General features: G+C 44.0%; 3 protein-coding genes and 4 long non-coding RNA genes across 7 annotated transcripts in view; all 7 read left to right on the forward strand.

Moving 5' to 3' along the window:
* Nucleotides 1–5114: 5114 nt before the first annotated feature.
* On the forward strand, nt 5115–8069 carry LOC130130407 (uncharacterized). Its single transcript, XR_008812164.1, has 3 exons — nt 5115–5158; nt 7142–7216; nt 8039–8069. It is a non-coding gene; the product is annotated as an uncharacterized LOC130130407 (long non-coding RNA).
* Nucleotides 8070–8224: 155 nt separating this feature from the next.
* Nucleotides 8225–9182, forward strand: LOC130130408 (uncharacterized). The gene is made up of 3 exons (XR_008812165.1): nt 8225–8296; nt 9008–9061; nt 9159–9182. It is a non-coding gene; the product is annotated as an uncharacterized LOC130130408 (long non-coding RNA).
* Nucleotides 9183–12655: 3473 nt separating this feature from the next.
* LOC130130404 (uncharacterized) lies at nt 12656–13180 on the forward strand. The gene is made up of 3 exons (XR_008812162.1): nt 12656–12810; nt 12918–12968; nt 13056–13180. It is a non-coding gene; the product is annotated as an uncharacterized LOC130130404 (long non-coding RNA).
* Nucleotides 13181–17673: 4493 nt separating this feature from the next.
* On the forward strand, nt 17674–18526 carry LOC130130403 (uncharacterized). The gene is made up of 3 exons (XR_008812161.1): nt 17674–17723; nt 17853–17912; nt 18425–18526. It is a non-coding gene; the product is annotated as an uncharacterized LOC130130403 (long non-coding RNA).
* Nucleotides 18527–18830: 304 nt separating this feature from the next.
* Nucleotides 18831–26583, forward strand: LOC130130396 (apolipoprotein L6-like). The gene is made up of 10 exons (XM_056300095.1): nt 18831–18897; nt 19826–19915; nt 20007–20105; nt 20185–20226; nt 20505–20582; nt 22571–22639; nt 22780–22819; nt 23298–23355; nt 24212–24557; nt 24878–26583. The coding sequence occupies exons 1-10, from the start codon at nt 18856–18858 to the stop codon at nt 25277–25279; spliced, it is 1266 nt and encodes a 421-aa protein (XP_056156070.1). The 5' UTR covers nt 18831–18855; the 3' UTR covers nt 25280–26583.
* A 565-nt stretch (nt 26584–27148) lies between these two features.
* On the forward strand, nt 27149–44864 carry LOC130131003 (uncharacterized). Its single transcript, XM_056300862.1, has 26 exons — nt 27149–27308; nt 27694–27770; nt 28525–28590; nt 28671–28712; nt 28853–28909; nt 28999–29070; nt 30086–30145; nt 30260–30331; nt 33250–33309; nt 33724–33795; nt 33998–34057; nt 34354–34425; nt 34525–34590; nt 35733–35810; nt 35893–35946; nt 36166–36225; nt 36369–36431; nt 37982–38044; nt 39135–39209; nt 40007–40057; nt 40522–40563; nt 40737–40817; nt 41231–41270; nt 41356–41401; nt 42908–43322; nt 43704–44864. The coding sequence occupies exons 2-26, from the start codon at nt 27705–27707 to the stop codon at nt 44181–44183; spliced, it is 2313 nt and encodes a 770-aa protein (XP_056156837.1). The 5' UTR covers nt 27149–27308; nt 27694–27704; the 3' UTR covers nt 44184–44864.
* Nucleotides 44865–68412: 23548 nt separating this feature from the next.
* The window catches only part of LOC130130399 (beta-mannanase/endoglucanase A-like), a 6948-nt gene continuing 4079 nt past the window's right edge, over nt 68413–71281 (forward strand). Inside the window, exons 1-3 of the mRNA XM_056300099.1 lie at nt 68413–68677; nt 68974–69165; nt 69315–69410. Of these exons, the coding sequence (XP_056156074.1) occupies nt 68414–68677; nt 68974–69165; nt 69315–69410 (552 nt within the window). The 5' untranslated portion in view covers nt 68413. The remainder of the gene's footprint in view (nt 68678–68973; nt 69166–69314; nt 69411–71281) is intronic.

Here is a 71281-nt window from a genome sequence, read left to right on the forward strand (position 1 = left end):
CTTGAGTCGCCCAGCTGAGGGCCAGACATAAACCCCATTGAACATCTGTGAAGAGACCTGAAAATGGCAGATCACAGATGGCTTCCCATCCAATCTGACGAAGCTTGAGAGGATCTGCCAGGTACAATGGGATAATCTGCCCAAATCCAGGTGTACAAAGCTTGTAGAGACTTACCCAACAAGACTCGAGGCTGTGATTACTGCCAAAGAGAGTAATTATCACAAAGTACCGAATTAAGGGGTTTGAATACATATGTAAATGAGAGATTTCCGTTTTTTATTTTTGATAAATTTGCAAAAATTTCCAAAAACATGTTTTCTCTTTATCATTATGGGTCACTGAGTGTAGAGTGATTGGCAAAAATTGTATTTTTATCTATTTAAAGTTAAATCTACAAACACAAAGTGTGCATAAAGTGAAGGGATCTGGACACTTTCTGAAGCCACGGTAACTTCCTAAATAGGGCAAAGCTTGAATTTTTAAATTCTGAATACTGAACAATTTTGAGATATCAAGTGAAGAACACATGACACCCCCCCCCCACACACACACACAATAAGTGGGCATGCACTGTATTGGAAAATAGTGCTTACATAATGATGAGATAATCTCTGGTATTTTCTAGTAATGTATTTACTTAGATTTTATGAAGACAATTCCTACAGGAAAGATTTTCCTTTTGATGACTAACTCACCAAAGGTTCCCTTTTCATTAATTGCCTAGGTGATAGTTCCAGTGCAACAAGCTGGAGACAGTTCAGGGATGAACTTTTCTTTGGTAATGAAAAAAGAAAGCAAACTGGTAAACATGTTACTCCATGGGATTTGTTTCTTGTTTCTTCAGTGGGTGAGACCAAATTCAGTTTAACTGGAGCAGATCAGAGGACAATGCACTAAATTGCATAGACTGAACCAGCCGGTTTAGAAAAGCAAATTCTCTTTCGACTTGCCCTGGTCAGATCACAGCAAAGAGATTAAAGCTACAGTAACCCTGGAGATGGAAATAGCCACCTGACAGACTTAAAAATTTCAATGATATTTGTGAACCTGCCCTCTGATGGCCTGGTGGCCTGTCCAGGATGTCTCCCGCTTGCTGCCCAATGACTGCTGTGATAGGCTCCAGCATCCCCACGACCCTGATAGTAGGATACGTGGTTTGGATAATGGATGGCTGCGAACCTCCACTTTATTTTTTTCTAGTTGTTTAGAAAAATTTGGTATCAGAAACATAATGAGCGGGGCATCCGGGTGGCATAATGGTCTATTCCGTTGCCTAACAACATGAGGATTGCAGGTTCGAATCCCCGTGTTACCTCCGGTTTAGTCAGGCATCCCTACAGACAATTGACAATGTCTGCGGGTGGGAAGCCGGATGTGGGTATTTGTCCTGGTCACTGCACTAGCACCTCCTGTGGTTGGTCTGGGGCACCTGTTCAGGGGGGAGGGGGAATCGCGTGATACTCCCACATGCTACATCCCCCTGGTGAAACTCCTCACTGTTAGGTGAAAAGAAGCGGCTGGCGACTCCACATGTATCGGAGGAGGCATGTGGTAGTCTGCAGCCCTCCCCGGATCGGCAGAGGGGGTGGAGCAGCGACCAGGGTGGCTCAGAGGAGTAGGGTAATTGGCCAAGTACAATTGGGGAGAAAAATTGGGGGGGGGGGTTAAAAAAAAGAAAAGAAAAAAGAATGAGAATCTATGGGACTCATTCATCAATTGTTCATATGTATAAATTTGTTCTTACACACCCTGAAGTTTGTCTCAGAGGTCAATATAAAATCTGGGTAACCCCTGAATTTGTGATTCCACAAACTTCACATACAGAGGGGAGTACTATGGGCAGAGGCATGGGTGTGCTATGGGTATCCCGGTCTCATCTGTAGTGGCCAACTTGTATATGGAGGAAGTGGAGAAGATGGCTCTGATGTTCTATCCAGGGACACCACCTAGTCATTGGTTCAGATTTGTGGACAACACCTGGGTTAAAATTAAATCTCAGGATGTGCCACATTTCACCGATGACATTAACTCCATGGACAACCTGACTACACATACCCACCCGAACTAAGAAATTTTGGATGCAAATTCCTGTGGATCAGATTATAGTAAGTCAAGTCATTTTATTTGCATAGCCCAATATCACAAATTACAAATTTACCTCAGGGGGCTTAACAGTAACACAGCATCCTGTCCTTAGACCCTCGCATCATATAAGGAACAACTCCCTAAAAAAGCAAAACCCTTTAATGGAGAAAAATAGGTAGGAACCTCAGGGAGCACGACAGAGGAGGGGTCTCTCTCCCAAGACGGACAACGTGCAATAGATGTTGTGTTTACACAATTTACACAATACATTGAAAGAGGATAACAGAATTATAGTGGAATTATAAAATACATGAAGAATATGATGAGGAGGATGCCAAGCAGTGTGCAGATGCCACCGGAAGAGCCCAGGACCCGAGCAATGCGACCAGCATCACTGTTAAAAAAAAAAAGTAGTAGTAGTAGTAGTAGATAGTAACTTTAAATGAACTAACTTGGTCTATATTAACGCTAACAGCTGTCTGGAAGGAGCTGTTAGAATGGGTGTTCATGTTTAAGGGCTAATTGTTTCATTTAAAGTTCATCAGACACTACTGTTTGGATACAGGGAATACTGATAAGCAATGCCCATTGTATTACATGAATCTGTAATTATTGCCCACTGTTTTCTGATGAACTTACCAGACAAAAGTTTGTTTGTTTGTCTCCTTTATTTAAACAGGGCGGGCCACTGAGAGCAAGCGCTCTTTAACAAGGACACCCTGATTACAACACATATAAAAGCATTAAGAGCACATGAGAATTAAAGTATACATCAACAGTTTATCCATCAACATAAGGGACAACATCAATTTTAAAATAAATAAATAAAAACATGCATTCACACTGTTCTGTGTCAGTCAAAAGATATTATTATATAATATAGATATATAATATATAGATATATATTATAGCTTGTCTAATTTTCAAAGCCTCTGCAGATTGTTCCACTTGTGTGGAGCATAAGTAGTAAGTATTTAAAAGCCACTTTCCCAATCTCAGTGTTAACACGATGATTTTCGAGGACCAAATAATCTTGGGAACTAGTTTGAAATTACTCATGTCAACCGGGAATTGGAGGAATCAAACTCGTTTCATGTTCTTTCTCTACCTGGCCAACCAACCCGTGTAGGCGATGTGGCCTTGACGTTCTTACTAGACTCCCTGCAGTACGGAGTCTCCACCGAGCGATGGCGCTATGCTGACATGTCCCGTTCTTTACCCAACACCAAACACGGCCTAATGTTCAGTTCCGGTTGGCGCGCCTAATTTCGAACCGTTCGGAGCATTTCGACCAAAAATAAATCGGTTCGCAACCCGAAAAAGTGCTTCCCAGCCGGAACCAAAAAACGAATAGCAGGACCTGAAGGGGGAACCGTGTGGGCGTGTCATATATTCCAGGTTGGAAAGAGATCTTTAAGGTGTGATATAAAACCAGACTTGCGGAACAAATCAATTCGAATAAATAAACGTGCCATGAAATTGGACACATTGTGCAAATAAACTGCCGCAACAGACAGGAAGAGGAAATTTGGTCTTATTTTAAGAGAAATTTTGACACAATTGGTTTATATCGGTGATATAAATGTTGATTAAAAATGGCCCCATATGCTAAAAGACTTGATAAATACTTCTCACGTTATTAAAAGTATTACATCCTGGAGATGTACAGATCCCAGACACCCGGAGTATTTTTGGAAAGGGATTTATTTTTTTTAGGGGGACTGACATTCAACCATGCACCACCAAACTGAGTCGTCACGCGTGACAGGCTGAATGTAAAATCTGTTTCATTAAAAAAAAACAACAGAATGCATACTTTTGTCATTTTTATGGTATAGGCTATATTGATTGGTGCAGAAAATATCAAGGGACACAACGACATAAAAGAGAACTAGTGATTTTTTTTCTCATTTCGTGAGGACTTTAAAATAACCTATGTCAAACTTAATTTTACCATAACACGTCATTCACGTTATTTACACTTTGGGGTTAGTTTCCGTCGAGGAATGAGCCTTCCAGTTTTCATTCAGCAGCGCTGAATAAAACAACGTGTAAATGAAAATGGCCAATATCTTGAGTTCCCTGCTTTCATGGTGATGGTTGCGCTATAAGGCCTGACACCCTTTAAATAGATTTAAAATATCCGATATCCGTTGGCTTGATAGTAAAGTCACCTTTCTCAGGCGCTTCGATGACGTGTTCGAGAGGCCACGTAACGGTGGAACTCTTCTTTTTCCCGTTCAGATGTGTTTCCATATCCAGCTCACCTCCTTTCCATTTCATCTCGTCTCTCTCGTTATTTCCCCTCGATCCGGCGCTGCGGTTCCGCTTGCGAGCAAAGTGTTTGAGAAGCTTCCGTTTTTACCATGCCACATAACTCAACACTCTAATTCAAGATCTACCTCGCTATACATTTCCCTTATCTTTTTCTTCCTTTCCCCCTCTCTTGTTTTGACTTGGCGGAATGACGTTGCAGATACCTGTAATTACGTCATCGCAGGTATCTCGTGGAGCGCGAGGGCTTGCCATACCATACAGGTGTCTCCGCCTCCATCGGCATGTCAACCGCAGACGGACGACAAGCGGAGCGGGGACAACCGGTCCGTTCGCATTTAAGTGAAGGGACGGACGGGGGGCGCGCATGCGCACCCGGAGGCCTACTTAGCGTCCCCCCCGCTGTGAGGGCTGTCAAACCTCCTGGCAGCGGTTTAAATGAACTTTGCCGTCCTTTCCGACCGAGCCCGGCTTCGACCGTCACACGCTGATGATCCCCCCCGGCTGGACATGAAGGAGACCCAAACGGTGGGTTCGCCGCTCTTGAGGGAGACGAGCACTCGGCGTTAATTGTTTGGTTTTGCTGGTGGAGCGGCTTGATTGTTTCAGCAGCAATAAAGCGCGAAAAAGGGAAAAAACAAATCTGGACGCTTTCTGTCTTGATTCAAACGAGCCATTTCTTTACGATATTTGTGTTTTGTTTTGTTTTCTCCTGTCAACCAGGAGAGCAAGGAGGAAGGGAAGGACGACGCGGCTGGAAGTGAACGGAGGGAAAGTTACTTTGGAGGAGGACGACCAGTGAGTCAGCGCTGCGCTGCAGCGCTTGTTTTTGCTGTTTTCAGTGGCGATCGAAGCGTGTGCGTGTGCGTGTGCGTGTGGGGGGGGGGATGTGCGGGTCAGTGTTTTTTTTAAGCACGGCATCACCGATACGCCTTGTTTATACAGTTTAGATAGACGTGCCAGTGCGGTCTGAACACTGAAACAAGTGGTCGCAGTACAGACAGGTGGAGGCAGACTGATAAAGTCTCACCTCTAGCCTGCTGCCTGTTGTCATTTATCTTTTTACTCCTTCACGTCAGAACTTGTGCAGCTGAGCCCGACGTCAGTTATTTTCCATGTAAGGTGCAATGTCATGCTATGACAGCTGTGTCGTGCCAGCTTGGATAGACAACCATGTTTATGTAAGCATGTTGCAACATGCACAGGGGCGTCGTCTTGTCGTTGGGTGTTCTGTGATGTGGTCCTCTGAGGGATGTGAATGATGAGGTGACCAGTTTGTCCGGTTGATGCGGGTCTACAGTGTAATTGACATCTTGGATGCCAGTCAGTTAAACTTCATTTAGTCCAACTCGCGAGACATTTTTCAAGACACCTCAGCAAAATTAAAACTTTCATCTAATTATTTTAAGTTATTGGAGAAAATGTTATCCTCGCAAATTAGTTTTGTACAAGGTATGAATAGGCAATAATTCAGTATTGTTAATCAATCAATCAATCAATCAATCAATCAATCGAGTTGCATCGTCTTTCAGTGGCTTTGTATCTGGATGAAATTCAGATATTGTCATATCCAAATACACCTTGTTTTCCTAATTAGTGAGATAAAAACGAGGGAGAGTCACATAAAACATCTCAAAGGACGTCTGAAATATTTATTTGAAAATTGCTTTTTAAATATAATTTACATTATCAAACAGATCAATATGATGGACCTCATTTGGATTCTTAAATATGGTGTTTTTGCATATGTAAGCAGATATTATATGTACCGATGTTGTGTAAAATCCCCTGCAATTACCACTATATAATAATATTTTCCATTATCGCCCCAGCAGAAGTGCAAGTCTGGATTATTTATGGCATGTGCAATGAAAGAATCAGGACCCAGGAACACTTTCATTTCGTGTACACAAGTACACGAAATGAAATGAAATGAAATGAAACAAAATATTGTTTCCCACAGCAGTGCAACACAAAGACAAAAACACATATCCAAGAACTATAAGAACACATGTGTCCAAACTAAACCATATATCCAAACTAGACAAAAAAAAAAATCATGGTCCAAGGGAACCAATGCCAGCCAGGATGGCTGTTGGAGCTGCTGGTCTTCATGAGCTAGCAGTTAGCTTAGCCTGCCCCACTTCCACGTGCTGTCAGACTGCCCTCTGTGTTTCCTCTATGGGCGCAGCTCTGGACAGGGGCCATGGTCCTTGGGCCCACCGGACGCAGCGGACCAGGCTCCCCCCAGCTGATCCAACGGCAACTCTCCCAGCCAGACAATATCGACACACCGCCCCGCACTCCACACACACGACGACACCAAAAACACCAGAGTCAACGCCAGGCGAGGCCGCCGCCAGACCGCTCTCAGTGTTACTGGAACTGCCGCTCTGCATGGGCTAGCAGTTAGCTTAGCCTGCCCCACTTCCACGTCCTGTCAGACCCCCCCTCGGTGTTACTTCTTTGGGCGCAGCTCCGGGCTGGGCTGTGGTCCCTGGGCCCAACAGGACGCAACAGACCAAGCTCTCCCAGCCAATCCAGCACCATCTCTCCTGTTATTATCTCGTTTAATGTTATCTCGTTAAAAAAAGAAAGCCGTTATTTATGCTTGATATGTATGTTTACTCGCTGTATTTACAAACATAACCAAGTGATACACTAACATATTACTTTGGCTAATTGGTGATGAAGTTTGCCCAATTCCCTTCCAGTTTCTTGATTTTACTGAAAAGATCTTTTCTGTGTCCATTAGTCACATTTACTCTCTGTTGGTCATAGTTTGGGGAGTTGCTCAGTGATCTCTCCGCTACCACCTCCGGTGTGCCAGAAAGCCACCATCCACATCTAGGGCAGGTAAGGACTAAGTCACAGAAAGTTGAATCAGTTCATCTGGACACAGCGTTTATCGAGAGATGGACTGATTCAACTTCCTGTGGTTTTCTTACCCGGACTGTGGAGCATGCATAAAGACGTAAGGATTAAGTGTTCTTTAACATATGCAGCAAACACGGTGGTTATTTCTATGTGGTACAGCACCTTTTTAAAATTCAACTTGCTCACACATTAAGTTTGGGGGTGGCATGGCTCAAGAGGTAGAGTGGGTTGTCTAGTAATCGGAAGGTTCCTGGTTCGATCCCCGGCTCCTCCAGAGAATGTGTCGAAGTGTCCTTGAGCAAGACACTGAACACCTAACTGCTCCTGATGAGCAGGTTGGTGCCTTGCATGGCAGCCTCCGCCATGCAAGGCGGAGCTGTAAAGCTCTTTGAGTGGTCGGTAGACTAGAGAAGTGCCATATAAGATGCAGTCTATTTATGCCATTTAAGATTCCCACGATTTGCTGCTAGTATTGGGATGACAGACAAGGTTGTAGAAGTTTGACATTAAGTACACAGCGGTAGTAGTCACTATTTACATTTTAACACAAATATCCAATCTTTCCAACGCACTTATGTTTTCTTTATCCTCAAATCTTAAGACTGATAATAACTCCTTCCTCCCTGCTGTTTACCAGATAAAATCCCCATCCATTCCCTCGCTCTGATCTGTGCACTGTGTCCATAATAACTGAGACTCCAGTGTGATTTTCATAATTTGCCTGTAAAAATTAAGAGTGTGTTGTGTGGCCGGATCTCGTGTTTGGACGTCTCTATAAATAACCTGCTGTTTTGTGTGTAGGGAACGATTGGTGTGGAAATCAGTGGCGGCCATGAAGACCGTCCCATCTCAGAGCAGGTGTGTGTGTGTGGTAGAGAGAGAGATGATGATGTAGTTGTCAGATTAACAATATGCACCATCACTTGTGACAAATCAGTAAATAAGGGAAATTTCTGACTCATATTCATATTCTGTCTCTTATTCTTTCAGGATGAAATACTCTCTCAGGAGGAAATATTCGACCGGGGAGCATGGAACCCGTTCCATTCAACACCACAGGTATTTTTTCAGATGCATGTCAGAGAGTTTGTTTAAAGGTCCCACGAAATGGGATTTAGAGCATCACAGACTTCTGTGATTTGACTGGGTGTTTTTAGAAGGGTGTGAACATTGATATGCTACTGGCTCCCAATCTCACTCCCATTCATACGACCTTTTTGTTAGTGTATGCATGCAAAGTGCAGGGTCGGGCGTCCCTACAGACACAATTTGCCGTGTTTGCAGGTGGGAAGCCGGATGTGGGTATGTGTCCTGGTCGCGACACTAGCGCCTCCTCTGGTTGGTCGGGGCACCTGTTCGGGGGGGGGGGGACTGGGGGGAATAGCGTGATCCTTCCATGCGCTACATCCCCCCGGTGAAACTCCTCACTGTCAGGTGAAAAGAAGCGGCTGGCGACTCCACATGTATCGGAGGAGGCATGTGGTAGTCTGCAGCTGTCCCTGGATTGGCAGAGGAGGTGGAGCAGTGACCAAGATGGCTCAGAGAGTGGGGTACAATAGTTAAATACAATTGGGGTGAAAAAGTGGGAAAATCCCCCCCCAAAAAAACCGCAAAATAAAACATGTTTTTGTGAATTTCTAGTATTAAGTAGATGTAAATTAAGTGCAGATAAAAAAAGGCAACAAGAATGAACTTTTTCATTTTGTGAAATTCTGAAAGTGAGATGATCCCTCATTTCTCTTCTAACCTCCCTTACTACCTGTTTATTAGTGTGAAATCAATGGGGGTTTTACCAGAGCCAATCCATTGCATGCACATTTCAAAGTAAGTGTTGGTGATTCTTATCAAATCACAATCTTCCTTGTGTTGTGACATCGATTATCCAAAGTGCTCTTTCAATGACCATGCGTTTCGCTCTTAGGGGACCAGCAGAAAAAATATTGGCCTGGAAGACCTGAAAAGTGAAACTGCTGAAGACCTAACACCCTCTTTCATCTTCCCTCCTCCGCTTGAGTTTCAAAATTCACCTCTGGGCCTTTCACCTGAAATCCAAACTTCTGAAAATGACAGAATCAAATCCTCTGAACCTGAAAAAGAAACATTACAAATCTCTGCCCAAGGTCACAATCTGGACCTCTTCACCATCTCAGAGTTGGAACCCGGCTTTAAGAGTCATTCTCGCAATGACACCCTGAGCACATCAGATGTGTTTGATCCTCAGAAAAAAATACAGTCAAATGGGACCGACTTGCTCAAAGCCTCCAGGGGAGATGATTCCTTCCAGGCTGTTAGGACAGAGAATCTATTTCTACCTACATCCATTAGAGAGGTAGACCTCTTCAGTGTGTCCCCTGGTTGTACTTCAGATCTCTTCGGTTCACCTTTAAACAAGAAAGATGATTTGCTTCAATCCACTTATGTTAAGGATGCTGACCCATTACCTGCTCCTGCTGTGAAAGAAATGGATTTGTTTCAGGCTGCCAAAGGAGGGAAACTTTGCCAATCTCCCCTCATCAAAGAAAATAATCTTTTCCAAATTCCCTCCACGAAGGAAAATTACATTTCTGACACCCGCTCTGAGGCAAAAGTGGATTTATTTCCAGCACTGCTGAGGAAGACCGATGACCCTTTCCTAAGCATACAAACAAAAGACCCATTCCAACTCAATCCTGATATGTTTGACCCTTTTAAACCCACCATTTCTAATTCACCAAGCTCTTACCAAGCTCTTGCTAGTGGGAGTCCAGACATCATCCAACCTGTTTTTGCAAAGACCCAAGACCATCATGTGGCTTCTTGTACTGCTAACAGTAGTGACATTTTCAACATGACCCCTGGTAATACAGCCTTCATCAATTCACAAGAAATGAAGGCAGACATCTTCGCTCCCTCCCCAGTTGAGAAGGCCTTGGATGTCCTGAGGGCAACACCTGCATATTTTCTTCCAGCCACCCATGCAGACTTCTCCGATAAGTCACCGAATACTATCGTTCCCACTCCTCGTGTTATGAAACACAGTATTCTCCAGCCAACTCCTTTCAGCCATGCCAGGTCTTTGGCCATGTCGCCCAGCGAAACACCTCCTGAACCAACACACGTAAGAAACAGGCACCCTCAGACACACTGAAAGCCAGCAAAAGCAACTTATGTATTTTGTTTTACTTTCAATTGTGCTATTGTCTTTGGAGGGACCTCTGTTTGTCCTATTTATCGGCTTTTATTAAAACCAAGCTAAGAATCCAGGTCTCTAATATACCTTCTGATGTAACTGCACTCGCAGGTAACAACCTTCAAACGTGCTCCAAAGCCACTGCCACGGACAAAACCACCCAGACCTCCAAACACACCCAGAGCAACAAATCCTGTAAGCTTTCTGTAAGGCTAATAGCCTCTGCCTTGCTGCAGAACGATCTAGTGCGACAAGTTATTTGTCTTATTTCTCAAATCCTGTCTCTCTTAAACCAACTGAAAAACCTGCCAGTGGGATGAGATGCAGTTGTTTCGTTTGTCTGAAAAGCACAATAACTTGTTTCACAAATTTTCTCAAATCAAGCGGGGTTTTTTTATACCAGTGAAATAATCTGCCTTGTTATCCTTATTTGTTTCAAGATATTTGTACATAATTTTGAAACTTGAAAATTCCTGAAACAAGTAGAAAGTATTTGAAAAGGATTTGATTTATTTTTGACCCAGTGGGCTAATTTCCTACTTGTTTTTATTATGAAAATCTGCTTGAATTTTTTCCCCCACCCAATAACATCAATTCTCGTCAAAGTTCTCAAATATAACCAGCAAAGGGTTAAATAATGTAGGCGGGACCAACCAAGGTGTTTAAGTACCAGAGCCCTCTATTGGCTCTGAGAGGCTGTTTACAAATGAGCCGCAATCTGATTGGACCAAATCTCCAGCAAGTCTGTCTTAGCTGCAGTGTTTGGAAACAACGCGGCTGGTTTCTTGCAGGTGTTTCGGTTTAATTAGTGACCATGTTAAAGCAACATTATACAACTCTTTTAACCTTAAAATAAGCGCTTCACAGTCATTTTGATGGTACATTGACCTGTAATAGGGAAAATTAGACCTCTTTCATTCCCACTCCGCACCCCGAAGGCCTGTTCTTGCACGACGTAACTTGGGTTTAGTGGGCACGATCTCCCCCGAGCGGTATTTCTAGGGATGCATGATGAGATTGGCACGTCATCTGTTTTCAACAGTCGCCAGTTACCATGGTCACTCATTAAAAGGAAGCATAAAGATGGCGGGAGTCTTTCCTTCTCTAGATACCTTAAATTCTGTTTATTTAACATGTCATAACGTAGAAAATGATTGTTCAAGCCAAACAAATCTTATGTTGAAACCAGCGCCCCCTGCTGCATGTCTGCTGTAGATGCGTTGCCACTGCTGTATTACTGCAGCGCTAAAACCACAGATGAACGATTAGTCTATGCAGTGTCGACTAGTAGTATTGATAGTCGGCTATTCTGTGAAACCCCTACTGTACATGTTTCAGTTAATTATTTTGTTATTTGTGTGTGCTGTTGGGATTGACTTGTAGACTGCGCCCGATCTAGTGTCCCGAAAGATGCCCCCAAAGCCTCCCCCAAAACCAGTTATTCACATCAACTCACCAGTAAAGGTACGCAATTCATGTGTTACCCATCTTGTTGCCCTACATAGCATACACAGTAACAGGTACTAGGATACCTACTCAAGTAGCACTGTTACATGATGTGTATTTTCACCTTATCAACTTATTCAATAAGGGACTAACAAATGGTCAAGTGTGGTTATGTGTAGATGTGGATTTAGCAGGCGTAAACACAACTGGTGGGTTAATTGGGATGAAAAGGTATTTCTGTGGCTCATCTTCAGCATTTGGATTGTTTTTAACAGGACAGTAAACCAGAACCAGAGAACTGTGCTGTGTTGGATCATATTTTGCTCATTGGCCAGGTCTGTATAAGGTCATCAGTGATCGTATGATGTTTAAATTAACCTTTATACTGCAAACATATGATCGTTTGAAAATTTCAACTTCGTTTATGTGTTTGTTTTGAAGACACAACGAATGAACACATGTTCATATATGAGTTCAATATGAGAACGCATTGAGGAAATTTTGGCAGGATGTGCACCTTGTTAATTTCACTTTCATCGCCACATAGGAAAAGTGTGTGGAGGACTGGCCTGAGGACAGTCCTCAGCTTGACCCTGATTTCAAACCAGTAAGAAAACCTTTTCCGGGTTTCATTTTCATCTTTCCTTAAAGTTCTCAAATGTGCTTACCATCTAATATTCCCATATTCTGTATGCAACTGTCATGTCCTGTATTTCTTTCAGCTCACCTTGAATATTCACTTTTTTTTTCATTTCTTTCTTTCTTGCTCTCTGCTAGGCCGGTAAATACAGACTACGGAGGGAATCCCTATATGTAAGTTTGTGTGTGTGTGTGTGTGTTTTATTAGAATTACAGTGTCTTTCTTTGAAAAAGACCATGCATGGTTTTGTGTTAGATGAAAGGGGACTCTGATGGAGGGAGTGGAGAGGACCAGGATGGCTCTGGAAATCACTGGAAGGTGCACCGTCACTTTGGCTGCATTGATTTAATTTTTTTTTAATAGTCTTTGTGTTTGACGTCAGCATGTTTTCAAGCACTGACCTTAATGAATATGCTTTATTCTAGAAAAAGGGAAAGAAATTCAAGGTCTCCTTCATTTCCAGAAGAGGGTCAAAGGTAAAATTAAGATAATTCAGCTTATCCAAATATCCCTGCTTTGATTGTACACTTATGACTGTGTTAAAAATGATGTTTGCTTTGTAGGAAAAGTCTGATGATGACCTGAAGGAAGGGAAGAGTGGGGCCCTACCAAGTGGAGCAAAGGTAGAGAATTAGTGTCGTGGGCGTCTGGGTGGCATCGCGGTCTATTCCGTTGCCTACCAACACGGGGCTTTCTGGTTCGAATCCCCGCGTTACCTCCGGCTTGGTTGGGCGTCCCTACAGACACAATTGGCCGTGTCTGCGGGAGGGGAGCTGGATGTGGGTATGTGTCCTGGTCCATGCACTAGCACCTCTTCTGGTCGGTCGGGGCACCTGTTCGGGACTGGGGGGGGAATAGCGTGATCCTCCTACACGCTACGTCCCCCTGGTGATACTCCTCACTGTCAGGTGAAAAGAAGCAGCTGGTGACTCCACATGTGTCGGAGGAGGCATGTGGTAGTCTGCAGCCCTCCCCGGATCAGCAGAGGGGGTGGAGCGACCGGGATGGATCGGAAAATAGGGTAATTGACAAGTACAATTGGGGAGAAAAATCCCCCCCCCCCTAAAAAAAAGAATTAGGTGTCGAAGGCATACAGTAATCAATGGCAGAGGTGTAAACTGGGTAAGTATTCATGTTGTTAAACCTTCGTCTAACTTGTTTGTGCCTTGAGGATAGTACACAAAAGGATTTTTAAAACACCTGCTTTCCATAGCATGTACAGGGTCTATGAAGTCTTGATTTTATTTTAATTTCTCGATTTTGTTCAGGAGAAATATGAACCAAATGATGCAAGGGGCCACAATACAATTCCCAGGAGGTCAAAGGTCGGTACTGTTGCGGTGTTTTAGCTGTCCCCCATAGTGAAATGTGATGCAGGGTGTTGGAATTTTGTTTTGTGAGTCTAACTAAATACTGTGTAGTTTAATTTTGTCAACATGTTTCCTTTTCTAGCATGGACTTCCAGAAACACAATTATCCTCCTGTGGAGAAAATGAAGTTGCAGTGCAGGATGAAGTGGACTGCAAACCAGTAGGATGTTTCTATCATCTGATCTCTCTGTCCTCGTTTAGGCATATGCCAAGTGTTTCTCTTAATGTCCTTTTCTATCCGCAGAAGAAACCTCTCAACACTAAAGTCGGCCTGTTGACTCGAAGAGCGTCCATCGCTTCTTCAGTCCCGGATAAAGTCAAAGTCCAGATGAAGCATGTAAATGGATATTTACCTCGAGGGTCAAAGTCTGTTTGTTGCAGTAGTCGGTCCCCTCACTTGTAGTCACAGGACAGCTGAAAGATGTTTTGTCCCTTCTGACTCATTGAAAAATTTATAACTTTATTTCATTTTAAAACCCAACAGAAAATTACTGCAGTGCATTGTCTTGGCTTTTGTTAAATAGTGAGCAATTATATTTTATTCAAATGTCTCGAAATTTGTTATACGTAGAAATCTAAAGACCAATATTTGAGGGGGACCTTGTAACTTGTATGATATGAAATGTGCAAATTCTTAAGAGAAGAAGGTAGTATGTTTTAAAATGGTGTATTATAACTGTCATCAGTATGTTGTTTGCTAACTTATCTCTAATACTACGATAGGATGAGGATGTCCACGGACAGAAGCTCCACAGTTCTGGCTCCACAATACGCCGATGGTCAGAGGTAAGCCACTTGAAGTCTTTGATACTTTCCCAAACAGAAAAACATAGGCTGGCGCAATTAATGCCAGAAAATGACAAAAATCTATTGGAATTTACAAATTGCAAGAGGACGAAGAGTGAAACACATTACACAAGTCCACTTGATGATGATCTTACGTGACATTTTGCACCTAAGAGAAAATCTATTTTGGTTAAAATGGCCAAATCCCAATTAGCATGACAGGTTTTACTATGTATATGTCTTGGTCTTCTTATGTTGTCGATTTTTGTCTATAGTGGCAGCACAGTTGCCCAGTGGTTAGCGCTGCTGCCTCATAGCAAGAAGGTCCTGGGTTCGAACCCCAGGCTGTCTCAGGTCCTTGCTGTGTGGAGTTTGCATGTTCTCCCCGTGTCTGTGTGGGTTTCCTCCCACCATCAAAAAGATATGCATGTTAGAGTTAATACTCCTGTCTGTGCCCTTGAGCAAGGCAATGGAAAGAAGAACTGGAGTCGGTCCTCGGGTGCTGCAGCTGCCCACTGCTCCTATACAATAGGATGGGTTAAATGCAGAGAACACATTCATTGTAACAACGCAATTCGTTGTAAGAATACAATGTCAAATAAATTGGCTTTCATTCATTCATAATCGCCATTACGGCATCACTGTCCAGCTGCTAACTTAAACGGTATGGTAAAATGTGTTACTCTGATGACAAATGTTCTCCTGTGTTGTATGTGACACTTCATAGCTTTTCTTTCGTTCAACATGACGAAACGTTTGATATTTAACAGGGGACGGTGCCTGCTGAGACTTCTGAAGAGGAGGAAGGGGAAGGAGACGGGCATAAGGAGGCGGGCAAACACAGATTTGTATGTCCTTTTAGTATACCATAAGTTCTGTTTTATCAGTGGTGGTGCATTTTGGTTTAGACCAGTGGTTTCAAAATCATGTGCCTTCGAGGGTCACGTGTACCCGGATATTCGTTTCCACACCAGCTGATTTCATTTGTTAGTTCCTGTCTCTCTCATTAACTTATTTTATTTGTTAAATCAGCAGGTATAGTCATGGTTGGAGTCACGCCGTCTTTGGCACATGGTTGATGATCTCTCTTTTAGCACTTAGTTGGGGTATACTTACAGTACAGGAAGTCCCCGGACTACGAACGAGTTCCGTTTTTGAGTCTGTTCGTACGTAGAATTTGTATAAGTCGGAAAAGTTGCGTACAGTTGACATCTAGCATCAGTTAGCCAAGTGTTTGTCTTAGTATATATTTTATCTAAAACATATGGTAATGCAGTGATGATAATAAATGTGACTACAGTACAGTATTTATAATTGAGAGGGAGAATGCATGTAAAGAAACATTTCTTAAATTTCAAACTCCCCACCTGCCACTGTCCCCGGAGCGGGTCGCGACCGGTGGACGCCGGCAGTCTGACGCCAGAAATGAGAGCCCGCTTGGGGCTCGCCTCCCCAGCTAAGTGAAAAAACATTAAGAGGGTTTCATCTTTCTGAACGCTTTTTTATTTTATTTCCACTTATGTTTCAATCGTGATCGTTTTCCTTTTCTTCGGTGCATCGCCATCAGTTGCATCAGAATTACCATTTGAAGCCATGAATACGAGGGTAAACGCGAAAAAATTAAGTCAAAACACAACGCACACAACTGTAACGTGCACGGATAAATGGACACTAACGGGTCGGACCCTTTATTCGACTGGTTAACGTTGTCGCCTGCGGTGCAGGAGATACGGGTTCGCGTCTCGGCCGCGGCAGTTCCTGTGGTTGCCCCCTGAATTTGCTAAATTGGTGTCGGAAGTGGGATGGTGAGACCGTAAGGCCATCGGAAGCATATGCGCTCAGAGGCGTGAAGGAGCTGATATGCTTAAGCGCGGGGACGTGAGGTCATTGGAAGCGCGTGCGCCCAGAGGTGTGAGGGAACTGATATGCTGAAGCGCGGGGGACGCGCTTCCTGAAAGAGGGGGTTAGTGTAACGAGCACGGATAAGTAGACATGTTAGCCCTTGGCTATCGGGTCGGACCCTTTAGTCAACTGGTTAAAGTTGTCGCCTGCGGCGCAGGAGATACAGGTTTGCGTCCCGGTGGTGGCGGTTCCCGACTGCCCCCTAAATTTGCTGCACAACGTTTACACGAACCGACTTAAAATGGCGATGGCGGTGTGGCGTTGTTCCCCCTCGGGCCGACGAACTGCCCAGAACACTGCGCGTCACGCAGAGTAGTCCGTCCATTCGTTAGTACAAACCATTGTGTGTAACCCCGTTAAAAAAAAAAAAAAAGGCATTACGGAGGTCGGTTCGTAAGTACGGGCACTCGTAAGTCAGGTGTTCGTGACTCGGGGACTCCCTATTTGAATTCACGCCACAGTTAAATGGGCCTTTGAACTGACTGTGCTTGTTGCAAAGTGCGTGTTTGTGTAGGGCTACAGTACTCAGTCTTCATATTGATACGGGGACATCTCATCTTTTACAGAAAACAAGAAACAGGGTGAAAATCAAATTTGTGCCTCAAAGGGGATTTTCTATCAGTATACACAAGGTAAAGAGGTGGATGGCTTCGCTTTCCTGTTTTGGTGGCTACAACGCCGAACACGCATGACATTTAAACTGCCCTGTCTTAACAGCCAGAAGAGGAAGCGAAGGGGGCACATGGGCACATGCCTCACACAGGGTCCAAGGTATACCGTCAGTTTATTTCATTCTTTCATATGTTTGCATGTATTAGGGGTCTGAATTGGTACGTCGCTCACATTTAGTACAAAAATGTAACAAAACCACAAAAAGGAGAGAGGGGTATATAAAAAGGTATGAGTAAATAAGGAAGATTGCAGAGAACTTTCTTATCCAAAAACCCTCATGGTGTCTCTTGGAGTCTGAAAAAAATACAGATAGGAAGCATTGGATGCCATTAACAGACAAAAACAGAAATATGAGAAGTATCTGTTTAGTAAGTGCGTACGTGCGTGTGTGTGTTTTGTAAAAGTGACTACCTATGCACTGTAGTTTTGTCTTTGTTCAAGGAGAAACCTCAAGATGAAGCTCAAGGTGCACATAGTTACACACCTCATAAGAAGTATCAGGTAATGCAGGTTTTTGGTCGAGGGCGACTGTTAAATTGAATCAGTTTGAATTAAGGGTGGGGGGGGGCACAGTTGAAGAAAACGTCAGGAAACTTTGTTTCTAAGTTTTGATACTTATCAAATCCGCAGGTTGATGATTACGAGGATGTGGAAGGAGCAAAAGGCTACACCCCTGAGTCAATGAACAAGGTATCTTTGTGAATAAATAGTTGTGTCATGACACAAATGAAAAGTTATATTTCGAAACTATCCTTTGTAGAAAAGATTGGATGTCTGGGCGTCTGGGTAGAATCGCGGTCTATTCCATTGCCTACCAACACAGGGATGGCCAGTTCGAATCCCCTTTTTGCCTCCGGCTTGGTCGGGCAGAAGGGGCGGTGCAGAGACCGGAACGGCTCGGAAAAGTGTGGTAATCGGCTGGATCAATTGGGGAGAAAAGGGGGGGAAATCCAAAAAAGAGAAAAGAATGGCTGTCTGGGTCATTTTTAAGCAATGTTTGTAAATAAAATGCATAATATTCAGTGACTTTATACTGTAGACAGCCGCCATTTTGGAAGAAGAGCGGTTCAGCTTTTCAAACGGTGGATATCTTGTTCTGAGATGAAACCATTACATCTCTGTTACAGTAGATATAACTTTTAGCACTGTTGTACCATTTGGCTGGCTACCAGTATAACTCTTATTTTGAATATGTTGACCAGGGTATTACCATGGATGATGAGGTCTTCAAGAAAGGATGGTACGTTGTGTCCCCTGGAGCCACTGAAGATGAAGATCTCAGTGGAATGGAAGATTGCAAACCTGTAATTTTTCTTTTGTTATAACGTCTTTCTCTAAACTAGACATTGTCATGCAATTTTGCCCTGATTGAAAAGCCTTTTTTTTTGTCCCCCCCCCCCCCGAAGAAGAAACCAACCAAGTCAAAACTGCGCCATGTGGGCCATCGCAGATCTAAGGTACACTTGTGTTTCTGTTACCCGTCTGGGTGAAAGAAAAAGGAAAATTAGTACAGAAATGGTTTTGCTAAATTTGGATTCTATTAGAAATCTTTACATGCATTATCTGATTTCAGGGGGATGATATAATGAACGATTACACCAGCCCTAACAAAAGCAGCGCATCGGCAGGAGAGATGGAGGATGATGGACAGACTGGCACAGAGGACTGCAAACCGGTATTACTGTCTGAAGCAATAACACTTGTCAAATACGAAGTACTATTAAGATACCAGATTACATTTGAGGCCTACAGTGACCTTTGTGTGTCCCATGTTGTCGAGTGCAGCTCCACTGTGTAGACAAGTAGATAAAATAACTTAGTTTTTGTAGCACTCATCTGAAACACAAGTTTGCAATGTGCTGGGCGTCTGGGTAGTGTAGTGGTCTATTCCGTTGCCTATCAACACAGAGATCGCCAGTTCGAATCCCCATGTTACCTCCACCTTGGTCGGGCGTCCCTACAGGCACAATTGGCTGTGTCTTCGGGTGGGAAGCCAGATGTTGGTATGTGTCCTGGTCACTGCACTAGCGCCTCCTCTGGTCGGTCGGGGCACCTGTTCCGGGGGGAGGGGGAACTGGGGGAATAGCGTGATCCTCCCACATGCTACGTCCCCCTGGTGAAGCTCCTCACTGTCAGGTGAAAAGAAGCGGCTGGTGACTCCACATGTATCAGAGGAGGCATGTGGTGTCTGCAGCCCTCCTCGGATTGGCAGAGGAGGTGGAGCAACGATTGGGACGGGTCTGAAGAGTGGTGTTATTGGCCAAGTACAATTGGGGTGAAAAAATCCACAAAAAAAAAAAGATTTATATGTGTGTGTGTGTATGTGTGTATGTATGTATGTATATATATATATATATACTATATTAATGACCAGTTTTAAAAATGGGAATGAACTCCTTTCTTGTACCAGAAGGGTGTACGACATTTTGTCACTGATATTGTAACTCCAGCACTAACAACCAGTAGTCATGAGGTTTCTTGATAATCTGTCCCAGTCACTTGTTATTTTCCATCTCCCTGCATATGAGATTTTAACATAAGCTCTGTCGTTTTATGAGGGTTTATCCAGTCAATGCTAAAATGTAGTTATTCCCCACCAGAAGAAAGACTTCAAACGTAAAGGGGCCATTCATGTTCACCGAAAACCCAAGACCATCCAGGAAACCTTCCACACACCTCAAGAAGCATCTCACGTACGTGTATCAATGGATTTCCAATAATTTCAATACACATTATGATTTTCATTACAACCCATTGCCTGAATTTTTTTTTGTTTTTTTGCAGGGTGTTTTTCCGGAGGATGATCTTGGAAAAGGAAAAGATTTATTTAGTCGAGGCGCGATGTATGAAGACGAGCAGGACGGGATTGAAGACTACAAACCGGTATTCGTGTCATTTTTAAATTTACTTGTATTGCAGATAAATTTAATAGGCAAGTTTCAAACATGTCTCTCCTCAACAGAAGAAGCACTCGAAACTCAAGTTTAAAAAGCACAAAGCTAAGGTAAGTGTGTGTGTGTGTGTGTGTGTGTGCGTGTGTGCTTGCATCCATGTTCACTGTCGTGCCTGTCATGGTTGCATTCCCATATGTGTGAGGTCCTCTTGCCCATGTGGCACGAGTCTTTGCTTCTTTGGTACCCTAAAGTGAAGTTGTGATAGCTGCATTAATCAAGTGCCAAATAGTGTGAATAAATTCCTATTCTTTTATTACACTCGTCAGTCGGTGATTTTTCAGATCCTACTGTACCCTTATGTTCAACTCTCCATTTTGTCCATCCTCAGAGTAAAGCCATGGCTCTGGAATATGAGAATCCGCCAGGAGCCACGTCTAGTGACTACTACCTGTCAGAGGCAGCCGAGGTAAATGTGCATGACTCCTCCTTATAAATGGATCAGTACGGGCGTCCGGGTAGTGTGGCGGTCTATTCCATCGCCAACCAACACGGGGATCGCTGGTTCGAATCCCCGCGTTACCTCCGGCCTGGTCAGGCATCCCTACAGACACAACTGGCCATGTCTGTGGGTGGGTAGCCGGATGTGAATATATGTCCTGGTCACTGCACTAGCACCTCCTCTGGTCAGTCAGGGCGCCTGCTCGGGGGGGGGGGACCGGGGGGGGAATAGCGTGATCCTCCCACACGCTACATCCCCCTGGTGAAACTCCTCACTGTCAGTTGAAAAGAAGCCGTTGGTGACTCCACATGTATCGGAGAAGACGTGGTAGTCTGCAGCCCTCCCCGGATTGGCAGAGGGGGTGGAGTAGTGACTAGGATGGCTCGGAAGAGTGGGGTAATTGGCCAAGTACAATTGGGGAGGAAAAAAAGGGGGGGTAAATAAATAAATGTATGAATGAATGAATGAATAGATCAGTGCCCAAATCAAAAGTTAGTTTTCCAAATCACATTCTGTATTTTCAAAATTACATAGACTAAAGACATATGACTGGATCTGCACGATAGGTGTAAGCAAAGTGAGGATGATAATCAAATAAATTGGCACTCTTTCAGGTTATTTTTCTCCGATAGTATTGACACTTTTCTATACATTTCCCCCCTAAGTGTCTTGATGCATGCTCAATAATCCAGGTAAGGAAATCCCAGAAAGTTGAATCAGTTCATCTGGACATAATTTTTAGTGGGAGATTTGTTTCATCACTCATCCAAGTGTCTTCGTCAGTCTCAGTTGACTGCAGGTATCCCCACCCTTATAAACAATACAGTGGCATAACGAACAAAAACAACATGTTTCATATGTAAATTGCCGTGAACATTAATTAGAGTTACAATGGCCACATGTGCTATTATTCACAGAGGATTGGGGTAGTTTGTCTGAAGCTTTTGGAATAAGACAATGCTATAGACAGAATTCTGCACCATAGATTATACCCAGGGGAAGCTACACCTAGTCTAGGTCGATAAATGGGATTTGGCATTACAGCCTGTTATTTGTATGATTAACTCAGTGACCTATAACATCTCTTAAGTTTCTTGCATCTATTCTTAACCTGCTGGTAGGCAGTAATGAGCATCACATTCAGAACACTGGATTTAGTAGATAAGGAGAGGGACATCATTATAGAGGGGGATGAAACAGTGGTCTCTTATGATGTGAAGTCTCTCTTCACGTGCGTTCCTGTTGAGGAAGCAGTGAGGTAGTCCATATGAAATTACAAAATGACCCCACCCTTAGCAATAGGACCACCCTTAACACTGACCAAGTAGGTCAGCTCCTGAAGCTGTGTCTTCAGTCCACGTACTTCACATACAGGGGGCAGTGCTATAGGCAGAGGAGGAAGTGGAAAAGAGGGCTCTGATGTCCTTTCCAGGGACACCACCTAGCCATTTGTTCAGATTTGTGGATGACACCTGGGTTAAAAATAAATGTCAGGATGTACGGTGTATCACTGAGGAGATACAGCAGTTCAGGATTAAGAAACTACTCCACAATGTTGTTGTGGATCTCCTCTCCCTGGCGGCATGAGCCTGGCTGCCTTATCTTCTTTCGATCAAGCATTTCATTGTGAGAGCATTTATCCATCTGTGTCCACATGGCAGTCATTCAGCAAACATGTGAGCCGACCGGTTCAACTGCACAGGACAGGTGGCAGTTGTTTAGAAGCCAACTAGGCCCCAACAAATGGCTTATTGAGCACAAAGGCCATGGTAAAAACCAATCCAGATTGGGGACAGCTATACATGATTATAGAAATGTGTGTAGCTGTGAGATGTGACATAAACACACCACGTTATTTCTGTCATATCCCTCCCCCTGTCTTTGCTGTCTGTCTTTTCTCTGTCTTTCTTTGTAATTTGGCCTTTCTTCTCACGCTCTCTCGGTCCCTTCCTCAGGCGGAGTGGTTGGCTGCTCAAATGGACGGGCGTCTCGCAGCCAGTTTTGAGGAAGGCGAGGAAGATGGGGTAAATTCTTCTTCAGCTACAAATACTGTCATTACAGTGGACTTCAACCACCCGTCTGTAGTCTGTATGAGGGGAGGGATGCTGAATATCTTGCCCAGATGTGATGCATTTGTTAACACTGTTGTCTTCTTTCATCACAGGACACTGATAGTTTGATGGAGTGGTGGAATACAGTAGAACGTGAGTCAAGTTTGAAGACACACACAAACAAGCGGCCAAAAAAGTGCACACAATGGCGGCAATGGTGACCCAGTTAGCGCTGTCGACTCACAGCAAGAAGGTCCTGGGTTCGAAACCCAGGGTTGTCCAACCTTGGGGATCATCCCAGGTCGTCCTCTGTGTGGAGTTTGCATGTTCTCCCCATTTCTGCAGTGTGTTTTTTCTCCTTGTGCTCCGGTTTCCCCCACCATCAAAAAGACATGTTAATACTCCTTACTGTGTCCCTGACCAAGGCATGGCAAGATGAACTGGAGTTTGTCCCCAGGCACTGCACGGCGGCTGCCTACTGCTCCTAGCTGCATAGCTAAGATGGGTTAAATGCAGAGAGAAATCTCCCCATGGGGATTAATACATCAAAATCAAAAATTCAACTCTGGTTTTCTTAAATGCGTTGGTTGACTTGAATCTATTTAACAGCAGCAACTTGATTATATTGCAGAATGGGATGAAGTGCCCTCAGACGACGAAGACAAGGCCTTGAAAGAAGACGAGGCAAAGTATGTCTTTTCAACAGGACAAAGAAAAACACCTGCATTTTTTTGCACACCTACTGCACAATTTTCTGTTTCTGGTCAAACTCTGCTGTTCTTGGTGGTTATTGTAATAGATGGAAATACTCTGGCCGTCTTTAATGCTCAACAAATCAATGTTCTCACTTCAACTGGTCATCAGCTGTAAGTTAACCACTGACAAACAGGGCATTAATTTAATGAGCAGATTTCCATTTTTGATTTGTATTTATTTTGCCGTTCCATCAAATGTAAGGTCTGTGTTGGGTGTGTCAATCTAAATATTAACAGAACTCAATGCTTGTTAATTTTATTTAAAAAAAAAAAAAGCAATGTTACTACTTATTTAAGAACAGTTAAAACTTCCATTACACATCCAGTTTTGGAAACTGCATCCTGTCCTACCTTCAACACTCAGAATAACTTGTCTAACTTGTTTTCGTCCTTTTACTAAATAATATACAGGTAGTTGGACTATTTCCACCCACATAAAGTAATCTTTACATCTAGACTAGCTAGATAGCTAGTCTAAGATAGCTAGCTCTTGAACATTGGAAGAGGTACTTGGGACATTGTTTTGAATGATTAAGTTTCAAATTGATAGCACTGAGAGGGGTTGATAACAATAGAAACCTTTTCCCCCCTTTGTATGTGAAATACTGAAGTAGTATTACCAATATCAAAATAGTAATAAGCTGCAGTAATAGTCATCTGCAAACGTACCACCGACACATTACCATCCAGCATTGCTGTTGGTCAGCATTGTGGACAGGTATACACAGCCCTCTTACTTGAACTTTAAAGACACATCATCCCCTCCTCTCTCACTCCTCTTGCCAATCAGGTCATTCACCATGCTGGCAGAGAAGGTTCATCTCGGCCTGCGTGTCTTCAACAAGGTCTTCACCGAGAGCGCTGAGGTCCTCTGGCAGTATGTCATCAAGCTCCATGCCATCGCTGACGACATCAGCACCTTCCACAAGAAGGCCAAGATTGCCAGCATCACCGGCGGCACCACCACGGCGGTGGGCGGCGTGGCGGCCATCGCCGGCCTTGCACTGGCACCAGTCACCTTCGGCGCCTCTCTCATAGTCACCGCTGTGGGAGTGGGTGTGGCCACGGCTGGCGGGATTACATCAGCCTCAGCCACCATCTCGGACAATGTGAACAAAATGCATGACCGCAAGAAAGTAAGCTCGATTTCGGAATATAAACCACAACCGGCGCTGAAGCACTTTGATCTGATCATTGCCATATTTTTTCCATGCTATGTTGCTCTTTTTTTCTGCACTAGGAAAAATGTGAAACTTCCAACAAAACTGGTTTTAGGATTTTTATCCCTCTAATGTAGATACTGTATAAATACTGTTACCAGTGTATGTAGGGTCTTATTTTGGGCTGGGATAATGTTTACTGATCCAGAAACATAGATTTGTGCTAAGGAGTAAATTGATGTTCTTTGCATCACAAATTTACTCACTCTTTTCTGTCTCACTTCCCACTTTCTCAGGTAGAAGCGGTGCTGCAGGACTATGAGTCTCATCTGCTTGAAATCGGGAAGATCCTACACTTTGTGGACCAGGGCATGTACAGAATCCGGGGCCACCCTTTCCTTAGGGCCGGCACTCAGCACTACTCTGAGGACTGGGAGGTCCGCAGGGCTGTCCAGATGATCAGCTTGGTAGACAAGCCCGTGATGCGGGCTGTGGATATCACAGACGATGCCGTGGTCTCTGTCCAGGGGCTCTTCCAGGGCATGGACAAGTACTTCATCAAGGACTCCCGTGAGCTGAAGAAAGGCTGCAAGAAAGAGGTGGTGTTTCGAATTAAGGAGGTGGCCAACGTGCTCAATGATGGCCTGGTGGAGCTCAATGCCATCAGGGAAGAACTGCAAGAGGCAAATGGGAACTAATGAACTTCAACCCCCATGATGCAATGTAACCAAAGGCGTTTCTAAAAACTGGATCAGCATCTCCCTCTTCTGGACAAAGTGGAGACTTATTTTTTTAAAGCGCGTTCATTTGCCCTTAAATGAATGGCAAGCAGTGACAGCTAAGTTATTTAAAAGGCAACATTTTCCTCAAAACCAGTATACTAAAAATGCCAGGATGATTTACTTTTTCCTGGTTTGACTGGGTGTTTGTTGGCTTTATCTAAACAGAAATTAGTGCGAGGAATAAAAACTTGCCACAATGTCATTCAGTATGACTGGATATGGTGAATTGTACCAGTCACAATAAGCGACAAAAACAACAAGGGTTTACTAGATATTCGCCACCCAGCAGATTTTAATTGTAGAAGGTATATGTGGAATATGGAATATGTATTGAGCTGAAACTTTTCACGATCAGCAGTGTGAAAAGCTCAGCTCTTTTTATCTTATTTCTTTTGCAATGAAGGTAAACCACAGTGTTGTGCATGTTTCAAATGAATTTCTGCTGAACAGTCAAGGAATGAAAGAAACATCTCATACCTCCTTGATATTAAGTAGTTTGATTTTTATCTGGGCTGGGTGTCAGAAAGCTTACCCAACACACATGAACAGCTAAACCAGTGGCTTTCAATCAGGTCCTCTGGTACCACCAGTACTTACTTGTTTTTCTACCATTCACCTGTTAGTCCAGGTCTAAAGCCTGCCAGATTGGAGGTTGGAACAATTGGTGAATGTAATGAAGAACCTGGTAGGATAGAAAACCAGCAATATTGGTGGCACCCGAGGACCTGATTGAGAACCACTGATCTAAACCAACGGTGTCTAAGGTAGCATATTTCAGTGGAGATTTGGGGGGGGGGGGGGTTAATCACAAAGATTTCATCTGGTGTAGTGTCTGGACATAATGATAATTTCTGCTCTTCCATCATTTACAGTTGACCCAGACACATGTTTTAAACTGTTGAGAAAATGAAACACCAAAGTTGGGAGTCATAAAGGTGTTTTGTTTTTTTTGCTTGTTTGTTTTTACATCTGATACAGATGATTTATTGCACAAACATGCATAGCCTAAATAATGTCATGTGATGTTGTAACGCTGAAGGTTGATATTATAATGAACCAGTTTTTGCACATTTATTGTTTACATTCTGATCTTCCACACAGTACATTGTATATTTTTTATAACCGTAATGAATTAAAGTTGACTTCATGTGCGTGCCCTGAAAAATATAAATAAACACGGCTATCATTTTCAGGTGTTGGTATCTCATCAATAATAAGGTCTGTAACTCATTGAAGTGTTGATGTATCAATAAAATTGTTAATAGACTTTTTTTTAATTTGATCTGTGACTACCTGCTGTGACTTGAAATATCTTTACTGATTTTCTACTTGCTCATGAGACATGCATCCCCGGTACAACAAAAGAATATTCAACATCCATGAGCCAAGTGGACCAAATGAGGTGAACTAACAATAAGTGTATTTATGTAGATTTCCTCCATCTCCTTTCTTCCTTTCCTGTCCCCTCTGTGACTTCAAATCCAATGGGAAATAAAACGCCTTGCTGTCACAACACACGTCACATGTAGTTAGCGGAACGGCAGGGGAGCTTAATAGAAACTCTTAGTCTACCTGAGCAGGTAAGCCCCGCCCACTCACAGGTGTACTGAATGAAAACACTGGGCGGATTTTCCAGCCTGAAACTCGCCTCATAACTTGGAAAAGGGTCTCTTTTTGTTTTCACTGAAGGCATCGGATGTCCAACACATTGTCCGATTTCCCCCCCCCCTTTTTTTTGTACCAAGCAGAAACCTCTTCGGGAATCAGAGCAGGCAGAGTTTCGCAGTAACTTAATTCCTGTGTTTAAACTTCTGCATTCACCAAACCAGTCTGATGAGTCGCTGAACCTCGAGGGAAGTGACGGAGGAGTTTCAATTCCTCGTTGTCGCGCTTTTCCACTAACCTTTACTGCTGTGCCGAGGTCCGTGCCGAGGTCCGTGCTGAGGTAAGCGGCTCGCGGTCACACATTCCTCCGCAGCGGCCGACACAGTAAGAACAATGAAGCCTTTCAGTCAATAGCCTTTCCTGAAAAGACTGCATACTCTTTATGCGGGCGGGGGTTGCTTTTTCTTTTTCTTTTTTTAAATGTGTCTTTGTTTTTTAGTCCGGTGATCCCGGGTGGGCGGTGTGTTTGGGATTAAGTTAAATCACGCAATCGCCCCTGAAAGTGGACTGCCTTTACCCAGCACATACAATGGTGGGAGTTCTCGTAAGATTTGTGTGGTACTTCACGCCTATAACTCGGCCTGAGTACCGTTAAACCGCCATGACGTTTGAACGGCTTCTCGGGGATCTGATCTTCACGTAAGGTGTACTCTTTCTCGTCTCAGGTAGTAAGAACATGTTCCGGAGAGATAAAGAGACTCCAGCTGCGACCCCGGTGGTCCCACCTAGACCCAGTCCGGAGGTATGGGGCGGGCGTGTGTGTGTGTGTGTGTGTGTGTGTGTGTGTGTGTGTGTGTGCGCGCGCGCGCGCGCGCCACTATATTTGTGAGGATCAGTTTGAGTTTGACATTATAGGAGTGAGGACATTTTGGCTGGTCCTCACTTTTTCGGGGTTTTCCCTACAGGGTTATGATTTGGTTTAGCATTACGTTAAGGTTAGACGTGGTCTGATTGTTAAATGGAAACGATTGCTTGTCCACATTATCTCCAGGTTATGTATGTATGCTGTAATACTCCATTTCCAGCCCTTCAGTGTGCCGCTGACGGCGTGCGGAAGTGTCTGCTAGTGACGGCACTGGTGGACATAGTGACGTCACTGGCGGACAATGTGTCGTCATTATATGGCAGTCGATGGAACGTGCCACAGCAGCTGTATGTACACATTGTGATTCACGTTTTCCTGTACAACGTTGCCTATTTTGATGTAGTTCGCTGAAGGGAGCGGCAAACCATGGCTTTATTTTCGATATTCACATGTTCATGAGTGACTTCACAGGCGGACACGTTTCTGCACAGTTTCAGTGGCATTTCAGAAACACAACGACTGCTCAGTATGGCAGTTGCTAATGGAGTGTTATCCCTATTGTTTTCTATTAGGGTTTGGGGGACTACAAAGTCAATGCAGTCAATGAGGAGCCTAACAAGTACAGATAAACGTGTGTATATTACATGTATTCATATCTCTTCGATTCAACTGAAGTCTCATTCATCACTAGGAGCTGGAAAACTCTGTTACACACAGTCTAAACAGAGAGAATGCAGGGATGAGCACCGTCTCTCAGGTAAAGGTGTTTAATCCCAACATGCAAAGAAATGCAATCTGTTAGTTGTCCCATATCTTAACTGGGATTGTTTCTTGTAGGAAAACAATGACGTCACAGGCGAGCTTGCTCCAAAGACCAAGGTGAGAACAAAGCCATAATGGAAGTGCTAAGCCAGCTAGATCTCTGTCTTTTTTTTTTCGTACTTTATCTTCTTTTGGATCTGAGACACTATTTAAAATGTTAACATAGTCACTGTGTTGGGTATATGAATGAACTGTAGAGGACTGGAGTCATGGGAGTCATGCAGAAGGTCAACCCGTTCAAGTCTACTACACAGGTAACCACATGATGGCCGGACTTAAAAATGTAATTGTGACGTCTTTCATATCAAATCAGATGTTTCACTGAAAACACTTTTGTCATCAGGTCTCCTCCACTGTCAGCAAAGCTTCTTCTTCAGAGTCACTGGAACAGGGAACTGCCTCAGATTCCACACAGGTACGTTACTCATGATGGTGGTGGTTGGGGAGGTAAATTGAGGAGAACACTTAGAATGTAAATTAGATGAATGTAATGTTGAATGCATCATGCTGGATATATTGTGCGGTGACTGGAATATAGATTTGGTAAGGAAGTTGGTGGGGACATTTTTGCAACCGCACACATTATGTGTGAGCATGTCTGATGCACATGATATTGTACACTTTTGTTTCACATTTAAAATATGGGTTCTTTTCTAAGTAATGTACTTATGCAATCGTTCAAGTGTATTGGGTCCTTCTTTATAACAGCTGTTGATTTGGTTTCTTCTAGCCATGTAAGGACTGTTCACTTCCAAATTACACTATATTGTTGTAGTGTGAGAGGCAAAACTTGATGATGAGTCCAAACCATGTGATGATTTTCCAGAGGGTGGCAGTTGTCTGCTAACCTGATAGACACCTGAAAGCTTAAATGAAAGTGTAAGGGGCTGAATTGCTTATCCTTCATTTGGTTTTAGTTAAAGTGAAAACATGTGGCGGCATGGTTGCGCAGTGGTTAGCGCTGTCTTCTCACAACAAGAAGGTCCTGGTTTTGAACCCTGTTGTCCAACCTTGGGGGTCGTCCTCTGTGTGGAGTTTGCATTTTCTCCCTGTGTCTGCGGTGGGTTTTCTCCGGGTGCTCTGGTTTCCCTCACCATCAAAAAAGACATGCATGTTAGGGTTAGTACTCCTGTCTGTGCCCTTGACCAGGGCATGGCAAGACGAACTTGGGTTGGCTCCCGAGTGCTGCACGGTGGCAGCCTGCTACACAGCTAGGATGGGTTAAATGCAGAGCGGGATCAATAAAGTATCTCAAAAAGATGGTGATGAAAAGCTTCAATGAGGATTATTTTACTCTATGCTTTGTGGTTGGTGCTTGTTGACCACAGTGTGACTGACCAGCATGGTCAATGTAGATATGAACTTGAGTTTTGACAATTAAGTTGACATCAGTGAGTATTATGGCTTTTTATTTCCTTTTGATATTTCAGAATCCAGGTATGCTGAGAGGGGTCATGCAGAAGGTCAACCCATTCAAGTCTACCTCACAGGTAACCACAGCACTGCAAGGTGTTTTAAATAATAATAAATAAATAAAAAGTTGAAACATCAATACATTTATTTTTTTACAGAGTCAAGGTTAACTACTACCGTTTGTCCTGCAGGTTTCCTCTACAGTCAATAAAGCTACTTCCTCAGATTCACTTGGCCAGGAGAATCCCCCAGATGTTACACAGGTGGGTTTCTGATGGTGACGATAACAAAAAAAAAAGCTCAAACATGGCAGTATTGTGTACCAAAAGTTCAAACTTTACAACTGAGCAGGCATCGACTCCTGTTGACCTTTAAAGTGTGCTGTCATTTTGACACACAGATTTGGGATTCCACACCTATTCTCGATTCAATGGAGAAATGTGTGGAGATGTAAAGGGATTACCTCTAATTTCCTTCAGTGCTAATATTTGACTGCTTTACTCATAACTATGCTGCAATTATGCATTTCTTTATCTGTGGAGTTTGATTCAGGTAGGCCTTGAATTTAGAATTGCGTTATCCATCATAGTTATCTGAACTTCTCTGCATTACTTATCATACTGCATTACTTATCATAGCAGAACTTTGTGTCCTACTAGTGTCCCCTCCGACTCTTCCCTGCACCGTGTCCTCCATGTCGTCTGCTATGATGGCGGTATCAAATTGTTGGGATCACATCTTTTTTTCTTTGAAGATGAACATGGAAGTGTTGAGGGGTGAAAACTGCTATGCATCTGGGAACAGGACAAATAAGGGTTGTTGTTTTTTTTGTTTTTTTGCACCATGGCAGATTACTGACTCAGTAAGGCTTTGAGAGACTAGACAGGTTTGTAAGTGCTGGATGCAAAGTCGTTTTGAATTATTGAACTATATTTTAACAAAATGAGCAATTTCAACATACTTTAGCTGAAGGCTGGATTAGTACCCCCAGGGGCCCCACGGCACCGAAGCTCATGCCCACCCTAGCCATTAAACCCCACCTTAATTATTCTGAGCTTCCAGTCAAACTGGCCTTTCAAATCCACCAGTCCAGCTGAGCAAGTATGACTGTACAGTTCAACAGACCAAGTACTGCCATTTCACTCACAAATCACAAGACAAGGAAACAATAGATTAAATCAGGGGTGGGCAATCTTATCCAGAAAGGGCAGTGGTGGGTGCAGGTTTTTGTTCCAGCTAAGCAACTGCACACCTGTGTCTCCTAATCAAGTTCCTCAACAAAGACTGTACTGGTTGATTAGTGGGATCAGGTGTGTAACTGCTTGATTGGAACAAAAACCTTCACCCACCCTGGCCCTTTATGGATAAAATTGCCCACCCCCAGATTAAATCATCCCAAGGCAGTGTATGACTGGCAATACTTGACTGACTAGGAATAGGCTTACAACAATAGCATCCTAAGGTAATCACACAGCACAGTTGAATGCAGATTTCATAATAAGCCTCACTAAGTGAGCTGGGCAACTTCACACAGAACTGCAAAACCAACATATAATGAACCTGACAAACCAGCCCCAATACAACATAGCAGCATCACACCACAGTGATGCAATACACATGTTATGCAAACAGCATGTTAAATAAACTCATCCACAAAATATACAGCAACACACAATCACAAGTGATAATAGCTACTGCTCAATGCACACACAACATAACCAAATGGTTCTTACCTTTTAGAAGTTCTCCAGGACCTTCTCTGTAATCGATCCCCATAATGCAGGGTCTTCACAGATGATGGGACCTGCCATTGCAAATGAGCTTGAAGTAACGTAGCTTTCCACTGTTTGGTCATCCCCGTCTTCTTCTCTCGTTTTTCGTCATTTTCCTTGTCTTGTTGTACCGCGGTGTGTCGCTGCTGGAGCTGAAGACTCCCCGGCTAACGTTTTTGTTGCTAGCTAGCTGAGGCTGTGCATTGCTACAACCAATGGGAGACGCTTCCAGGCTATCGCTACCTGCTAGCTCGACATCCTCCATCGGAATGCCCTCTTCTTCACCTTGTTTAGCTTTTTTTTGAGAAAACTTCTTATTTGCGGGACATTTTTTATTCTTTATTTTGGTCGTTTCTTTCACTGTCGTTCTTTTCTTTCTTTTAGCAGCCCCGCTGGGCTTTTTGGTTAACGCCGTCCATTTTCTGCTGTTTGGCAGTTTTTTCCTGCACACTTCTCACTGATACAACCGAACTGATAGTGGGTCAGGTAAAAATTAATTCCACTGTTTTTAACATTGACTTGGCTTAAGAAAAACTGATCTTGAATCTGTACAATGTAAGCCACATGCTCTCTTTGCCCAGCCATTTCACCAATATATCATGAGACTTAATTTTCTTGGAAACAACTTTTATTTAATTCTGATTGGATAATTATCAAGAGAATGGGTCAAGCTTTGTGTCATATATCTGTAGAGCCCGGGGGGGGGGGGGAAGCATTTTTTTCTTTCTCTCATCGCAGAGGGCCCTTTTACGCTTAGGAGCCCCCTGGGCCCGTGCCCAGGTGTACCATAGGGTAGCTCCGGCGTAGCAGTAGCTCCAGCATGTGTAACCTCTTCTTGCAGTTTTGGGAAGTTATATAATCTGAAGTACTCAAATTGGTATCAGTACTTAAGGGTTTATTTATAACTGTAGTTTTCAAGAGTTTAAAGATGTGCATTGGTGGGCGTCCGGGTAGTATGGCGGTCTATTCCGTTGCCCACCAACACGGGGATCGTCGGTTTGAGTCCCCATGTTACCTCCAGCTTGGTCGGGCATCCCTCCAGACACATTTGGTCGTGTGTCTGTGTGTGGGAAGCCGGTTGTGGGTATGTGTCCTGGTCGCTGCACTAGTGCCTCCTCTGGTCGGCCAGGGTGCCTGTTTGGGGCAGAAGGGGAACTGGGGGGGGGGGTACTGTGATCCTCCCGTGTGCTACATCCTCCTGGCGAAACTCCTCATTGTCAGGTGAAAAGAAGCGGCTGGCGACACGTATCGGAGGAGGCATGTGGTAGTCTGCAGCCCTCCCTGGTAGGGCAGAGGGGGTGGAGCAGCAACCGCGACGGCTCGGAAGAGTGGGGTAACTGGCTGGATACAATGGGGGGGGGGATAAAAAAAAGATATGCACTGGATTCAGGAGGGTGTTTTGTTTTCAGAATCCTGGTATGCTGACAGGGGTCATGCAGAAGGTCAACCCATTTAAGTCCAGCTCGCAGGTAATCAAAACACTGCATGACATTAAAACTTTACAGTTGTGCAGCTGTCGTGAGACTGTTGCAATGACGACTTATTTTGGAAACTCAAAGCTGGCTGCTCTGTTATCTATCATACATCTCCTACCCCTCACATCCTGTTCATCACCTCTTCCAGCTCCTTCCCTCAGGGAGGTGCCACATGTCACTGTCCACTAAGACTCCCTATAGTCCCCTCCTCACACACTACTGGCATGCATACTACCCCTCACCTAATTTTTGTGCATAATATGTTTGTTTCTGCTATTGTGTGACTGTATTGTTCATGTGCCGTGTCTGCTGTTGTTCATGGATGTACTGTGCTGCAGAGTTTGTGTACCGCAAATTCCACTGACCTTGGTCGTGTCTTGAGGCTAATAAAACTGTCTGTCTATACAGGGTTCCTCGGTTATCAGTAAAACTCAATCTTCAGAGTCACTGGAACAACGAAGTGCCCCAGACTCAACTTCGGTGAGTGAGGGACAACAATAATGGAAGTGGTGATTGAGGTGGTGTAACATTGCAGTCTTGAATTGAAAGAAGTCATTGACCTTTGTGAAAGAGGAAGTGGGATGGGATTGAAAAACGGCAGAGACTTGCTTCAAGGGAAGGTTATTCAGGATACACACTGCATTGAATTTTAGCCGGTAATGACAGCGTGGTTGTGTTTCAGAACCCGGGCATGTTGAAGGGGGTCATACAGAAAGTCAACCCGTTCAAGTCGTCTGCACAGGTACAGTGTATTTAAAGCACTTCTCCAGTGACCTCAGAAGCTGATGGATTTTGACGGACATCACTTGCAAACAAACAAATGATTGGTTTTGATGGCAAACGAGAACGCATGAGTGTTGTAAAAATTGCCAACATGGAGATGATTGATAAAAACGTTAATCATTTGATAAAGAAATTGCCTTGAAATAAGCTTCTGCCAGACCAAAGAGGGAGTCAGTCACCCAAGATAATTTTTGTTCAAAGAATTGCTCACCAATGCAACATAGAAAGATGATTATGATTTTTGGTTTTCTGAAGGTGTTGAAGGAGAACCCTCCAAAGGACTCTGAAGGTCCCACAGGCACCGGAAAACAACTTGAAGACAAACAGGTAAAATATCTCCCAAAACAAATAATTCACTGAGAACTGACTATATCAAGCTGTTTTTCTCCGTCTTGTTTAACTGTGAAATGTATGTTGATTATTTAGAGCCGCGGGATGTTTGGAGGTATGATGCAGAAAGTCAACCCATTCAAATCCTCCACACAGATGCAGGTATGGATGACGATGATGATGAAGATTATAGTAATATGAATTCCATTCCAAACTGACACTCACCATCTTGGGGGGATATATATATATATATATATATATATATATATATATATATATATATATAGGGCATAAAGGTACAACTCATTTATCGATGGTATTTAGTAAAATATGATTTGTACGCTTGTAAAACACGTGACTTTGTGGATTGGTGTATTTACACTGCCACTTGCTGGTCTTCCTGTTTGGCTTGTGTCTGCAGGAAGACAGATGGTGTGGGTACCATCCCAGGAGGTTTCTGTTAAATCGTTTGTCCTTTTTTTGGGGGGGGGGGGTTTCTTCCTTTTTAAAGATGGTAAAGCCTGAAGTCCAGGAGGTCAAGGTCTTTACTCATGTATATCACAGTATTACCCAGAAAAGACTGGAAAGCCTCGTAATCACTGTTATTGACCGCTACGTGTTTCTACGAGGACTTTAATTTGGCACCTTGACCTTTTGATCTTGGCGGCCTTGAAATGTCAAATCCAAAGTTTCGGGTTTCTGAAAGGCTGTAGCTCAGAACCAGCTGCAGACAAGAATCTGTTTCTGTTATTGACGGATCTGAGATCATGTATGTGGTTTGTTTTAGGAACGCAACCTATGACCAAACTCAACATTACAGAGAGTCAGAAGGAAACTGATGTCACTCACACCTCTGCTATTAGAGAGAGGGGCAATACTGCCGTAATGAAGACTCATCATTATGCCGGCTTTGTTCTTTTACACTGAACCAAACAAAGGCGGCATAATGGCGCCCCATTTTTTTTTTTTAACATGGCATGCTGGTGTTGCAGAAGCAGAGGTGGCGCGATGTACAACACAACAGTGTCGACTGTCCCGTCCGGCCAGCTGGCCCTTTTACACAGTCGATTCGGCTTTGTGACTACTTCTGCCGCCGTCTTAACGCCAGAACAAAAATACCCCGCCCCCCCATTCTGTGTTCGTCCTTTTCACACAGAACGGCGAGGCGGATTAATGGCGCAACATTCCCGCCTTGAAAAGCCTCTCTGTCACCCGCCGTCTCTTTATCCTCACACAGCCACGCTGGTTACACCTGATCCTGTGTATGGGTAAACATTCTCCCTGCCGGTGTTTTGTCTTTGCAGGACACGCCTTCCCTACACAGTGACCTGTCCTCTAGCGCTGGAAGCTTAGCTGACGACAACACCTTGACAGAGAAGCAGGTAGCCATCAGCAGCGTGTCAAAATGCAAACCCACCACGTTTCATAAGCAAACGTATTGAAACTATTTTCTGTTGTCGCCAGGTGCCAACAGGAGATTGTGCGACAGATACTGTGGATTATCATGCGACCAAACAAGTATTACTTTCTCACCTGAGGTTCTGAACATAGATTATAGAACTGGGTGAATGTTGGTGTCTTTTTCTTTTCTTTTTTTTTTGCTCCCTTGTTTTTTAACATTTTTGTTTTATACAAGTATTACCTTTTCACCTTAGGTTCTGAACATAGTGAATGTTGATTTTTTTTCCCCGCTCCCTTGTTTTTTTTTTTACGTGCGTTTGTTTTCCATCATTGCAGAATCCAGGGATGTTCAAAGGGATGATGCAGAAAGTCAACCCTTTCAAGTCTTACACTCCGGTACGGGAGACATGGACCCTTTGACTAGGCCTATTTGGCACGAGACACTTGGAAACTGCAAGTGTTGCCTATTGTATTGTCTTTATGAAGGCAGCATATTGATGCAGTTGCCCATTGCTTTGTCTTTATAATACACCATATAGATCCCAAAGGATTCTCAAGTGGATTCTCCAGATTCTGAAAAACTTCCCGCTGCAGAGAGACAGGTACACAGAACTGTGTTACTGAGTTGCATTAGTTTCTTTAAATGTATCAAACAACAGGTAAAGCATGGATACACGGGGCAGCTAATATGGGCAACTTGAACAGAGCTCATGTAGGAGGTCTACAGATTGAAACATCTAGTCAGCAGAAACTTTGCTAGAGATTTTTGACTCTGTCTCACTTTGCGGTCCATTGCTAGCAGTGCTCATCTACGTTTTAACTTTCTGGTATATACTATTACCAGATTTTGGTATGTACTGTTACAAAATCTCTGTATAGTTTCTTTATTCTCAGTAATAGGTATTGGTGTCATTTTGATTTTATTTAGATGCTGTTTAAAGTGAGAGTTGTGTCTGTATTCTCAGCACAAAGTCAAACATGTTTTTGGTGGGTGCCAGACTCCACCAAGGTTGTCCCTTGTCTCCGATTCCGTTTGTGATATTCATGCACAGGATCTCAAGGAGCAGCCAAGGTGAGGAGTGTGTCTGTTTTGGGAACCTCAGAATTGCATCTTTGCTCTTTGCAGATGATGTGGTTTTGTTGGCTTCATCAGAACACGACCTCCAGTGTACACTGGGGCGGTTTGCAGCCAAGTGTGAAATGGCCGGGATGAGAGTTGGCACCTCCAAGTCTGAGGCCATGGCTCTCTACCGGACAATGGTGGATTGCTCCCTCCAGGTTGGGGATGAGCTGTTGCCTCAAGTGAGGGAGTTCAAGTATATCGGTTTCTTGTTCACGAGTGAGTTTAGGGTAGAGTGGGAGATTGGTGCAGCATCAGCAGTAATGCGGATGTTGTACCGGACCGTTGTGGTGAAGAGGGAGCTGAGCCGGAAGGCAAAGCTCTCAATTTACCAATCAATCTTAGTTCCAACCCTCACCTATGGTTATGAGCTTTGGGTAGTGACCAAAAGGGTGAGATCACGGATACAAGCAACTGAAATGAGTTTCCTCTGTGGGGTGTCTGGGCTCAGCCTTAGAGACAGGGCGAGGAGCTCAAACATCCAGAGGGAGCTCAGAGTACAGCTGCTGTTCCTTCGCATTGAAAGGAGCCAGTTGAGGTGGTTCGGGCATCTGATTAGGATGCCTACTGGGCGCCTTCCTTTGGAGGTTTTCCAGGCACGTCCAACTGGAAGGAGACCCCGGGGTAGACCCAGAACTTGCTGGAGGGACTATATTTCCTATCTGGCCTGGGAACACCTTGGGATCCCCCAGGAGGAGCTTCAGGGTGTTGCTGGGGAGAGGGACGTCTCTGGAGTACCCTACTTAGCTTGCTGCCACCGTGACCTGACCCCAGAGAAGCGGCTGAATGAATTAATGAATGAATGTTTAATTACTGAGCCAAAATGCTCTTTTCATTGTGTGGTTGGAGCACAGGTGAGTCAGACATAGCAATTGTCTAATGGAGATCGAACTCGCCTCACTTATCACTGGCCCATCCGATCACCAGTTTATTTTTGACTATATCTAGAGTGTATATGCAATATTTTCTGTTTGTGAGACACGTGGCTGTTCCTGAGTACTTCCTTACCCTAACATCTCCTCATCCTCTCAGTCTATACACAGTGACCACTCCTCCAGCTCGGGCAGTTTGGATGAAAGTACCATTGACAGACATGTAAGATATGAATTTTCACGTTGTCAGGATTCAGGAATACTACTAAATAAATCATTTCTGAAATCTATTGTATGCATTTTAGGGAAAATGCATTGCCTGAAATTAATAAATTGGCATGTCTTAAAAAATGCAGACTTTAATCTAGAAATTTACCATCATGTATTTTGATTATTGATAAATTTGTTGGAGATTTTGACTGTAGTTACCTTTTTTGCAGTGAAGGATATCGCCTCTGTTTAGAAGTTGACTACTTGTAAATTGACCTCCTTTAGCGGATAGGTTCACTTTATCTTTTCACAAAGCTAGACCTCATTTAAAACATTGTTGGGCTCAAGTGCACAACTTCACAGATGACTGGGATGTACTGCGTCAACTGCAAAAAGTTGTTCCATAATCAAATTTGGATTTAGATCCTATTCAAAACATTTTGAAAATAACTTTAAGATGACTGCTGGGATAGGCTCCAGCATCCCTGCGACCCTAATGGATGGATGAATTTGACAGTACTGTAGACTCTTAAGCCTCCCATCTTTGAAAAGGACTGTGAAGGTCCAGTGAGATGATTCAGCATAGTCAGAGATTGAGTTTTGTCTGGTTTCAAGTGATCCCCAACAATATTTTAATCAGGTATAGATTCAAAATGTTAACCTGTCACTCTATTAGATTGAACTTTAAAGACCGCCATCAACAGTGACTGACACGCTTGTGTAGTGTTTAAATTTCACTAAGGAGGAGCGTCCGGGTAGCGTAGCGGTATATTTCGTTGCCTACCAACATGGTTGGTCGGGGCGCCTGTTTGGGGGGGAGGGGGAACTGGGGGGAATAGCGTGATTCTCCCACGCGCTATGTCCCCCTGGCAAAACTCCTCACTGTCAGGTGAAAAGAAGCGGCTGGCGACTCCACATGTATCGGCAGAAGCATGTGGTAGTCTGCAGCCCTCCCTGGATTGGCGGAGGGGGTGGAGCAGTGACCGGGATGGGTCAGAAGAGTGGGGTGATTGGTTCAGTACAATTGGGGAGAAAAAGGGGCAAAAATCCAAAAAAGAAAAAAAAATTGCGCTAAGGCAACCATTTCCACCATCTCTCCGCAGTCTGTTTGGTACACTGACATCAACAACTGTGAGGTGAAAAGCCAGCCGAAGGAAGCAGAGAAGAAGAAAACCATGGTATGTGGAAAGCAGCTTGGTGAACTTGCACTTAAATGCATTGGTTTAACATGCATTAACATGCAATGCAAAATGGCCATCCTGTGGCAAATGAAGGCTGACCCATAGGTTATACCCAATAAATAAGCATATGGACCCCAAAACTCAATGATGTCCTTTACTGTTATGAGCAAACTTGTGTTAAAATATTATGCAAGGACATCCTGGTAGCATGGCGGTCTATTCCATTGCCTATCAACACGGGGATCCCCGGTTCGAATCCCCGTGTTACCTCCAGTTTGGTTGGGCATCCCTACAGACACAATTGGCCTTGTCTGCGGGTGGGAAGCCGAATGTGGTTGCATGTCCTGGCCTCTGGTCCTTTTGGGGGGGACTGGGTGGAATAGCGTGATCCTCCATGCTCTACATCCCCCTGGTGAAACTCCTCACTGTCAGGTAAAAAGGAGTGGCTGGCGACTCCACATGTATCAGAGGAAGCATGTGGTAGTCTGCAGCCCCCCCCCCCCCCAGATTGGCAGAGGGGGTGGAGCAGCGACCGAGATGGCTCGGAAGAGTGGGGTAATTGACCAGTTACAATTGGGGGGGGGGGGTCCAAAAAAAAAATCTGACAAAAGTATTTCGGTCATGGACCATAAACACAGCTAATGTAGGGGTGTACTGTCATTTTCCATATCAGCGATATTTTTGTTTGACGGGAGATAAATTATGTGATTTCTCAGTTTCATCTTTGCCTTTTCATGCCAGTGTGGATAAAATAACAGTGTACTTATACTTTGAGAGTTTCCTTTCTCTTCCAGACTTTTAGAATAAAGAGGATCCTCCCGGGTGTGTTTGGCTCTGGAACCAAGGTACCAGAAAACGCATACTTGGTTATCGAGCAGTATTTTTTTAAATTAAACCCTGTATTTATTAGCCTAGACTCGGATGTACCAGAGAAGCAGAGTATGGCTAGGCAATGAAGGTAAAGTAGATTTAGAGAATAGGGTGCGTCTTCAATACTGTGTGCAAAAAGCAGTCTGAGTAACGGTTTGACAAATTCGCAAACACAAAAAAATGTAATTTGTTTCACACTATAAATTGTTTAATATCTGAAAACACACTTGATATCCTCTATTTTGTATGTAGAGTCTCAGGGGGGCTAGTCTTACAGCTCATCTGAATAAAACATGCTGACATTAACCTTTGCAAATCATCTAAAATATGTGATTAATGCATCAGTTTTCCTAATGGTGTTTTTTTTTTCTTTAATGTCTGCTGCATCATGGTTTTATTGCCTTTTTTTTTTTTTTTTAAATCTTTTTGTGGCATACAGAATGCAGCCACAGGACCCCCTGACTCTCAGCACTTGGCCCAGGTTTGTAGGAATGTCTGGTTTTTAACACGTGCACCACACAACTAACCTCCGCTAAATTGGACCAACGCCTGCACCGCTGAGAAAACTTACGGGGTGGCGTTGCTGTGGCAGTATTTGTGCGTGTACTGGTGTGCCAGGAGTACTTAACTCAGTGTGCTGTGTCTTTGTCTCAGGGAGAGACAGTGGAAGTCCGGACGCTAGAGATGGCTGAAATACCAACACCGAGTGAAGGAACAGTCATAGACCCTCTAGATGTACGTGCTCCCTCATGTTGCCAAATGTTAACACCACATTTACAACTATTACCAACGGACGCTTGTTTCAGTGTAACTTGTCGGATCACAGAAGGTTGAATCAGTTTATAAGGACACCATGTTTATTGAGAGGGATGTTGACCTCTTCAGTCTCAACTGACTGCAGGTATCCCCACCCTTATTAATAACACAGTGGCATAACGACCAAAACCAACGACCGGTTTCATATGCAAATTGCCTTGATCATTAACCAGAGTTTCAATGGCCATGTGTACCATTGAGAGGATTGGGTAATGTTTGCAATCGCAGCATTGTAAGATGGCGACAGATGTACTCTTAGCCCCCCCGCTTCAGCGATGGTTGTTCCCGCTTCTCTGCTGAAATGTGAATTTGACATTGTCTTCCTCTTACAGGATGAAGATGGCCTTATGTCTTGGTGGAGAACAGTGGAGAGTACGTTTTTGATATACAAATTCAGATATTTAGTTTTGTGATTCTCTTTGTTTATAACCGTCACTGATTGTACTGTAATTTCTAGACTGGGATCAGTGGAATGAGTCAAACCAGGAAGAGGATGCTGAGGAGTAAGTACATTTTTCATTAAATTGTCATTGTCTGAGAGGCTTTCTGAATTATCAGCTTCCAATGAAAAAATTTGATCTAGAGAGTTGCCTTTTTTCTTTTTTTTTTGAGGAAGAGGGGGCGGCACGGTGGCGCAGTGGTTAGCGTAGTCGCCTCACAGCAAGAAGGTCCTGGGTTCGAGCCCTAGGGTAGGCCAACCTTAGGGGTCATCCCGGGTGTCCTCTGTGTGGAGTTTGCATGTTCTCCCCGTGTCTGTGTGGGTTTCCTCAGGGGGCTCCGGTTTCCTCCCACAGACCAAAGACATGTAGGTCAGGTGAATCGGCCATGTTAAATTGTCCCTAGGTGTGTGTGGGGGGGCCCTGTGATGGCCTAGCGGCCTGTACAGGGTGCCTCTCCGCCTGCCACCCAGTGACTGCTGGGATAAGCCCCAGCATCCCACGACCCCGGTTGGGATAAGCGGCTTGGATAGTGATGAATGAATGAGTTGCCTTTTGTTACTTATTTTTAGGGGTCCAAGCAGCGAAGCTGGTGGAACCCTATTGTATTTGTTAGGATTATTATTATTTTTCTCCACTAAAAGTGTGTGAGGCTCAGCAACCGTAAGTCCTAGACCAACCAAATTTGGTAGGTGCATTCATACGGCCCCCCACTACTCTGGCACTACAAATCACCCATGTCAGCCAGATGGTGGCGCTATAACAAAGGGTCATGCTTAAAAGGCCATAACTCCCACAGCATAAGTCAGATCAACACAAAACTTAATCGACCCATGCATCTCAATGTGCTCAACAACTTTACTATTGGGACCACCTATGTCAGTCATAGAGTTTGCCCGCTATTTTGACTTATTTGGTGTGGAAGCGCTGCAGCTCTACATACCACACGCCAGGACACCTGGGTATAACGACATACTTTTTCTTTTTACGGCAGTCGGCTAGGACACAAGAAATCAGACACCGTCTGGTCCAGTTTTGGAAACTCTGGCACATGTTTCTGAAGCAATGGAAGTGTTACGACATTTTAAAAAAATTACGGTAATCGTCTAGGACACAGGCGACCCAAGTAATCCGACATTGTCATATCTAGTTGGAAACTCGGGTAGGCTACTGTTTCTGAAGCAAGATTCTTCAATCTTTATTACATTACCAACAGCGGTTTAGTTTCATGTTGAAACGGTAGTCTGTTACAGGCTAGGTGTATAAAAGGCCCCTACGTATCATAGCGTTAATTATTTACGTTGGGTGAAGGTATATGATCATGAGGACAAAACCATTCAAATTGCTCCATAGGGGCGCAACAGTGCCAATGCCTGGACCCCTCCCAACGCCGCTTGCAGCTTTAATTTTACTTATTTTTGGATCCTCTGCATCTATGAGCATTAATAACATTAATTAATAACCAATAGTTGGCATAAACTGTTCCCTCCTCCCTCTTTCTCCTTTAAATCATTCTTTGTCACTATTCTTCACTTCTCTTTCTAACCCCCCCCCGCCACCTCTTTCCTCCAGAGTGGTGGAGGATGCAGCCGACCGGGTCTTCATGGCTGCTCGTCTCTTCGTACGCCTCTTCAACCGTCGCGGTGCCTCCTTGCAGCAGCGCATCCTGGAGCTCCTTGCTGTGGCCGACGCAGCCGACATCTTCCACAAGAAGACAGTCACAGCCAGTGTCGGGGGCGGGGTGGCCAGCGTGGCTGGCTCAGTCACCACCATCACCGGCCTCATCCTGGCGCCCTTCACCATGGGAACGTCGCTCATTGTCACGGCAGTGGGCATTGGCGTGGCCACGGCAGGTGGGGTTGCGTCCGCCTCGGCCAACATCACAGACACGGTCCACTCAAAAACAGACCGCAAGAAGGTGGAGAAGATGATCCAGGACTACCAGGAGGAGATGAAGGACATCAAGGAGTGTCTGGAATTTATGCAGGTGACAAAGGGGAAAAGGATGGCTCATTATCAAGAAATTAAAGTGTACATTTTCCCCCAACCCACAACCATAAGTGGTTGCTCTTTAATAGGAAAATTCTGGCTGCTAACAAGTATTGACTTGCAAAACTGACATGCTTTTGTCCATGCGCAATTTATCCAGGGAAGGTTTGAGATGCATGAAAATCAAGTTTACCCCCTTAACATGCTCCTGGACAGAGAAATTGTACTCTGGAGAATACAACAAACACAAATGCTCATGTGTGATGAATTGTAACAGATCCTTTTTAGTCTTCCCACCCCACTCCCCCTCTCTCAATCTTTGCTTTTAAAGTATATGAACAATGAGTAAATAACAAAAAACGATCTGTCTGTCAAACAGGAAGGCATGGAGACTCTGGAGGAGTGGAATTTCGAGGCATATGCCGAGAGCATTTCAAAGAAGCACCTCAACCAGAATGTCAAGCACGTGATGAAGGAGGGCGGCCGAGCCGGCAAGGCCTTGCTCATCAATACAGAGAGCCTGATCAGCACTGTTCAGGTCATCAGCGTCGCAGGCAGTGCTGCGAAAGCCGCCCAGGTAATGAGCGTCACAACGGGGGTCATGTCGGGTCTCTTTCTGGCCCTCGACGTCTTCTTCCTGGCCAAGGACTCCCTGGAGCTGAAGAAGGGCGCCAAGACTGAGTTTGCTGCCAAGATCCGAGAGGTGTGTAAGGACCTGCAGGACGGACTGCTGGAGCTGAACCGGATCAAGGAGCAGCTGCAGAAAACCATGGATGGGATAGAGGTGGAGATGGAGGAAGAGGAGGATGAAGATGCTTTGGAGTCTGACCTGAAGAAACTGGCCCAGCTGGAAGAGTGATGAGGGAGGGGAAACATGGAGGGAAGAAAAGTTGAGCTCAAACAACCAAATCTTCAATGGCAAATATTAAGAGACCCATGCAAACAAGTTAAGACAGTGTGGTTTTCAATCTGGTCCTGGTACCATTGTGCTTGTGATTTTTCTATTCTGCAGGGTATTCATTACGTTCATCTGCCATGTCAAGTGATTTAGATGTATACATACCTGACACAACAGGTGAATGTAATGAACCACCTGACAGAATAGACAACTAGCAGCATTAGTGGTGCCCAAGGACTGGATTGAAAACCACTGCTGAAATATAAGGAACATTGCGTAATGTTTGTTACATACTACAGACTGTCTGTGCTTTTATAGGCACACGACAAAGGTTAGGCAAGCCTTGACAAATGGGGGAAAACCAAACCAAATGCCTCCCAAATGAACACCTTTAGATTTTATAGAAAGAACTGCTCTATATCAGGTCAAAGTGAGACCCAAATGAAGAATTTTAGTGTCAGAAAGGTTGTTTTAAACCAGGACTTTTTTAAAGCGTTTGTTAATTTTAATGTTTCTGGACATTAGTTGCACACATGCAGCGCTGAATTAAGCAGCTGTTTAAGTATATTTTAAATATATTTAATTTATAAAATATTTAATCCTGGGTTACGCTGTCAATTCTTGTTTGTTTCCACTTAATAAAGGGGCTTCGTTGTAGACTCCCTTGTTCCTTTTATTCTTTTCATTTTTATGCATGCAGTAATAAACGCAAACCACTAGGGGGAAGCAATGTTGTTGTTTTTTAGCAGAGGCGTCGAGAAGCAGGTGGCGAATCTTTTAAAGGGGGGTGAATGACGGGCGTGCTGCCTGGAGTTTCATACCCCATTAAAACGTGTGACTTGTTCCAAGTGTGGTTATAAAAAAATGACTAACAGGGTATTGATTTTGTTGGTTAACTGTATGTCGCCATGCGGGGATGCTGCTAAGGAGAGTATTTTCACAGGGCCTTTCAGACGGCCATCATGATGGTGTACTAATTTAGATTCATTTAAGGTTGGGGGGGCGCAGAATTGCTAGCAACACCACCCCTGTACCTTTCTGGTGCATTATAGCCAGTTATTTGTTTTTCCTTTTTTTTTTTTTAAGGCGATACTGATTGGACAGGGGAACAAATAAGGGCCTATTGTAAAAATTGGTGAAACCAGAGAAGAGCAATCAAGACAACTGTAACCGGTTATTTTCTTGCCCGGTGCGGGATTCGACACGGATGTACTGCACCACAAGGTGACATCACTAACCACTCGGCTAAAGGGTCAGACCCATTAGCTAGGGGCTAAAGGGTCAGACCCGTTAGCTAGGGACTAACGTGTCTTATTAGTAGTTTACAGTCGTCACCCTCCCCGGAAGCGCGCCCTCGCGCTTTGTTATTCCCGCGCTCCGAAGAGACTTCTGAGGATCTGCACACTTCCGGATCCCACCGCTGCCACCAATGTAACCAGTTATTAGTAGTTTACACTACAAAGTCCACCTCCATTGACACGTGGCTCTGCTACAATATTTAGGCTTTTGAAAAAATATTTCCCATCACAGGTCTCATTATTTCATACCAAACCTCGTTTGGTCCAGACTTGAGGACTTTTCAGTTTGATCCGAACCAGATTTACAGATGAGAAACCTCCCCCGGACCGAGGTCCAGATTAAAGAGAACCATGGTTCAGACTTCGGTATATGACCCTTGTGCGGTGAGGCCGATTGTCGGAGCCTCTCCGTGCTATTTTCCCTTTCAAGAAGTACCGTACCAACACTAAGAGTGTTAAAAGTAGAGGCGTCCGGGTAGGGTAGCGGTCTATTTCGTTGCCTACCAACACCGGGATCGTCGGCTCGAATCCCTGTGTTACCTCTGATTTGGTCTGGCGTGGGAAGCCGGATGTGGGTATGTGTCCTGGTCGCTGCACTAGCGCCTCCTCTGGTCGATCTGCGTATTGTATATATAAGTACTTTTGCGACATTTATTTCCTTTATTTATACTTGAACTTTGTGTTTTTCTCCCCCCCCCCTCCATACGTTGTTAGCTCTTACCTTTGTAACCTATATGGAAAATAAGGTTACTTTTTTTTGGAGTCAAAATAAATTGATTTTGAACGTTTTCAATGAAAATATCGCTCAAAGATTGCTTTGTTAAGGCTGTTTGCGTTTTTTACATGCCTAACAGCACATTCCATGTCACATAGAGGTGTAGTTGCATCTTGTTCCCAAGGGGAGGCGCAATGCACTGCCTGTGCAGCTAAAGTGGTAGAGGGCACTGCGTCCGTCTTCGTTCACTTCCTGTTGAGATCCCTTTCTGAAACGTACGAGCGACGAAACAACTCTGGAAGTCCCAACTGAGAACGTGAGGGAAACAACTTCCGTGGAGTCGCTAATACTGGAACTCCGGTGGGTTGAAGCGCTGTTTCACGGCTAGCCTGTGCTAGCCACTGTGAGAAGAGAATACGCCATACTTGCTGCGAAAGCTCAGATATTTATGAGAATGTTGTCTAATGTTTCCAACCTACTTTGGTGCAAATTGTATCGGCGTGTTAATGTTTTGAAAAGTTAGCTAGCCAGCTAATCGTCAGCTGTCACTAATCGCTAACCGACAAGCTAGCTAAGCGCGCTATCTCTGGGTTAGTTGAAACAGAAGGTAGCACGGTTAAAGGTGCATTGCACGTATTTTGGTGACGGTAAAGCCATTCGGTTTTAGTGGGGTTAACACATGAATGGTTTGTAGTTCAATTACGTGGTGTTTGAACTAATTTTGGTTATTAAAATGTACGTGTTAAATGAATTAGTATTGATAATTCAATTCATATTTAAAGTGGAACATAATGATTTATGAAAAAGGTTAAAAAGTAATATGTACAAGTAAAAAGTGAAGGTCAATAATTCAGTTATTAACGTTAAAATTGTGATATATTGTAATTAATTGCATTGAATTTGTTGCATCCTTAGTTATTCAAGTCAATTCAAAGTCACTAAAAATGCAGGCACATGTTAAAAACGAAATAAGGACTGCGGCTTCGCCAAACAGTGCAAGGCAGACATAGACAAACATAGTATAAGATATATACAAATGAAGACTAAAAACTAAAGAAGTAAAAAACAAAAAAGAGCACGAGTATAAACATATTTACAGACATTCAGTCGATAGCCAGGTTCAGGTGGGTAACAGCTTGGGGAAAGAAGCTGTTTTTGAGCCTGGTAGTGTGGGCGATTAGGCTGCTGTAGCACCTCCCAGAGCACAGGTTGGAGAGCAGTCCATGGTTGAGGTGGGTGGGATCTCTGCTGATGCTGAGACCCCTTCGAAAGCAGTGTTTGTGAAAAGTGTCTTTTATGGCTGGGAGCTGGCTACCGGTGATATGCTGGGCTGCCTTGACGACCTGCTGCAGAGCTTTCTGGCCTACTGATGTGCAGTTGCCATACCACACTGAGATGCAGCTGACCAGGATGCTGTCTATGGTGCAGTGGTAGAAGTTGGTGAGAATTTTGGGGGATAGACGGGCGCTCCTCAGCCTCCTCAGGAAATGCAGGCGTTGTTGCACCTTTTTCACAAGAACCTGGGTGTTTGATGTCCAGGAAAGGTCCTCGCTGATGTGGACTGTAATGAATTTAAAGCTGGAGACACGCTCCACTTCCTCCTCATTGATGTGTATGGGGGAGTGCCTGCAGCTTCTAGACCTCCTGAAGTCCACAGTCAGCTCCTTCAAATTCTGCACATTGAGGACAAGATTGTTGGTGGTGCACCATGATATGAGGTGCTGAATCTCGTCCCTGTAGGCCATCTCATTGTTGGTGATACAGCCTACGACTGTGGTGTCATCCACAAACTTAACTATTACATTTGAGGGGTGAGTTGGCAGGCAGTTGTGGGTAAAGAGGGAGAAAAGGAGGGGGCTCAGAACACAGCCTTTAGGGTCACCTATGCTGAGGGTTAGGGTGGAGGAGGTGTGGTCACCTAACCTAACAGACTGAGACCTGTTGGTCAGGAAGTCCAGGGTCCCGTTACAGAGGGAGGGGTTGAGGCCAAGGGAGAGGAGTTTGGTGGTTAATTTGGTGGGGATTATAGTGTTGAAAGCAGTTATCGTAATACCTAGGCCTCACTGGTGAAGCTCTCTCCTGGTTCCAGTCATGTCTCACCAACAGCGAACAGTTTGTCACCATCAGAGGCTCCAGTTCCACTCTAACCCCAGTCAACCAAGGCATGCCACAAGGCTTCGTACTTTGACTCCTCCTCTTTACCATCTACATGATCCCCCTTGGTCAGATCATCCACCACCACGGTTTAAGTTTCCATTGCTGTGCTGATGACACGCAGCTTTATCTCAGCACAAGACCATCCTCTCAGCTCCCCCCACAATCCCTTGTTAACTGCCTCCACCAAATAAAAATCTGGATGTCATCAAATCTACTCAAGATAAATATCAGTAAGACTGAGCTCATGGTTGTAGCTTCCAAGGTGCTGCTCCGGAAGGTTGGAGATCTTCTCCTTCACGTGGATGGCTGCTCCATCTGCCCATCCCAGAAGTCCGCAACCTTTGTGTCATTATGGACTCTACCCTCTCATTCCAGTCACACATCAAATCTGTCACCAAATCTGCTTTCTTTCACCTCAAAAACATCTCTAGACTCTGGCCATTACTCTCAGACTCCATGGCAGAGACTGTCATCCATGACTTCATCACCTCCCATTTGGATTATTGCAATGGAGTCCTGTCTGGGATACCTAGCAAGACCCTAGAGAGGCTTCAGTATGTGCAGAATTCAGCTGCCAGGGTGCTGACCCGCACCTAGCCCTGGCAACACATCACTCTTACCCTTGTCCACCTTCACTGGCTCCTGGTCAAATCCCGCATTTCTTATAAAATCCTCCTCCTGACCTATAAATCCCTCCATGCCCATACCCCACCAGTACCTATCAGACCTTCTCAACCCCTATATTCTGTCCCGGAATCTGCGGTCCGCAGACATGGGCCTGCTCTCCATGCCCCACACCAGCCTGTGGACTTTTGGGGATAGAGCCTTTGGTATGGCAGCCTTCACCCTTTGGAACTATATTCCAGCAGAGAGCCGCAATGCTGCCTCTTTGGACAATTTTAAAAGACTACTGAAAACCTACCTTTTTACTAAGGCCTATGGTCTGTAGTCTTTTGATCTTTGTTTTAATCTTTTTTTTTTCTTATCCTCGTGTAAAGCATCCTTGGGTTACTTGAAATGTGCTACACAAAACTAAGTTGTTGTTGTTGTTGATATCAGGCAAACTTATTCCATTAACAATTTGTAACAAATTACTTTTCTAGTTTAATCACTACACATTTGGCAATCAAAAACGTACTTTTCAATTCTTTTTTTTTTTTGTCACTATACCTAGACATTTTTCCTTCGGTTGACAAAGGAACACAACTCATCTCAAATGAGGAACTTTTATAGTGAGCTAGAACGTAATGAGAAAAGTGAACATTCATTTTTTCATTCGTTATCCAAACCGCTTATCCTGCTCTCAGGGTTGTGGGGATGCTGGAGCCTATCCCAGCAGTCACAGGGCAGCAGACGGGGAGACACCCTGGACAGGCCGTCAGGCCATCACAGGGCCCACACACACACACACACACACACACACACACACACACACACACACACACATTCATACCTAGGGACAATTTAGTACAGCCGATTCACCTGACCTACATACATGTCTTTGGACTGTGGGAGGAAACCAGAGCACTCGGGGGGGGGGGGGGACTGAACATCAGCCCCATATTTTGGTTCGCCTAATAACCATTCAAAAAGAAGTTTGCAGGCGAGACAGCTAAGTGAACTCAATCTTTGAACTTCCGGTGAGAAAGAAAAGTCACAATTTAAGGGTGTAACAGTGTAAATTAAGTAGTGAAAATTTTTCCTGACACCAGGGAGCAACAAAAAACGTATCAGTTGTCCTGAACTGAATTAGCAATGAATAATATGTTTTATTTAGTTAAAGAACCCCAGCGCTGATGCTAACCATAGACTGATCTCTCACCTGAAAGCTACTACTACCACTGCTTTCGGCTGCTCCCGTTAGGGGTCGCCACAGCAGATCATCCGTTTCCATTTCTTCCTGTCCTCTGCATCTTCCTCTGTCACGCCAACTACCTGCATGTCCTCCTTCATCACATCCATAAACCTCCTCTTTGGCCTTCCTCTTTTCTTCTTGCCTGGCACCTCCATATTCAGCATCCTTCTCCCAATATACCCAGCATCTCTCCTCCACACATGTCCAAACCATCTCAATCTTGCCTCTCTTGCTTTGTCTCCAAACCGTTCAACCAGAGCTGTCCCTCTAATATACTCATTCCTAATCCCGTTCTTCTTCATCACTACCAATGAAAATCTTAGCATCTTCAACTCTGCCACCTCCAGCTCCGCCTCCTGTCTTCTCTTCAGTGCCACTGTCGCCAAACCATATGACATAGCTGGTCTCACAACCATCTTGTAAGCCTTCCCTTTAACTCTTGCTGATACCCTTCTGTCGCAAATCACTCCTGACACTCTTCTCCACCCACTCCACCCTGCCTGAACTCTTCTTCACCTCTCTTCTGCACTCCCCGTTAATTGGACAGTTGACCCCAAGTGTTTAAACTCGTCCACCTTCATCACCTCTACTTCTTGCATCCTCACCATTCCACTGTCCTCCCTCTCATTCACGCATATGTATTCTGTCTTGCTCCTACTGACTTTCATTCCTCTTCTCTCCAGTGCGCACTTCCACCTCTCCAAGCTCTCCTCAACCTGCACCCTACTCTCGCTACAGATCACAATTTCATCCGTGAACATCATCGTCCGTGGAGACTCCTGCCTGAGCTCGTCTGTCAACCTGTCCATCACCATTGCAAACAAAAAAGGGCTCAGAGCCGATCCTTGATGTAATGCCACCTCCACCTTGAACCCATCTGTCATTCCAACCGCACACCTCACCATTGTCACACTGCCCTCATACATATCCTGCACCACCCTTACATATGTATTTCTCTGCCACTCCCAATTTCCTCATACAATACCACACCTCCTCTCTCGGTACCCTGTCATAGGCTTTCTCTAAATCCACGAAGAACACTCTCATCTGAAAGCAGTAATCCAAATTCTTAGACCACTAACTCCACCCCTCTGCCACATCTGCTACTTCATCTTAAGGGGTTTTGTTTGCTGTTGCCCCATCTTGAGGTATGTGGAGGACTTTATGGCCTGCTTCACTCCTATTGAAGGGTGAGGTAGATTGCCCAAATAATAATTGCCCAGACTATTACCATTTTGTGGAACAAACATCTTTTTTCCATATTAATCCACTAATCCAATGGTACATTTGCAAATGACACAGTGGAAAACTATTTAACAACACACTAAATTACATCATCAGTGAACCAATGATTACATTATAAAAAGATCCTCTAAATTTTGGAAGTATTGAATCATCAGCTTTGTTTTTTAAAATCCAAAATGAGTATATAGTGTTTGAGTGGAGAACTCATGGGCCACATCAAATTTTCAGCAGTTGAGATGTTTAGATGTGAAGAGGACATCAAAGATGCATACTTGTATTTGGGGACAAAGGCTTCACACATAGACAACATTTATATAAACTGTAATGATTATTATTATTTAAAATTTTGGATAATTTCTTGTAATACAATGGGCTTTCAGGGTTCAGTAGAATTTCTTTATCTTGTCCTGGAGGATTATTCCTGCTCTAATCTAATCTGCCATTGTCTAGAAAATGCTATGGACCATTCACCTATGACTCTTATTCCCCAGTAACATAAGTGGGGACCATACCTCAACAAAAAACTCCCATTATTTTCACCAGCAGGGCATGAATTCAACCTTTATTTTGTTCAAATTTAAATTGGCGCTACATTCGAGTTTACAAAAGACTAAAAGTTACACCGTTGTGTTACAGGTACCCGGGTTGGTACCGAGGTAACAGATAATTTCTGAAAACAGGACAACAAATGATGAGACAGAAAAATGTGACTGCTCTCCACAGAATCCACTTGGATAATGCAAGAACTAGGAACCTGCGCACACATCCGGAAAGTTCCAGCGTGAAACAACGGCCTTAAGCTGCTCCCAACTGTAGGTCGATATTTTTTGGGCATTTTCTTTGCCAAATCTGAAGATGCTTCACAGTTGCGTATAATTATTCACATACATTGATTAAAAAAAATACATTAACACAAATGGCCAGAATTTTGTTTGTCACACACTTCCCGACAAAATAAAAAATGGCTCCTGACATTTCCAAAATTGAAATATCCCAAGACTCCCGACTCTCGAAGAGCATATAACTCAAAATTTCTCTCAAAATCAAAACTCCCTTTGAAATCAATAAACAGGTGTAGTGTATGTTGGTGGCATGTACAGTGCAGGTGGGTATGTCAGTGGGATATGGGAAGATGTGCCCCATAGTGGTAAATATGGCACACTGTATGTCCAAACTGTGTTGACTGTAGGGTGTGGTTGTAATGAAGGCTGACCGAGCTTGTCATATGTCAACATGTACCTCGGCTTTCTCTCCTAAGCAGATCGCCTAACATCTGTGTGTGTTTGTTGCAGGTGGGGTCACAGGTCTCGCTTCTTGTCCGTCTCCGGTCTCTGATTGGACCGATTAAGGTACAATTCATTTTCATCTGTTGTTTCTGTGTCTTTGTTCTTGTCTTGTATGTGCTGGAACTGGATCAGGTAGGTATTCTCTCAGTTTGTCTTTGTGGTTGTCCTATGTAGGTGCAACAGGGTTATCAAGTCAGTCTCTTAAATGTATTAATAATTAATTTTGAGGGTTTAATATTTTATAATTAAACTACTAAATTGGTGGAATAATCATCAGTCTCATAAAATCATTAACCATTAATTTCAGTCGTCCACTATTTATAATTGGACCATTCAAATTGATGGATTAATCAGTGTTGCACCAATTAATACTACAATACTTTGCTTGGCAGAGGATGGCTCCAGTAAATACTGTCACAAAACAGGCAGGACAACATCTTACTTCAGTGAAAACAATTTATTTGAACAATCAATCAAAAGAGGAAATAGACTAATGCTAATCAACACTAATTATAAACTAATACTAATCAGGTACATTCACTAACAAGCAGCAATGTGATCAGAGCAAAAGGATGGTATAGTGCGGCTATGTGAATCGTGTGTGTGTGTGTGTGGTGAGGAAATGGCACTAAAAGAACAAAGGGAGGTTAGAGAGAGAGGGGGGGGCAGCGCATGTGCAATCTACCTTAAAATAATTTTGCAAACGAAGAAACAAAAAACAAAGTAGCAAATGAATATCCATCCATCCATTATCCAAACCACTTATCCTGCTCTCAGGATCACAGAGATGCTGGAGTCTATCCCAGCTGTCACTGGGTGGCAGGTGGGGAGACACCCTGGACAGACCGCCAGGCCATCACAGGGCCCACACACACACACACGTTCACACCTAGGGACAATTTAGTACGGCTGATTCACCTGACCTACATGTCTTTGGACTGTGGAAGGAAACCGGAGCCCCCGGAGGAAACCCACGCAGACACGGGGAGAACATGCAAACTCCACACAGAGGACGACCCAGGATGACACCCAAGGTTGGACTACTGTGGAGCTCGAACCCAGGACCTTCTTGCTGTGAGGCGACCACGCTAACCACTGCGTCACCGTGCCGCCCAGCAAATTAACATAAGGTAAATGGTCTGTCTAGCAAACTGTTTGGTTGAGTGTGCACAACTGAATATTGAAATGAATTCAAACAATAGTACTTTTCTCAAGTAGCCCGGGAAGATTCAAACAAAAGAAAAGTTAAAAGAGAAAAATTGAATACCTAACAATCGGCCTATGTAACATTTCTACGTGAATCAGTGTGTATCTAGATCAACGATGATTTCCACTAACAACCTTTTTCTCATGTGAGATAATTGGTCAAACTATTAAAGGAACTCTGCAACTACACCGTTAAGACTAACTATGCCCAGATACCAGGCTTATTTGAGCTCGCTCGTCCATGGTGATCAGCAGTGCGTCCTGTTGTCCGACGAACAGCGCAAGACACAGTTCAGGAAAACAGTGTCTTTTCTCCTGGCAGCTCATCAGCTGAAAATCCTCCATGCTCCGTCTGTCGTCTGAGGGTTTTGAAGGATTTTGAAGGAGTCTTAGTTGCAATTGCGTCGATGTTTGTGAAATGAAAGAGATCCGGTTGCCTTCTCTTTCTGTAAAAAGAAAAAAACCAGACAAACAAAAAAAAACTGCGTGGCTCGCAGTAAAAATTAACTGGTTATAATAGCTGATTAATGGATGAACAGGACTCGGTTATCGTCCAATAAAACTGGCCAGCAGGAATGTGAAGACACTGGTCCTTTGTTCTTCTGCAGAAAGGGTATCTTGGAGCACTATGTGTGCATGGTTCAAAACATTGGTTGTGGTTGTTGTGCAACTGTGCTGTTTATAAGGGTTGGGATACTTGGAGTCAGTCGAGACTCGAAGAATTCATTTAGATGAGTGATGAAACGTTTCTCCTAATAAACATTGTCCCCAGTCTGGACACCATGTTTAAGTGGGAGAAAGTTGAATCAGTTCATCTGAACAGTCCAGATGAACTGATTCAACTTTATTGGATTGCCTTTCCTGGATTATTAATCGTTCCTAATCCTGTCCTTCTTCATCACTCCCAATGAAAATATAAAAATCTTAGCATCTTCAACTCTGCCACCTCCAGCTCCGCCTCTTGTCGTTTCATCAATGCCACTGTCTCCAAACCGTATAACATAGCTGGTCTCACAACCATCTTGTAAACCTTGCCTTTAACTCTTGCTGGTACCCTTCAGTCGCAAAACAGTCCTGACTCTTCTCCACCTTGCCTGCACTCTCTTCTTCACCTCTCTTCTGCACTCCCCGTTAATTGGACAGTTGACCCCAAGTGTTTAAACTCGTCCACCTTCATCACCTCTACTCCTTGCATCCTCACCATTACACTGTCCTCCCTCCCATTCACGCATATGTATTCTGTCTTGCTCCTACTGACTTTCATTCCTCTTCTCTCCAGTACATACCTCCACCTCTCCAGGCTCTCCTCAACCTGCACCCTACTCTCGCTACAGATCACAATGTCATCCGCAACCATCATAGTCCACAGAGACTCCTGCCTGATCTCGTCCGTCAACCTGTCCATCACCATTGCAAATAAGAAAGGGCTCAGAACTGATCCTTGATGTAATCCCACCTCCACCTTAAACCCATCTGTCATTCCAACCGCACACCTCACCATTGTCACACTTCCCTCATACATATCCTGCACCACACTTACATACTTCTCTGCTACTCCCGACTTCCTCATACAATAACACACCTCCTCTCTCAGCACCCTGTCGTATGCTTTCTCGGAATCCACAGACACAAAGTAACTCCTTCTGGCCTTCTCTATACTTCTCAATCAACATTCTCAAAGCAAACATCCCATCTGTAGTGCTTGCATGAAACCATACTGCTGTTCACTGATCGTCACCTCTCCTCTTAACCTAGCTTCTATTACTCTTTCCCATGTCTTCATGCTGTGGCTGATCAACTTTATACCTCTGTAGTTGCTACAGTTCTGCACATCGCCCTTATTCTCGAAAATTGGTGCCAGTATGCTTCTTCCCCACTCCTCAGGCCTCCTCTCACTTTCCAAGAATGTGTTTAACAATCTAGTTAAAAACTCCACTGCCATCTCTCCTAAACATCTCCATGCCTTCACAGGTATGTCATCAGGACCAACTGCCTTTCTACTCTTTATCCTCTTCATACTGACCTCACTTCCTCCTTGCTAATCCACCGCACTTCCTGATTCACTATCCCCACATCATCCAACCTTCTCTCGCTCTCATTTTCTTCATTCATCAGCCCCTCGAAGTACTCCTTCCACCTTCTCAACACACTCTCCTCACTTGTCAGCACATTTCCATCTTTCAGATTACCTAACTAAAATAAAAGCAGCAAATTTGAGAAATACAAACTCAGTGAACACCGCTTAGCGATAGAAACTGGCAGACACAAAAAACTTGGCTGCCAAGACACAAACATCTGTGTCAGCAGTGCAAAGACAATATAGTTGAGACAGAGCTGCACTTTTTAACAGAGTGCAAAAAATTCCAATCAATCCATGATTGCTTCTTCCCAAAATTTGAAGAAAAACACCCCAAAGTCGATGCTCTACCAAACCACAGTAAATTACCCTACTTATTGGGTGAAGACGGAGAGCTGTACTATAGGTGCACAATATGTTCTCACTTGCCACCATCTGAGGGACACTGAATGAGACACATATTCACACACATATTTCCTAGTTTTTACACAAATAAGCCCAAGACCACACTCAGACACAGACACAGACACAGACACACACACACACACACACACACACACACACACACACACACACTCTCAAGCCCACAGAGATTCATAAATGCACATGCACACACATGCACATGCACAGATAGTCATCCTAATTATCCTACTGCTTTAAATGAAATAAAATAAAATTAATAACGATAATAACAATAGTTAAATAATAGATAATTAATAAGTACTACTGGTAACTAATTTTTCTGATTTCTTGTATCTGTCTATGCATGCTACATGTACATGTTCGGTATATGTTCTGATTTCTTGTTGTTTGTAATGACTGCTTTGGCAATACAATTGCCTATTTGTCCTGCCAGTAAAGCACTTTTAGATTTGAAATTTGAGAGCGAGAGAGAGAGACAGAAAGAGAGAGAGAGCGAGAGGGAGAGAGAGAGACAAACAGAGAGAGAGGCAAAAAGAGAGAGGGACAGATAGAGAGAAAGAGGAAGCAAGAGAGAGTGAGCAAGAGGGAGAGAGACAGACAGAGAGTGAGCGCGACAGACAGACAGACAGACAGACAGACAGACAGACAGACAGACAGACAGACAGACAGAGTGAGCAACAAATAGAGAGTGAGAGAGAGAGACAGACGGCGAGAGAGACAGACAAACAGAGAGAGAGGGAGAGAGACGGAGAGCAACAGACAGAGAGAAACAGACAGAGACAGAGAGAAACAGACAGACAGCCAGCCAGAGAGAGAGACAGACAGCCAGAGAGAGAGCGAGGGAGAGGGAGAGAGAGAGACAGATAGAGACAGAGAGAGCAAAAGTGAAAGAGAGAGAGACTAATAGATATACTGCACTTCATAGTAAAGCACTCCATGCTGCATATGGAGTAATTGAGGCTGTGTACCGCTACAATCAATGTTTAAAGTCCGAAGACGCAATAATTAGAGCCTAAAGATTAAGTCTGAGTGTCAAATGACATGCTCGGTAATGCTTTTCGTTTGTTTGTTCGTCTTCTTTCCCAGTGAGGTAATAGCCAAGAGGGAGACCACTTGAATTTTCTATTATTATGAAGGACTCTTACAATTTTATTATCACATAAGTTCACAAATTCGTTTTTCTCAAACCATACATCCTGAACGCACACCTGACAAGCAGCAAAGCCATAATAAGCCTCCTGGAACCTCTCTTGTGTGTTTAAGCTGCACCTGCAAAAGACACGCTACCTGTCCTTGACTACACGGATGTGGTGGTATAATTTATTTATTCTGCTTGAAAGTCAATAAGTGTTTGACGAAGGCATCTGTGGACATGAAGTTGACATAGGGTTTTTTTCTTCTTCTTGTATTATCTGTCTGGAGGGTGTCTGTACACAGCACAGTGCTCACGTGCATTTACAGAGCGGTTAGTATCCACGTTTGTACTTGTGCTGTGGCGAGAAGTTCTTACACCCAATTTTCTCAGTAAAGTCAACATACAGATGCTGATATTTAACTTCATATCTAGGGGGCTTGCTTGTGAATGAATACCAGGGGCATCGGTAGAGATGAACAAAAGAACATGGGCAGATGAGAAAGTCACTTATCCTAAATGTGCATTTTTGGACATGGAGTGAGAAAGAGTTTGTGTGTGTGTGTGTGTGTGTGTGTGTGTGTGTGTGTGTGTGTGTATGAGAGAGAGAGAGAGAGAGAGAGAGAGAGAGAGAGAGAGAGAGAGAGAGAGAGAGAGTCAGAGAAAGTTTGGTGGGACGAAAGGAAAGAGTGAGAAAAGCCCTCAAATAAGTCCTCCCATCTGCAATGAAAATGAAGTCTTAAATAACACGGGGATGATAAAGAACAAGTGAGACGGCATTTTTGTGAGTGAATTGCTCATGAACTAAGCTCTTAGCAAACACAATACAACCCTTTATTCTCATATTTCACAAAGGTCTGCCAGGGAAGGTCGGGATAGTCATCCTTTCGAAATGGATTCTGTAGCTGTTAACTGGCGACCTGCTGAACAAAACAGAAACCTAAAGAAGCTGTGAGTAATTCACACATTGCTAATGGCCTTCTCACCATCATATCCCTCATTACCTCATTAGAATAATAATTTAAAAAAAACAACCTTAAAATAATGTGTTCCTGGGGTGTCCGGGTAGCGTAGTGGTCTGTTCCGTTGCCTACCGACACAGGGATCGCAGGTTTGAATCCTCGTGTTACCTCGGGCTTGGTCCGGCGTGGGAAGCCGGATGTGGGTATGTGTCCTGGTCGCTGCACTAGCGCCTCCTCTGGTCGATCGGGGAGCCTGTTCGGGAGGGAGGGGGAACTGGGGGAATCGCGTGATCCTCCCACGTACTACGTCCCCCTGGCGAAACTCCTCACTGTCAGGTGGAAAGAAGCGGCTGGCGACTCCTCATGTATCGGAGAAGACGTGGTAGTCTGCAGTCCTCCCCAGATCGGCAGAGAGGGTGGAGCAGCAATCGGGACAGCTCGGGAAATAGCAGAAGTACAATTGGGGAGAAAAAAGGGGTGGAAAAAATCCAAACAAAAAACTGTTCAAATAAAAGGGAATCGGTTCATCTGGATACAGCGTTTATTGAGAGAAGTGACATCTTCAGTCTCAACTGACTGCAGGTGTCCCCACCCTTATAAACAACACAGCCGCATAACAACCGAAACCAACAATCATTTTATATGCAAATAGGCATGCGCATTAACTAAATCTGAGGTATAATAAGGTAACTTAATTATTACCGTGTTTGCCTGGTAGACCAGCAGTAGAATAACAGACGGGAGCATAAAAGTTCTCTGCTTTTGTCCGGCATTTCCCTCGCCTTTTCTGAACTTTTTCCAAAACGTCCGGGTCATGTGACTTACAAGAAAAAAACTTGTTCATCATCATGAATATAACAAAAGGCAACATAATAATGAGTTGAACTAACAAAGTACCCGAAATTAAAGCAATCAAGATGTAAGATATTTGCATTAAAAAAAAAATCATAAAATATTGCGTATATTGACTTCTGGTGTTGTTATGGTAACACGCAAATCATTCCTGTTTTTTTTAATGTGTGCTGTTTATTTATTTTATTGTTGCACCACAGTGGAGTTGCACCCCCAGTTCCGTTGTATTGAAAGGTACGATGACGAGGCATTCATTCATTCATTATACATCAGCTACAGTGTGTGTGTGTGTGTGTGTGTGTGTGTGTGTGTGTGTGTGTGTGTGTGTGTGTGTGTGTGTGTGTGTGTGTGTGTGTGTGTGTGTGTGTGTGTGTGTGTGTTGAGAATGTGCAGTCATGTTTCCTGTATAAAAAGACCTGTTTTTGTATCAATGCTGCCTAACCAACCAAACAAGTTAAACACCGTTATTATGCAAACCTTCCATTCTTGCACTTTGAGTGTTTTCAGGAACACTTTCCCCAGCCCACAGCAGTACAAGAACACAACTACAAGAACACATACTATATCAAGCTGCAAAAAAAATCACTGTCCAAGAGAACGAACACCAGCAGGACTGTTGGAACTGCCGGTCTGCATGGGCTAGCAGTTAGCTTAGCCTGCGGCCCGCTGAGCTGAGCTGTGCTGTAAAGCCCTGCCGGGGAAGAGGAAAAGAGGAAGGCCAAAGAGGAGGTTTATGGATGTGGTGAGGGAGGACATGCAGGTGGCTGGTGTGACAGAGGAAGGTGCAGAAGACTGGAAGAAATGGAAATGGATGATCTGCTTTGGCGACCCCTAACAGGAGCAGCCAAAAGAAGTAGTAGTAGTAGTAGTAGTCGTAGTCGTAGTAGATTCTTACAATGAATGAGTTCTCTGCATGTAACCCATTCTATTGCATACGAGCAGTGGGTAGCTGCAGCGGCCAGGGACCAGATCCAGTTCTTCTTTCCATTGCCTTGCTCAGGGGTATCCAAAGGAGTTGAATCAAGTGCAACTGGACTTGGTATATATCCGTGAAAACGTTTCGCCTCTCATCCAAGAGGCTTCCTCAGTTCGTGCCTTTCTGACTAGCTCTGACAACGACTCCTAGAGGATAAATTCTGAGTCTCATCACCAGCCAGTCAGACTAGCTTGGTCTAGTCAGAAAGTCACGAACTGAGGAAGCCTCTTGGATGAGAGGCGAAACGTCTTCACGGATATATACCAAGTCCAGTTGGACTTAATGCAACTCCTTTGGATAACCATGACCTGGATGAATGAGAACATTCACAGACATCTTGCTCAGGGGCACAGGCAGGAGTATTAACCCTAACATGCATGTCTTTTTGATGGTGGGAGGAAACCGAAGCACCTGGAGAACACCCACGCAGACATGGGGAGAACATGCAAACTCCACACAGAAAGGACCTGGGCCAGCCTGGGGTTTGAACCCAGGACCTTCTTCCTGTGAGGCAACACTGCTAACCACTGGGCCACCATGCTGCTGACAGGTTTTGTATCTAAAAATGTTCAACAGCAGGGAAGAGAGGTTTCTTGACGTTTTAATATCACAGTTTTGGTGTTCCTTGATTCTTACAGTTAACAAAGACCCGTTGTGAAGCCTACACTGATTATAATTGAAATACCGTTGCAGTGTGGAGAAGTCAAAGCCTCTGAAATCATCCATCCATTATCTTAACCGCGTATCCTGCTGTCAGGGTCACAGGAATGCTGGAGCCTATTCCAGCAGTCATTGGCTGGCAGGCAGGGAGACACCCTGTACAGGCCGCCGGGCCCACACACACACACACACACACACATTCATACCAAGGGACAATTTAGTACGGCCAATTCACCTGACTTACATGTCTTTGGACTGTGGGAGGAAACCGGAGCCCCCGGAGAAAACCTACGCAGACATGGGGAGAACATGCAAACTCCACACAGAGGACGACCCCGGGATGACCCACCGACATTACCCCGGGGCTTGAACCCAGGACCTTCTTGCTGTGAAGCAACCGCGCTAACCAGTGTGTCACCATGCCACCCTGAAGGAAATCAGATGATATAGATTGTTTGTCTGCACTTAAGATATTCTTAGATTCCTCAGACTGTCTAGTTTTTCCTGAATGTAGTGTTTTCCGAGCATTTTGAGGCCACAGCGATATTCATGGAAACTTGATGCTCTGGTAGAACAGGTAAGAGAGGTGGGGGACCAGGGAGGAGTTGAGGGATCAGCAGCCTGATTATTTCTGCATCCTGGGACAAACACGCCCCTCCTACACACATCATGCGTGACGTCAGGTCGTGCACCTACCTGCAAATGGAGTAACGATAAACACACCTCAAGCAAGACCATTTTTTTTCTCTCTCGTGTCCTTTTCCACTGGGTCATCTCTCCTCCCCCTCCCACTTGGTTTAAATAGCTGAATCAATAGAGAACAGGTGCTTCATCTTCACCTGGGTGCTTTTTGAGAGCATCTGGATCACAAGGATTAACACAGGAGGATAACCAATACAAAGGATCCTTGTTTTAGGAAACTGCCGCCGTCTTATTTTTGTGATTATTATTTTGGGGAATTTTTTTTCTTCAACAGATTTTATCAGCCAAATTGAGGAGGGAAAAAGATAACAGGTATGCCAACTTTTTCAACTATGAAATAATGCTCATTATTCCAAATGCCGTTTGGGATAGACTGTACTTCAACCTACTCATTTTTTATTTTTATTTTTTATATATAAGCTCAGTCTTATTCATTTAAACATGAACTGTTAACCATGAACTAAATAATTTTTATCAACATTAAACATCAGAGAATAAAAACTTCTAAAAAAACTGTCGACATAATTCAGTCTCTAATCTAATCAATTTGATAATTAAGGATACATTTAAAGAGAAACCTTGAACATGTTTGACATTATTGAATTGGGCTGGATATGCTGAAAAAAATCCATTGTGATGCTTTTTTTCCCAATATGCATTATGATATTACAGAAAAACAAAGTCACCACATACATGCATCTTGAATCGCTCCATTTGGAAAGAATTTATCACTCCAGCAATAGTCAGAGTGATGTTAGAGGGGAAATAAGGCAGTTGGGCGATACTGGTCGACTGGACATGACACCAGTGCATTCAGTTAATACTAACCTATAAATCTAGGCTGGTCCGTGGTTAGTATGCACTTTGCATCCCCTTAAAGAGGGAGGCTCATCTGTGAACGAGTAAAAGGAGGATGGTGTCTAGGGAGGCTCCAAGAGACTACAACAGGCTTCATATGATCCCTGTCCTCCAGTTTAAAATATGACAAAACACTTAACATCAGTTGACAACATGACGAACAAAGATCATTTATAGTGTAGGGTAGTGTAGCGGTCTATTCCGTTGCCTACCAACACGGGGATCGCCGGTTCGAATCCTCGTGTTGCCTCCGGCTTGGTCGGGCGTCAACACAGACAACATTGGCCGTGTCTGCTAGTGGGAAGCCGAATGTGGGTATGTATCCTGGTCGCTGCATTAGCGCCTCCTCTGGTCAGTCGCGGCACCTGTTGAGTGGGGAGGGGGGACTGGAGGGAACAGCGTGATCCTCCCACGCGCTACGTCCCCCTGGCGAAACTCCTCACTGTCAGGTGAAAAGAAGTGGCTGGCGACTCCACATGTATCGGAGGAAACGTGGTAGTCTGCAGCCCTCCCCGGATCGGCAGAGGAGGTGGAGCAACGACCGGGACATCTCGGAAGGGTGGGGTAATTGGGCGGGTACAATTAGGGAGAAAAAGAGGTGGGGGGGGGTAATCTTTTTATTGCAAAAGAATACAAACAGCTTAAATTACAAACCTATTTTAAACGGCCACAATCAGAAAAGAGATGAACAGCAGATATAAATCAGTCCCTTCGGCAGCTTTTGAATAAGTATAATAAATAGATCTGCGACCCACCTTTTGACTTTGCTGGTTTTGTTTTCTATCTTGAAGTCTAAAAGGTTTTAATATGATGTGAGCGATAGGCCAAATTCTCCCCACACCTTCACAACGTGACTGTTGCACATGCATACTGTAGCGGATTCGGGGGGCAGGTCGAGACCGTCGCCACAGCCGGGATACGAACCCGTGTCTCCCGCTCCGCAAGCGACAACGTTAACCAGTCGACTAAAGCAGTGGTTCTCAACCTTTTTGGGGTCCTGGACCCCCTGCGTATTTTTGATCTACCCTGAGGACCCCTCCACCTGATCTTGGGGGAGGGGGGTTGCAATTTGTAGAAACAGTAGAAACTGCATTTTAAATTGCATTATAGCATTTATTCACTCTTTGGGGCAAAAATAAGAGCTTTCAGTTGTAACTTAGATATATTTAACAAAACAGAATTCTTACGCAGTAACTTTCAGATATATGTAACAAAACAGGATATGTATTCAGTAACTTTCAGATATATGTAACAAAACAGAATATGTATTCAGTAACTTTCAGATATATGTAACAAAACAGAATATGTATTCAATAACTTTCAGATATATGTAACAAAACAGAATATGTATTCAGTAACTTTCAGATATATGTAACAACAGAATTTTTATGCAGTAACTTTTAACAATGCAAACGGGAGCGAGATCTCTTATTAAAATACAATAAATTACACTTGTGAAACAGATGTAATTAGAGAAAAAAGTCCTGTTACCCTTTATAGTTTAGGTAGATAAAGGTCTCAGTCACATTTGAGTAAAATAATCCTATTTCTATAAATGTCATAGGATCTTTTTTTAAAGATATTTTATTTTCACGGACCCCTTGCAATTACACCACGGACCACTAGGGGTCCGCGGACCCCCGGTTGAGAAACACTGGACTTAAGGGTCCGACCCGTTAGTCAAGGACCAACGTTTCTACTTATCCATGCACGTTACAATACATTACAAGTTCGATGCTGCAACGACATATTGTTCAGCCTTGTTGTTGAAAGCTACCAAAATTGCGGAACTCGCTTGATGATGAAAAACTGTTGAAATGAATGTAAACGTAGAGACTACACCAGAGCTGTTGACTCTAAGATAGGCTATGTTAATTCCATCCCATTTAATGTTTAGCCTACATGATTCAGTTGTAACCACTGATCTATGATACAATGTTACAATGTCACTGGCTAGATGCGCAACATATGGTTGCAAGACTACTTTTATAAAAGGATGCAGTAAAAGTATACATAGGCAATAGCAACGTAGAAGAAATGATAATTTATCGTTGCTGTAATGTTATTTTTAATGTTAATAGTTGTTAACTGGATGTTTAGAGATCTAATGGCATTAACGGCACATGGTATTAAGCATATTTATAATCATAACTTGCAACAAACAATGTCATGGGTGACATAAATGCGTACCTAGCTGGCAATACCCGTCCACTTACCTGTATTTGTTACTGCAACACTCGTGTAGGGAATACCAAAATGGCCTCAGAGTTTATCATATATCAAATGTGGAGTCAAAGAGGCCATCTATGTGAGGAGGGAATGACCATCCCTGAACCGAGAGGGGGGGCTAAGAGTACATTGGTCACTATCTTACAATGCTGTGATAGCAAACATTCCCAAATCCTCTGTGAATAGTACACATGGCCACTGAAACACTAGTTAATGGTCAGGGCAATTTGCATATTTCAGTTTTATTTTTTTTATTTGTTTGTTTATTTGAACAGGGACAGTGCATATTAATGAAAGTGAGTATGGCGGATACACATGTAAACATGCCAGATTGTAGCAATACTGCTAATTTACATCCGTTGTCCCTAGGCAGGTCAAAGCAAAAAAATAAAAACGTGGTACACCACAATACAATAACACTAAAATACACAACAATACATACAATACAACATTATACACCCCACAAAACCATACACCACACCACAATACAGTACAATACAATACAACACAATACAATATGATAAAATGAAACACATAACACACAAGTGACTGATATAATCAGCAGGACGAGGCTGGACTGAGCTCGCACCGATTAAAAATGATCACAAACTTGGTGTAATTTGAGCCATTTTTTAAGATGGGCTTTAAAAGTGGGAAGTGTGGGCCATTCCCTTATTGCAGAAGGTATGTTATTCCAGATCTTAGTGCCCTTAATTGATAACACTGTTTGGCTGAAAGTGGTGCGTCTGAAGGGCAACTCACAACCCCATCTAGTGGAGGCCCTTGTAGTTATTCTAGTACTGTTTGTTCTTATTTTAAAGTATTCATTTAATGGAGGTGGGGCAAGACCATATAGTGACTTGTATACAGAGCAGGCATATTTGATTTAGGAGATTGTGTTTCTCTAGAATATTGCAGTGGTGAAAAGAAGAAGGCTTTCTGTCGAAGATTTGTATGGCTTTTTTAAAGAGTGATGCTATTCGTTTGAGTATTGTTGCACTTGTAAATGGCTAGTTTGTAAAACAATATTCAATATGAGAAAAAGTCATCGAGTGAAGAAACATCCTAGCAGCATTTTCTGATCATGATGATCTAATTTGCCTAAAATTATAAAGATTGAATTTTATAGTTTTTGGTATCTTTTTTACATGATTCTTAAACGATAATGTGGAGTCCAGTGTAACACCAAGATTTGTGAATTCTTGAACAATTTCGAGCTCTTCCCCTTCCATAAATATGTTGGAATGTATCCTTTCTATTGGTTGTTTAGAGAACATCATGCATATGTTTTTTTTTTTAGATTAAGTAACAGGCATGAACTGGTAAGCTATTTCTGTACAAGGGTCAGTGCAGATGTAAGATTTTGTGAGGCTTCTTGGGCAGTTTTTGCATTTGTGGAGATTACTGCATCATCCGCATACATTTGGATATTGATGTTTCGGCATATATTTGGCAGATCATTAATGTATAAATGAATATGAAACTGATCGTTGGTTTTGGTTGGTTATGCCACTGTGCTGTTTATAAGGGTGGGGATACCTGCAGTCAGTTAAGACTGAAGAGGTCACTTAGATGAGTGATGAAACGTTTTTCTCAGTAAACGTTGTGTCCAGGTGAACTCATTCAGCTTTCTGTGATTTCCCTACCTGGATCATTGAGCATGCACCAAGACATCATCATATTTAGTTCTTTCCTAATTTAACATATTTTCTCTTTGTTCTGTATATTAATTGAGCTCCTTCTTTCAGAAATATTAACACTTTTCTTCTCTAGACTTTAGCAAAGATTGAACACTATGAACTCCACCACTGGTAACTTAAATGACCTCTACATCAATCTCCAGGTATGGACAGCAGAATCGTCCTGTTTGTGGTGCTGGTGACATTCTCCTGGATATCTACCATGACGGCCTCACCAAACGCTAACATGACGACCACACCAAACGCTAACATGACGACCACACCAAGCCCTAACATGACAGCTGTGCCAGGCCCTAACATGACAACAACGCCAGGCCCTAACATGACGACCACACCAAGCCCTAACATGACGACCACACCAAGCCCTAACATGACGACCACACCAAGCCCTAACATGACAGCTGTGCCAGGCCCTAACATGACAACAACGCCAGGCCCTAACATGACGACCACACCAAGCCCTAACATGACAGCTGTGCCAGGCCATAACATGACGGCCACACCAAGCCCTAACATGACAGCTGTGCCAGGCCATAACATGACAACAACGCCGGGCCCTAACATGACGACCACACCAAGCCATAACATGACGACCACACCAAGCCCTAACATGACGACCACACCAAGCCCTAACATGACGACCACACCAAGCCCTAACATGACGACCACACCAAGCCCTAACATGACGACCACACCAAGCCCTAACATGACGACCACACCAAGCCCTAACATGACAGCTGTGCCAGGCCATAACATGACAACAACGCCGGGCCCTAACATGACGACCACACCAAGCCCTAACATGACGACCACACCAAGCCCTAACATGACGACCACACCAAGCCCTAACATGACAGCTGTGCCAGGCCATAACATGACAACAACGCCAGGCCCTAACATGACGGCCACACCAAACCCTAACATGACAGCTGTGCCAGGCCCTAACATGACAACAACGCCAGGCCCTAACATGACGACCACACCAAGCCCTAACATGACGACCACACCAAACCCTAACATGACGACCACACCAAACCCTAACATGACGGCCACACCAAACCCTAACATGACGGCCACACCAAACCCTAACATGACGGCCACACCAAACCCTAACATGACGGCCACACCAAACCCTAACATGACAGCCACACCAAGCCCTAACATGACAGCCACACCAAACCCTAACATGACAGCTGTGCCAGGCCATAACATGACGACCACACCAAACCCTAACATGACGACCACACCAAACCCTAACATGACGGCCACACCAAACCCTAACATGACGGCCACACCAAACCCTAACATGACGGCCACACCAAGCCCTAACATGACAGCCACACCAAACCCTAACATGACGGCCACACCAAACCCTAACATGACGGCCACACCAAACCCTAACATGACGACCACACCAAACCCTAACATGACGGCCACACCAAACCCTAACATGACGACCACACCAAACCCTAACATGACGGCCACACCAAACCCTAACATGACGGCCACACCAAACCCTAACATGACGGCCACACCAAACCCTAACATGACGGCCACACCAAACCCTAACATGACGACCACACCAAACCCTAACATGACAGCTGTGCCAGGCCCTAACATGACAACAACGCCGGGCCCTAACATGACGGCCACACCAAGCCCTAACATGACGGCCACACCAAACCCTAACATGACGGCCACACCAAACCCTAACATGACGGCCACACCAAGCCCTAACATGACGGCCACACCAAACCCTAACATGACGGCCACACCAAACCCTAACATGACGACCACACCAAACCCTAACATGACAGCTGTGCCAGGCCCTAACATGACAACAACGCCGGGCCCTAACATGACGGCCACACCAAGCCCTAACATGACGGCCACACCAAACCCTAACATGACGGCCACACCAAACCCTAACATGACAGCCACACCAAGCCCTAACATGACGACCACACCAAGCCCTAATATGACGGCCACACCAAGCCCTAACATGACAGCTGTGCCAGGCCATAACATGACAACAACGCCGGGCCCTAACATGACAACCACAGCTCAACCCGCAACAACTGCAGCAAAACTGGAGCCCAACACCACAGTAGAATCTTTGCAGGTATGGGATTCTAAAAAAACAAACAAATGCATAATAGAAATGAAAAGATTAAATAAGGAAATATAACTGAAAGGAATATGAGTGTATAGAATACACCAAACATAACCATACAGAGCAGGACAAACAGAACAAATATATTTTACTCTTAGCGATGATCTTGGACCAAATCAGTCTACATCCGGCAGGGTCTCCCCTTCTAAAAGTGTTCTCTCTCTCTCTCTCTCTCTCTCTCTCTCTCTCTCTCTCTCTCTCTCTCTCTCTCTCTCTCTCTCTCTCAAACACACACACACACACAGGGCGCAATCTCTAGGACAGATTGTGGGAAGAGCGAGCTGTGTGCAGCTCAGCCTGAGGACTGTGACCCATCAGAGGCAGGCTCCTGTTTCTTTGTCTCTGCTAAGCGGACCAATGGCCAAAATTTTGAGTTTGCACTAGCAGGCGAGTCAGATGGTTACGTTGCTGCTAGCCTGTCTACCGACACTGCACTGGTAAGGAAAGGCAACATCTATAATTTACATAGGTGTATGCATGCATGTCTTGTACCTTTTACAAAAACTCAAGATACCGAATGTGCGATGCAGTGTGTTTGAATTCATTTGTGTACACAAGTTATTGACTGATCCATTTCCCACTGCAGGGAGGGAACGACACCACCTACGTGTGTGCAAATAACAATGGCATGGTCCAGTTCTTCGGCGCTGTCTTGAACAACAACGTCTTCATGAAGACAGAGGTGAGTTGTATTACCACCTATTACTGGATTGAAAATAAGACTAAATTCTCTTATCTAATTTAAATTATTATTAAAAAATAAATAAAGTTCTTCCCCACCCCATTCTCTAATATAACTTTTCCATCTAGGCTCTGAGAGGACCTGAAAGCCTCTCTCAACAGCCCCTGCACTTCCTTTACAGTAATTTCCGCAATATCCAACAACTTTCTCGCTGTATCTACCACTATTTCTATTCTCTTGGATTTCCTTTCCCCCTCAGCAGCACAGTTAATCACCATGGCCAGAAATGCTAAGAACCTAGTCTTGTCCTTACAAAAACAATATTCACCATGTCTTTATGCATGATTTGTTCTCCCTTGCTTCTTGAATCTTTTCTTTCCTAGCTGCTTCCTCATGGCTTAGTCTTCTCTTAGACCTGATCCTCATGACCTCCATCTCTTTTGTTCTCTTGGGACAGTCTGCTTGCCATGCCTCGCAACTCCCCCCACACTGATAACACTTGGGTTCTGTTCCACATGTAGCGAATTCATGGGGGCAGCCGGGAACCGCCACAGCCGGGACGCGAACCCGTGTCTCCCGCACCACGGGCGACTACGTTAACCAGTCGACTAAAGGGTCGGACCCGTTAGCCAAGTCTACTTATCCCTGGTCGTTATACACAGTTTCTGCCGCTGCATGTCTCATCTCCACATTTACCACATATCCCCAAATCATGCCTACACACAAGCAAGCTGTGTCCAAATTCCCAACAATGTCTGCAATGAATGTGTTTGGGAACAAAATGCCTTACTGGATAACTGATATGGTCTAAGAATACGATTTTTGATTCAAAATGCAACATAACTGATATTGTTTCACTCCTTCTCTGTCAATCCTCCTGAACATTCAACTAAGTTGATTGGTTAGCGCAGTCGCCCATGGTCCGGGCTATCGGGGTTTGATTCCCAGCTGTGGCAATTCCCGGCTGCTCCCTGAATTCGCGACAGTACAAATTTGTCGTGTTGCCACGACATGTAGTGACTTTCATTTTGCATGTCTTACACAGTACCTCTTTCTGCTCAATATTGCTGAGCTTGAATCCAAAATGTCGCCGTATAACAGAGGTCGCTTTTTTTTCTTTTTTCTTTTGGCCACCAGTTCCATCAGTGTTAACCTGCTCGTTGTCATTGGTATCCAGATTTTCTTTCTATCTGGTCTGCACACAGCACACCGGATAGTCATGTGACCATAGACTGCGCACGCTTCGCTGCCTAAACAGAGACTGATTGGTCATCTCTTAATTATGGGCGTAGATATGCAGACTGCATCACAAACAGATGTTCACACACGCACACTATTTAATTAAATCGCAGCCTTTTGCGGTCATATAATTGCACAGGCATTAGTTCAGAATGTCTAGCCATTTCGAAGTGTCCATGAGCAAGACACTGGACCCCCTAACTGCTCCTGATGAGCAAGTTGGCACCTTGCATGGCAGCCTCTGCCACCCGTGTATGAATGTGTGTGTGAATGCGAGACATACACTGTAAAGCGCTTTGAGTGGTCGGTAGACTAGAAAAGTCCTATATAAATCAAGTCCATTTGCCATATTTATCCGATTCGGATGGGCAGCTTTTTTTTTGTCAAGACAGTCTAGTAAACGTAACCTATGCGCGTCGCAGCATATGTGCAGTAGCAATAAAACACAGAACTCATTTCACGTGACAATGAATACATACAACACTGAAAGGAGACCTCACTTCCTAAGCCTAAATGAGTGTTCATGGATTCCCATGTTTTCTGACAAAATAAGTACCAAACATCCCTGTTAACTGTTGTAGATGTTCATATATGCGCCGCGCTGAATTTAATGGGCTTCCTTTTCCTTGCAG

Source organism: Lampris incognitus, chromosome 20 (genome assembly GCF_029633865.1).
Source record: "Lampris incognitus isolate fLamInc1 chromosome 20, fLamInc1.hap2, whole genome shotgun sequence".
NCBI lineage: Eukaryota > Metazoa > Chordata > Actinopteri > Lampriformes > Lampridae > Lampris > Lampris incognitus.

Bases quoted from the DNA above. Each gene is read 5' to 3' on its own strand.
- LOC130131003 (XM_056300862.1), top strand. From the start codon at position 27,705: ATGTTCCGGAGAGATAAAGAGACTCCAGCTGCGACCCCGGTGGTCCCA. The intron at 27,771-28,524 runs GTATGGGGCGGG...ATTCATCACTAG, and splicing joins CACCTAGACCCAGTCCGGAG to GAGCTGGAAAACTCTGTTAC. The intron at 30,146-30,259 runs GTAACCACAGCA...TTTGTCCTGCAG, and splicing joins CATTCAAGTCTACCTCACAG to GTTTCCTCTACAGTCAATAA.
- LOC130130396 (XM_056300095.1), top strand. From the start codon at position 18,856: ATGGAGGATGATGGACAGACTGGCACAGAGGACTGCAAACCG. The intron at 18,898-19,825 runs GTATTACTGTCT...CCCCACCAGAAG, and splicing joins GCACAGAGGACTGCAAACCG to AAAGACTTCAAACGTAAAGG. The intron at 22,640-22,779 runs GTAAATTCTTCT...CTTTCATCACAG, and splicing joins AGGAAGGCGAGGAAGATGGG to GACACTGATAGTTTGATGGA.